This window comes from Balaenoptera acutorostrata, chromosome 1 (assembly GCF_949987535.1).
Source record: "Balaenoptera acutorostrata chromosome 1, mBalAcu1.1, whole genome shotgun sequence".
Taxonomy (NCBI): Eukaryota; Metazoa; Chordata; class Mammalia; order Artiodactyla; family Balaenopteridae; genus Balaenoptera; species Balaenoptera acutorostrata.
The window spans coordinates 77,586,946-77,659,034 of record NC_080064.1 but is presented as its reverse complement, the minus strand read 5'-3'; positions in this window follow the sequence as shown (position 1 = coordinate 77,659,034).

Sequence of the window (72,089 nt, the reverse complement as noted above, 5' to 3'; positions counted from 1 at the left end):
CTCAGTGCCTAATGCTATTACACGTCCTACAACAGCTGCACAGTTACCTCAGTGAACCATTTGAGCATTTCAGAACGGATAAAGAACTGCCATTTACTTATGCCTAACACTAATCCAAACATGGTCTTTCACAAAATGATCTAAAGAAAACGGCCAACTGGGCTGATAACAAAAAGTTTACAAATGAAGCTTTGAAGCAGAACTTCTTTCCACCCCCATGCACAGTGGATGCTACAGACCTCATGCATATAGGGGAGGAGACAGAGCAAGGTGTCATTATGGTTTCCCCCCAAGCATCATACAGAGGCTCTGCTTGCTTTCTTGTCTATACAGGCCCTTTTAGCTGACTTCTTTGCAGGGGGTGATCTGTCACTGAGTAGTCACATGCAGTCACATCGTCTCACCCACTGGCAGTCACTATGACCAGCTCGGCAAGTACCTGGTGTACAGAGATTCATGATCGTAGGCCCCCCTCTCTCCGTTAACAGTCTAGTTGGGGAGAAAGATACTTACACAAAGACACACACATTTTGCATACTCCACCTGACCTCTACCTGGGGCAACATGGGGTTTCAAAGGAGAAAGTGGCCAACTACGTTTGGGAAGAGGCAGGGAAGGGAATAGTTCATAGAGGATTCCACATTAAAGATTATCTAGTCCAGTAGTTTTCTATCTGCGCTTCTCTGAGTGCTGGGGTGCCTCAGAAAACGAGGTGCTGGGCCTTTCCTAGGCAGCTTCAAACAGAAAGCATCACTCTTCATCAGTTTTATATATTAAAGTGCCAAAAGATGCATTGTTAAAAAAAAATGATCGTCAACCCCTAGCACACAAAATCTTCAAGAGGGTTCATTTCTTTAGGGGAAGAGCAGGATTTGCTGCGTGGGAGGGAACGTGAGCCAGTGAAAGCTGGAGTCTTGAGGACCACCAAGAGAGGGCTAATCTCCACTGCATGAGAAATAGAAATCTGTGATGGTCAGAGATGGAAAGAAGGAACGAGAGGGAAGGAGTGAGGGGAGAAGGGCAACATGACCAGAGGCTGGAGCCCAGGTTTTCAAAAAGGTCCAAAAGCTTTTATTGGCATGAGTATCTAATAGGAAATTCAAGCTATTTTTTTGTAAATCCCTTCATCTTCCCAAAATAATCAGTAAATTCTTTTATACACACAAAGACTCATGACTGGTTTTGCTGGTGTTTTTAGGAGAAATTAAGGTAAAGGGCTAAATTTTATGCTTGAATCAATGAAGTGCACAACAGGCAAAACACGATCCCTCCCCAGTGGCAGTGGGGCCCACGGGATGAGGCCCTGGGAATTGTACTTTGACATAGTGTGGGCTGAGATGTGAGTCATCTTTTCTGGATCTCAGAGGCCAAGGAGACCCCGACACCTGGGCCAGGTAATTAAAATTTCATCTGAAAAAAAAAATTGGGTTGGGTCTGCAGCTAAAACTGGTTTGAAAGGCATTTATTTAATCCAGGCCCTTCATCTAACAAGGAAAAATCACAGGCTCCAGAGAGGCGAAGGGATCTGTTGAGGTCAAGCTCCACCTCTTAACTGGCAGAGACAGGACCAGAGTCCAGTTCTTCTGACCCAAGAAAAGCCAGGCTTCTGTCTGATAGGCCAAGTTCAGGTTCATCAATCTGCTATAACCATAGTATTTAGAGGGAGCAGGAAGGTGAAACACTGACAAATCCCAATCTCAATCCCATGACGCAGCAGGGCCCAGTCAAAAAAAAAAAAAAAATACAGGCTCAGGAATCAGAGAAACTCTGCGGATTTGTGGATTTTGCTGTGCAGTCTTGGCCAAGTGATTTAATCTCACTGAGCCTCAGGCTATCGTCTATAAATGGAGCAAATAATACTTATCACGCAGGCAGGATTTTTTAAAAATTTAATAAAGCAATATATGTAAAGTGTATGCTACATAGTAAGCAATGGATAAATGGAAGCAATTATTATTGCTATCAAATGGGGACCTTTACAAATGTACCGTAAGATTGATTTTTAAATGCTTTTTGCTTAATTATAAGACTAATACATTTTCATTATCAGTAATTGAGAAAATGTAAAGGAATTTTTTTAAAAAAGATTTCCCACATTCCTACTACCCTGAAACAACCACTATTAGTATGTTGATGTATTTCAACAGGAATGATTTAGAATGTGCCGTTTCTTGTGCCTTGTAACCTTCCAAGAGCACTCAATTTAGAAGAAAAAGTTGGCAGGAATGCAGCCTGTTCTAAAACCAATTTCTTGTTTGTTTTTTATTTTAGGGGGTAGTGGGAGGAGAAAAATTATACGCAGATATAAACCATGTCAATACAAACATTATCACATTTTAAAATCATATTTTCATCCTTTTTTACAACTAGATTTGCAGAGTGCTTTATGGTCCATTAAACAAGTTCCCATGTAGTATCTTTTTTGATGCTCTTAACAGCCCAGGGCACTAGGTACTATTGTTATACACATTTTGCAGATGTGGAAAGTGAGGATCAGGAAAGTTAAATGATTTACTCTAGGTCTTTCAGGTAGTGAGAATTTGGATAGAAGCCTAGGATTTCTGACTCAAAGCCAGTACCTCTCTGCTAATTATCCATACCAACGAGAACTCTCTCTAATAAGCCTTAATCATCTGACTGGCCTCAAAGATAAATTAGGAGAGAGCACAGCGAGCTACAGAATGCACAGGAGTGCAAGTCAGGAGAGCTCAGTGACATGCCTGTTCTTAGCATTGGCAAATACACGCCCTCCCTGGGTTTAAGAGTTCCTCATTTGTTGAATGAGAGGGGATGGCCTCTTGGGGGAAGGGTCACACCTTCTAATACTAAATTCTATCATTTTAAGGCACATAAACAAATTACATCTTTCTGACCTGTGAAAACATTTTTGATCTGATGCTGTTAAGAAAAAAAAGAAAAAAAAAAGATCCCCTCTAAAAATCTAAACGACCACAGTGAGAGACACCGCCCATCAAAAATGTCAAGAATCTCCAATCTGGCCCAAGTAATGGGATGGCGCAGGCCCAGTTCAAGTTCTAGACCTGGATGACTTGTAGCCCCTGGGAGAAGAGCTCCTTTTGCGAATCTACAGTGCTGTGGGCCCCAACAGGGCAGAGAGAACTCAGCCAAATATGAGTATCTCAAGTGGAATTCCAAATGTGGATCTCTTTTTCCAAAGTGTGGTGCTACACCAGTTGAATCCTGATGACTGTTTTATGGTGTGCTAGCTTGTTATTAGCTGGATATCAATTTGAGATTTTCAGAACACATTTATTTTTGGACCAGATTTTATGAGAGATGCTGAGACTGGCCAAATATCTGTTGTGGAGAAATGGGGAAAGAATCACTGAACTTAGCTGGATTCTCTGGATCCTAACATCGGAGGCTCAATCATTAATCTAAGCAATGCCTGCGCTGATGCAATCGCCTGTATCCAGGACTGCCAGCCAGGTAAACGCAGGCACCAGCTTCTTTCAAATACAGATGAACTGCCACGTATTCCTCCTGACCCTTAGACTTTGCTGACCTCAGACTGCAGCAGCATCTCCACTCCAGGAAGCCCCAGGAAGGACACGGGGCCACATGTTGCATTGCCAAAGTGGTGGGCGATAGGGGGGATGTTGTAACTCTCTCCCGTGCTGAAACAGCAAGGCTCTTCTTCCGCACATTCCATTCCCTAGATGGGTGAACACACTCGGAGAAGCTGATTTTCTGAGCCATACAATTAACTGAATAATCATGTTCTGTCTTTGACTTGTGTTTATATTTCCTTCTTTACCCAGGTGTGTCATGTGTGTACCCATGAGCTCAACCAGATTATCCTTCCTTAAGAACAAGACTCTAGTAGAAGGCAGAAGAGTATGGAGAGGGCAGGCTTTGTTGACAGATGTCTCAGTGTGAATCCCAGCCACGTCCTTTACTACTACGTGACCTTGGTCAGGGGCCTCTGTGTACCTCTGTTTTCTCATCTGCCACATGGAGAATATGGCAGTACCCACCTTGCAAATTTGTTGAGAAGGTTTTAGGAGTGGTTTCAGGTAACACAGTTAGTGTAGGACCTGGCATGTCTTAAAGCACTGAATCAGTGTTAACTACTGCACGTAGGAAGACCTCCACCTCCTGCCTGCTCTATGCTGTGGGCCGTGGGATACACGTACACAAAAATTCCACGAAGGAATAGGGGTGGGGGTGAAGGGCAGACCTGGACTCAAATAATTAAACTACAACGTGATTAGCATGATCACAGAAGAAAGTACCAGAAATTGCACATCCCCCCCAGTGCCTGACACAGGGCATACTAGGTACACAACCCATGAGGAATGATGATTTGATTTGAGTGGTGCTGGTTGAAATCTATTAAATTAGTAATCACACACACACAGTACCTCAGAAGAGTCCTTTAGTGGCTTTATAATGCAGAAACCACAGACGGGTTCAATTTGGCAGTGTTATTAAGCAAATAAATGGATTTTTAGATATTTAACTTCTAATCATATGTGAACTTCAGGAAGTTCAATGCTCCAATGACACTGCTAAATACCTTTTTGTTATAAAGCCATGGTTTGACTTTTGAGGCAAAGTTGAGGGCCTAAATTCAACCCCATTAGTTCATATTTTGTCCAAAATGCAGTTTATAATGAAGCCGGCAAATTAGGTCCCTTGACCATAAACCTCACAGAGGAAAGCAAACGGAGCATGAATCAAAAAGTCTTTAGACAGCAGTTGGCTATTAGTAACATATAAATTAAGTGTAAAATCAAGGGGTGAGGGGGCAGGGGAGTAAGTTCCGCGGTTACGGTCTCCACGTAACTTAACACAAGCAACCTGAATACAAATAATAATGATGATCATGGTGATAACAATGACGATGTAAACTCTATTATGTTTCGGACCAACGACAAGCTCAGAAAGTTGGAGTGAGACTCATTTTCAATTCACTGACACTGTCCTTAACTTGTCAGCTGCTTGTACCAAGTTGTTAGAGCCCATATGGTGCTGAAACATCACAAGCCGCTCCTAGACCTCATCTGTATTTCTGAACAATGGGGTGAGTCACGGTTAGCCACAAGTACAAGTCTATTACCACTGGCGGTTTGTATCACCAAACTTGTACAACTCTTCCTGAATCATGTTAAGTTTTGAGAGCTGCTATCGAAAGGTGTTTAATTCTCCCCTAGAGTTACACGGAGTGGGAACTTGGCCCGTTGCTTTCAAAGGAGTTTGAAAACTCACATGTCGGCCCAATTGTTTTCCTACATATTTAGAGAATGTTAGAACACACTGCAATCGCTCCACAAACTGTGGAAGCTTCTTCCCAGTCTCTTCAGTCTATTGGCTAAATTTATAGTGACGGATATTTCAGAGCATGGATTATTGAGCTAATAGACCACAACGACTCACTATTGTGTACATCAGAACTGTCACGTCCATTTATAAGGCAGATCTGTTCCATGTGACTGAAAAGAAAAGAGATATAGCAGAGAATACTTTTGAAAAGTCACCTCATAAGCACTGGTGATGTTAGCCTTATAAAATCATCTGTCGAGAAAACCTGAAGGACTCCAAGAACACTCATGCCTCGTAATGGCCTATAAATGTTTTTGTAAGAGTTCCAAAAATGTGCGCAACCAGTACATTTCTGTTTTCTATTTTTGTGCCTTTAAAAAAAAAGTAAAAATAGCCAAAGGGCTGGGTTTTTTTTTTCCCCCTTTGACAATTTGTGAAAAAAATAAAAAGTTCACTCTGAGGCTGAAACGTTGCATGCCAAGTTTTTGCTTGGAACTAATTTTTACGGTTGAGTTATAAAGCCCCTGAAGATGGGGGGTTTCAAATGGAAATGCTGACACAGCTTTACCCACAGTGGCAAAAAGGGAGGGGCTGTAATGCCTATTTGTACCTTGTTTGCTTTATTGTCACTTTAGTAGGAGTCTCAGTGGCCTAGCCCCGGGCCTTATACACTGCCTAAAAGCATATGTCTATGCATATGTCCTGATCGTCTGGGGTTTGCAAAGAAGCTAGCACGGAACCCTTCTTTGAAATGAATCTGACACTCATTGTGAGAGAGGATAGACTTTTTCCTGACTTTTAATAGCTTTCATTATCCCAGAGACACACCTTCCCCTGGATTTAACAGCAGTGACTACCAACAGAAAGCAGGGAGCAGTCCAATCTTCCTCTTTAATAGTTCTTTAAATCTTAATTTTTGACAGTTGTCTGCTGGTAAAACTAGAAAAGCTAATGACGAGATGTTCGTGCAGATTCAACGATAATGGGAATTACTCAGACACAGGGATGCATGAGGAGCCGAATCACTTTTAGTCTACATCACTACCGGCGTTTTAAGGTGGATAGCTAATTAACTTATTTGAAGTAGAAAGCCGATAGTTGGAAGCTTTTGAGAGAAGCAAGAGTCTTTTTATTTCTAGCACCTGATGGATGCTGTTCATAAAACACTCTGTGACTGCTATAAAAAGACTGAACTTCAGAACCCTACAACCTGCTCTCGTATTCTAAAAGAGCAACAACAGCAAATAACTATTCATTGATGTCAAGAAAACCCATGAAATCTGCGGAAACCGCTACCCAATGTTCCTGTGGATTCCATATCATCATTCAAAATTCCTAGGTGTGGACAGTCAGCCTTGTGTTATAACGATGGTCTCAACGAAAGGAGCCCAGTGGGGTCCTTAGACCCGAGGTACTTTATGATTTTGGTAGCTAGGTTAAAACTACTAAACCACAGCTCACAAAAAAATGGCATATTAAGGAAAAAAAGGGAAAATACTTGCCTCATTTAATTTTTCCAGTGAGTCTTCATTCCACTAAAGAAAGGAAAAGGCTTTTCTGAACTTTAGCGTTTTGTAACTCGGGCTTTATTTCCACCTTAAAATCTTTACCTGGCCGTGATCTGTTGTTCCATTACTGGAGGGCAAAAATGGGAGGAATTGTCTGGACTAAATTGCAATTAGGCAGCCCTGAGTGCGGCTGGTACCAGTTAACTTGGGATATTGGAGTGAAAAGGCCCGTAATCAGCCTTCGGTCATGTAGAACAATGCATAAAATTAAATTGACATTAATGAATAATTGTGTAATGAAAATGGAAGAGGAGAGTTAATTGCATGTTACAGTGAGTGTAATGCCTAGATAACCTTGCATTTAATGCTATTCTTAGCCCTGCTGCCAAGACTGCTACACAACCTCTCTCAGCAGGAAGTCATTAAAGCTGTGAGGAGATCATGCAGGCTCAGTGAAACCTAAGTGGCAACAATATAACAAGAGTTTCTTTCAGACCTTAGTGTTTTCTGAAAAAAAAGGGCATGTTGAGGTAATTTGTACACATCTGAATGAAAACAGGAAACTCCGAGCAATCTATTTGCAGTGTGTCCAGTCCCACAGATTTCCCAACTATTGTAGAAACCAAGGTCAGCTCCTATAATCAAAGACAAGCCTAAACCACTGGGGCTTACAAGGCAATAAGCACCCAGCTGTCTACCAGCTACAACTTAGTTTTGTTAATCACTTAGTGTGGCTGGAGTCTGTGAAATGCTTGACCTCAGACTTAAAAGACCAGAGGAATATCCTCGGGCCCAGTTCATGGACCCCACCTGCTCAAAGAGATAATCATTTCAGGAGCCCTAACTTTCTCCAATATCTACCCTGAAACTTTCATTTCAAACTGTGTGTACTTGGACGGTGGCAAACAGACCTTTCCAAACCCGCGTTTTAAGAGAAGAAAAGACTTTTTAAAATTTGCAAGAAGAAAAGCCACGATATTTTTGTCTCCACTAAAACTGCTTTTTCCTGTTTCTAACTTTTAGTCATTACCAGGTATTTGCGGGTTTGATTTGTCTTCTTTTTTGGCCTAATCTGCGGACTGTCCAGAGGGAGTTTACTGCAACAAAAGAGCGCTTTTTCAGCCTGAAGGATGTGAGTTGACCAGCATTCGGGACTGATCACTGTGGAATCGGCCCTGGCCAGTGGTCCTGGGTGGAATGCACACATGTGAGTGTTCAACTAAAAAGACCAGGTCAAAGCAGATTCCAGGGGAAGTGCTTGGAGGAGTTTAAATATCTGTCATTTTGCATTTTTATAAAATATAGTTTTAAACCTCACTAGAAAAACAAAACTCTGTGTTAGCAACAGTAGCCAAGACATTCATTGAAAGAGGACTCTAATTCTTTTTAAGCATCATTTTTCTATTTTGCAAATCCAGGTGTCGGTAAGTATTTCAGCCAAAGTGATTTTTGAGGAATTATTTCATCCTTAGGGCTTTGTTTTGTTATTTTTGACTTGCCCAGAAACCTGCTTTCACGTCATTTGGGATGGGTCTTCAGTGGTGCTTGATGAATGTCTTTTGCTCCAGTCTTCCACTCATATTGCCAAGTCCTGCTGGGCATGGCCAGCATGTAGAGCCTGTGCTCTTAGGACTCAAACAGTAAAAGATGCTTCTTCCATCAAGAAATTCTCAAATACTAAACCTCTGAGAAAAAGATAACCCGGCCAGATGGGACAGATCCAAGGCACTGGGGAATGTGTCTAGAACACCAAACATAACATCAGGTTCATTGGCCAAGTTAACACACATACACTTAACATTCTCAGATTAAAAACAATAGTAATAAAGAGGAGAAAGAGGAAGGGATGGAGTAGAAGGAAAAGAATCAGAAGAATTCTGTCTTAGAATAGACTCAAGCCGTTGGCATTTTTTTGTTCCCAGAGTTTAACCCGTCAGAGAGCCCTGTGCCTTGCTTGCTCTGTGATTTTGGCAAATTCTCCTCTCTAAGCCCTCACCTCTAAGATAATGGGGCTCACCTCCTAGGACTTGGGCAGGCTAAATGCGATAATGTTTGTAAAGTAAGTGCTGCTAAATATCGCTACTCTTTTTATCATCCTCATCTTTACCCTCATGAATTCTAAGATCCTTGCTCTGCTGGGAGGGCTTTTCTCCTTGGCCACCACACAGACCAGGCCTATTCTGTACACCTTTGATACCTGCAAACCTTAGCCTCTTAGCCAAATCATGCTGCCCATCCTGGAATCTCTCCATATAATTCTTATTTGAATCTTTCACCTTTCTAATTTCCCCTGACTTGTATACCTCATCTTGGAAACTTCATTTTATTTTCTTATATGCAGTGTTAAGTCTTGTTTATAACATTTGGCTCATGGGTCCCTACTCGATTAGAGCAAATAGCTTAATATATGTCTTGTTTTTAATGTGCGTTAACTCTAAAATTAAAGTGCAAGGAACAGAATGTTCAAACATGACAAAAGGAACACTACAATTGAAAATATATTTAACTAGAGTTACCAGAGAATAAAGAATTTTGATGAATTGTATTTCTGATTAGGCAGGAAAGATTTGTTCCAAAGCTTTCTATAAAGACTTTAAAAATATATTAGCACAAAATTTCCCATCTCAGTTAAGAACACTGTGATAACTATAACAACACTTATGTGATAAGTGGGGACTTTAGCACGTATCTGGTCACCATGCTAAACAATTATAAATACAGAACAGATGAAGATGGAAAAGATATTAGAGACTAAGCTAAATACATTCTAACTTTTAGAGTTAATTTTTTTGGCATTTTTGGAGAGAGGGGTAGAAGTGATTTGCTGGAATAGAGAAGGGATGGTTAATTATGGTTTACTATTAGGTGGAATCAGAAAAAAAGAGGTTTTGCTACATACATACAGATCAAGAGGTTGCAAAGTTTATTTATTGTTAAAACTAACGAAAGGCATGGATTGGAGGAAAGACTTCATTTGTTTTTCTCTGAGTCCCTTTAAGCACCTGGATAGAACTTGAATTTAAAAGGTTACACCACTGAGAAAAAAGAGCTCCTAGTTGAGTTCTGGGTTCCAGCACTTCCTAGCCGCAAGACCCGGAGGAAAAATCTGACCTCACTTCCCCTCATTTTTCTCACCTATAGAGTGAGGGGCTCTAGTACTATGTGACTCCCAAGATCTTCATCAAGACAATCTTTTGAGATGGTCTTGCAAAATTAAATACACTTTTATTGAGCATTTATTATGTGGAAAGCATCATGTTATCTTACAGGGTACAGAAGCACTGAAATAGGACCTGCCCTCAAAAAATACCTACCTCAGGAGCCAGTGTATATACCTTTGGAAGGTCTTCAAGTCATAAATAGTTTCCTTTAGAAGTGGCCATCCATCTGACATAAGTGTGTTGAGGAACAGAAACAGGACTTTTCCCTGGATTAATGGGCCCTGGTGCCTGTGATGGTTTCAAACAGTGAGTATTTCCTTCCCTTCTATGAGGCAAACCACACATTTGCTGTGGACTCCGATAAGCAGTTGGAAAGCAAAGAATTAATCTATATTTGATTAAGAATAACAGAATAATTGCTGATAATGATCATGATGATGAGAACAGTAACAAAAAGGAAACCACCTGTGAGTTATTTCAATTCGCATAGAGATTTAAACTAAAAATCAACTCAGAAGCTAAACATAGAGTAATGTATTTTGGATATTCTTTAGACAGAGTGGTGAACTTTTAATCTAACCATCTAGACACAGATCTGGGAAGATACATGTGGGAAGTAAAAACTAAATATATAAAAATTGAGCCTTTTTTTCTTTTAACTGATGTTTTGCCAGTATGTTACGGCCTTCATCAGAGAATGCAAACACAAACTTTAGTTTGGACATCAAAGCATTTTTCAGTTCTAGCATAGGTAATGAAATAAATGTGTAAAGTCACAGATCCAGGGGCTGTTTTGTGTAGCTGGTTGTTTTATCACAACATTAAAAAAAAAAAAAGGTAGCTTTCCATATTAAACTTTAATACCTAGAAAAAGTTTGAAAAGTCATCAAGAGATTGACTTGCAAACAAAGACAAGATACTAGCTAGTGCTGAGCATGGCTTATTTAGAATAAGTTCCACTGGATTAATCTGATCTCTTTAGACAGAGTGACATACCTGACAAATGATGGGCTGTGGGTGTTTGAGAAGAGGGAACAAAGATAAAACATACAAGGAGATGTCAATGACTAAGGTACGTTTAAAACCAGATTCATGTTAGTTTATTCCAGACACAGGAACACATACTACTTTTCAAAATAATTCTCTCTATTCTCCTTTGAGGCTCAATTGTCTCATCTATAAAATATGAGGGATGGATTGTATGAGTACCTTTCGAACTGTATGTCATGGCCTTTTTGAGGGTCATGAGATTAACCTAGCATGTAACAACTAGCAATTTTAAAAACATGAAGTAGAATAAATCAAAACAGAAACCATCAGAGTCAGCTGCATGCAGTAATGGTAAGTACGCGTCTGTATAACTTTTGTTTCACCTGTACACTGTGTGTGTATGTGCTTTAAGTGGAATATAATATAAAATATATTTCTCATTGTGGGTTGCATGCCATATACATGGTCCTTAAGAGAAATTAGAAATAATACATCTTTGTGTATTAGATTTTAAAAACTCAGCCCTGTGTGAGCTTCAACCCCATTGGAACTTCATCATAAAATAGGAGCTTACATGGCTACCCTTCTCACCTTCCTTCTGAAGAAATGGATAATTTTTTTTCTTCTCCTCCTCCTTTTAACCTCTTCTTCCCCCTTCCACTTCCCTTTTTTCTCCACCCCTCCCCATCCTTCTTCTTTTCGACCACAATTATTTTTATGTCATTTATTAAGGGGTTATCCATAATATGTATGTAAGTCACGAAACATAGTAATAAAATAAACCCATCATCATTTAAGAATAAGAAAGAACGTTACCGACACCAAAGGTGCTGCCCCATCCAATCCTAACCACCTCTTCCCCCGCAAGTTATCCAGTAGCCTGAATTTCATATTTGTTACTTCTTTATCTCTTCTTGCCTATTTTATTATGTATATGTGTCCCTAAACAATATTTTGTGCTTTGATTTGTAATGACTTTTATGAAAGTGGTACTGGTATGATGCAGCTTTTTGAAACCTGATTTTTGTCACTCGAGTGTGTTTGACAATTCATGTGTGCAGCTAGAGTTCATCCATTTCTAATGCTGTATAACATTCCATTCTATGACCACACCACCATCCTCTTCCCAGTGAGCTGCTGTCTCCTGGTGCTCCTAGCCAGAATTTCTCAAACAGTGGTGCTTCCCGGTCATTTTCACATCACGGCACTGTCAGACCCTGCGCTGACCTGACACAGGCGGGAGGACTACCGCTGTCCCAGCCCCACTCAGCGGTCCCAACAGCACACCTGTGACTTCTCCTTGACACATCAGTCTTCGACTGCACACAGGACAAAACCTCCGCTGTTGTGTATGCCTTTTCTAGGCCAAGGATTGCCAGGTCTTCAGGTATGGAACTGTTGATTTCATAGTGCGGTTTTTCAAAGTAGTCATTTCAATTTTTGGTCTGGATAGCAAAAATATGTCTGTTGTGCCACATCCTCACTGTAGTTGATATTATTATTCTTAACTTTTGCCAGTTTAATATGGATATGAATTGTGTCTCATGGTCTTACTTTATATTACTAATGATTTTGAGCTTTTTTTCACATAATATTTGCCTTATGTATTTCTTCTTTGTGACATGCCTGTTCAAATATTTTACCCATTTTTAATTTGGATGACTTTTTCTTACTGACTTGGGAAAGTTTTTTATTTATCCGTGTTATCAGTATGTTGTTGGTTATTTGTTGTCTTAGTCAGCTTAGGTTGCCGTAACAAAATTCCATAGACTGGCTCAAATAACAGAAAATTATTTCTCACAGTTTTGGAGGCTGAAAGTCTGAGATCATTGTGCAGCATGGTCAGTTTCTGGTGAGAGGTCTCTTCCTGGCTTGCAGACAGCCACCTTCCCATTTTACCTGAGAGAGAGAGAGAGAGAGAGAGAGAGAGGGCATCACTGGTATGTCTTCTTATAAGGGCACTAATCCCATTATGAAGGCCCCACCCTCATGATCTCATCTAACCCTAATTACCTCCCAAAGGCTCCAACTCCAAATACCATCACAGGGGAAGTCAGAGCTTCAATACATGAATTTGGAGGAGAAAAAATTCAGTTCATAGCATACATATTTTAAATACTCCAAATTTGTGGTTTTTCTTTTCACTTTTGTTATGGTGCTTTTTGATGAAAAAAAAAAAAGATAGGCTCACAAATCTTGTTTTTATAGCAACAAAAGTGTTGTATTATATATTCTTCTAAGAGTTTTAAAGTTTTGCCTTTACTAATTTAGTTTTAATCCATCTGGAATATGTTTTTGTGAGCAAGCTGAGGTACAGATTCAGTTTCAATAATTAACAGTCTAAGTACCATTTACTGTATGGTCCATATTTCTCCAGTGAGCTGCTATGCCACCTGTGTCATAGTGATCATTTATGGCAAACTCTGTAAGGTTTCCATGTATGTGTGGATTTATCTCTGAGTTCCCTATTCTGTTTCATTGATCAATTTGATTATCCCTGTGCCAGTACACTGTCCAAGATACTATATATTTATAATATATCTTGATATATGGAACGGCAAGATCCTCTAGGTTGTTATTCTTCTTCAGAAGGATCTTGACAATTCTTGGACCTTTGTCTTACATGTAAATTTTAGAATCACTTTATTAAGTTCCATTTGGAATTTTTTTTGAAAATTGAATAAACTATAGTTAAAATTGGGAATAACTGAAATTCTTACAATATTGATATTTCCTATCCAAGATCATGGTTTACTTCTCCATTTATTAGATCATCTATGTATTTTATTAAAGTTTAAAATTTTTCCCAAACAGATCTTAAAATTTTCATTTGATTTATTCCTAGGTATCTTATATTTTGTTGAAATTATAGATGATATATATACATTTTTAAGTGTGTTTTCTGTTTTGTTTCCCATGTATGGATATGTGATTTATTTTTATATATTGTTGTCTATCCAGCCATTTAGTAAACTTTTATATTAATTTCGAATATCTCTATAGATTACTTTGCATTTTCTGTGTAGAAAATAATATAATTTGAGAATAATGACAGTTCTGTTTCTTCTTTTCCAATTTTAATTTAATTTTAAAAAGTTTTTAATTATTGTACTGGCTAGCTCCTTCAGAAGAATGTTGAATAGAATTAGTGACAGTGGGCACTTTTGTCTACTTATGGATTTTAAAGCATATGCTTCTAACTTTTGACAATTAAGGGTGATGTTTATTGTAGTTTTTTCTAGAAAGGAAGTTTATTTTACTCATAGTTTGCTAAAAATTTTGTTTAAATTTTAAGTCATGAATGAGTACTGAATTTTTTCAAATGCTTTTACTTCATCTATTGAAAAAATTCATAGTGAGTTTTCTCCTTTACTCTATTACTGAAGTAATTATATTGATCAGGCTTCTAAATCTTAAGCTTTCCTTGCATTCTTAGGAGAAGCTAAACTTGTGCTGACTTATTCTTTCTCATACACTACTGTATATAGTTTTCTAATAATTTGTTCAGGTTTGTCAAACTCATAATTATAGTGGAATTGGACTCTAGTTTACCTTCATTCTTCTACTCTTGTCTTTTTTTTTTAATTAAGGAATTCTAGCTTTATATGATAATAATTGGAGAGTATTCCCTTTTTTTCTCTTTTCTAGAAAAATTTAAAGTTGGAAGAATTTGTCCTTGAATATTTTACAGAACTTGTTCCTAGTTCTTGTTTTACAGAATTTGTTCCTAGAACTTGTTCACCTGTTCCTAGTATTTTCTAGGTGAGATTTTTAACCACTAATACAGTTTGTTTTTTTTTTTTTTAATTATGATAGTACTACTTGGATTCTCTATTTCTTCCTTTGTCAGCTTTTGAAATTCAAATTTTCTTGATATGTGTTCTTTCTGTTTCTAGTTTAAAATTTATTAACATAAAGTTATTCATATTTTTCTGTTATGTTTTAAATCTTTTTTCATACCTTAGCCCCATTTTATCATTATTAATATTGATTATAAGTAGCTTTACTTTTTAAAATCAGTCTTGCCAGAAGATTTTTCATTTCATTAGTCCTCAAAGAATTAGCATTTGTCTTTATTCATCCTTTATATTACATTATCATTTTATTTTTACATTAACTTCTGATCACCATTATAACTTTCAAATAGATTTGTTGGATTTATTCTATTGTTGTAGCTTAATTCAGGGGTTGGTAATTATTTTTATAAAGGACCAGATAGTAAATGTTTTAGGCTCTGTGAGCCATACAGTCTCTGTTGTAATTATTCAATCCATGTCATTGTAGCACAAAAGCAGCCATGGCAACATGTACATAAATAAGCAAGACTACTTCCAATAAAGCTTTATTTACAAAAATGGGGGCAAGATTTGGCCCTTGAGCTATAGCTTATTGACCCTTGGCCTCACTTTTTGATTCTCAGTATGTGGTCTAAGGCTTCTGGGAGGGTCCCTGATATAAAGAGGTAAGGTCAAAATTATTTTCATAATAATTCTAGGATGTTATTTGACTTTTTCACTGTGTTACCTTGGACTGACAGTGCAAAAGCAAGGGTAGATAAAATTGCTGGCACCTTAGCACGACTCAAGGCAGTGGTCATTGTATTCCTTACCAATGCAACCTCACTACAAAAGTAAATGTCAGTTTTATTTAAGAATGTCTTTAATTAAACAGCAAAACTTATTACTTTTATTGAATTTTGATCCTTGGTTATGTCTTTTTAATATTATGTTGTTGAATTGGGGTTTATACATAAAACACTTCTGCTACATTTTAAAGTATAATTCTCTCAAGGAAATGTACTTATGTATGTGACTGTTGGAGTTGCAAGCTCAACTAGCCATTTTCGTCATGGAACACCATTTTAACTTTACAGAAGAACTAGACAAACCGTGGGTACTCAGCTTTGACTATTTGGCAAACATTTTCACAAAATTGAATGAAATGAGCTTCAAAAAAACTAAAAATATTTACCAATGTTAAAATAAATTAGAGCTTTCAAGTAAAATTAGAGTTTAGTATTTTATCTGTCAGTGAGTTTGATAGCTTCCAGATACTTAAAAGCTGTTCCAATGAAATTGGTGGTGATATTAACAAGTGATTTTTTATTCATACAATATAATAAAATACATCAACACTCAGATCTTTGTAACTCAGTGTACCAATATTTTCCAGATTATCAATACATGATATTACAAAATCATGCATGGGTAAAAGATCCATTCAAAGTGCAAGACATACCAATGGATCTTAGGGTAATAAACCATGAAAGATTCATTGATGTGGTTTCAGACTCCATGTTGCAACTACCCTTTAAAAGATTACCACTAACGGAGATTTGGCATAGTATCAAAGAAAACTTTTCACAATTATTTAAAAGGGCTATTAAAAATACTCTCCTTTTCCCAATACTTGTCTGTTTGAAGCCAAATATTCTTTATATACTTCAACCAAACTAATGTACCATAGCAGATTGAATTCAGAAGCACATATAAGGATCTAGCTCTCTTCTCCTAAGTCAGACGTTAAAGAGATTTGCAATAATGTAAAATAATTCCTTGCTTCTCACTAAATTAGTTTGGAAAAATATTTTTATTAAAATATAAGGTTAATATATGATGGGTTTATTATTTTTAATGAACTAATAAGTGTGGAAAAATTTAATTTCTAATTCTGTAAATATTGATGGCTATAACTCACACAAATAAAAGCTCTTTGGAGTACCTTAATTAATCAAGATTACCATAAAAATATTAGATATGCATGTGTCACTGAAGTGGCTTAATAAATATTATTTAATTATTGAGAAAATAAGATAAAATAAAAGCTCTTCAGGGCCCATGATAATTTTTGAGAGTATTACATGGTCCTGAGACTTAAATATTTGAGAATAATGAAACTAGCTTATTAAATTGGATACTTAGCTCATTAATTTTAGCCTTTATTCTTTTTTAATATAAACATTTTAGGTTGTAAATGGCCTTCAAAGTCTGCTTTCAACTGCATCCCATAAGTTTTGATATGTAACGTTATCACTATCACTCATTTATAGGTAAATTTTACATTGTAATTGTGATGTTTGCTTTGACCCATGAGTAATTTAGAACAGTGGTGTGTTTTTAATTTTCAAAAATGTGCAGATTTTAATTTATCTTTGTTACTTAATTATACTCTACTAAGAGAATATGATCTGTATGATACCAATTCTTCGAAATTTGCTGTGACTCACTTTATGTCTTAATATGTGGTAAAATTTATAAAGATTCCATATGTATTTGTATATAATATGTATGTATTGTCTATTTTTAGTGTGAGTTCTATAGATGTCCATTAATCATGTTTGCTCATGAGAGAGGTCAATTCTTCTCTATCTTTACCAATGTATTGTCTACTTGACTTAATAATTGAGGGTGGTATATTAAAATCTTCCACAGTAGTGAGGATTTTGTCCAGTTATCCTTGTAACTCTATAAATTATTCTTTTTCATATTTTGAGTTCACTTTATTGTGTCAACACAGGCATGGAATAGTTATACACTCCTTGTAAATTGAAATTATTATAATTGTGTAGTTAATCCTTTTACTCCCCAATAATGTTTAAATTTTTCCCTTAAAGTCTATTTTGTTTGATATTAACATTTAACCTTTCTATATCTTTAAACTTGGGTTGTATCTCTTGTGAGAGTATATCAATGGATTTTATTTTTAATCAGTACAACAATCTGTCATTTAATAAGCTCATTTACTCTGTATTTATTATAAATAATGATAATTTTATTATTGTTTTTATAATCTGGCCTCTTTTTATTCTTATCTGTCATTTCTTGTAATTGATTGAGTTAATTTTGTTTGTTTTATTATCACATTTTCCCTTTTACTGGTTTAGAGGGTATGCATGCTATTTCTATAATTTAAAGGTCATTTTTGAAATTTTTATCATTCATGTTAACAAATTGTAAATTTAATAGTGTCTTACCCTGAATAATATGAAGATCTTAGAACATTTTTACTCTGACCCACCCCACTCTTGACTTACATGCTAGTAGTACTGCCCAGTATTTCAATTGTCTCTCTTTTAAACTCCATAAATTAAATTTTATTTTTAAATTAATATATACGTACAACATACTTTTAAAAATTATGTATGAGTTTAATAAGTTTTTTGTTTACCTTTTTATCTTACATTGCTGCCATTTCTCCTGGGCTCATGTTTATTTATTCTCCCTGAAGCATATTCCTTAGAAGCGCCTTTAATGAAGATTTGCTGATGATAAGTATGCTTTTTTTTTCCCCCCAAAAAAGTTCTTTCTATTCTCCTCCTTTTTGAAAGATAATTTGCTAGGTACACAATTCTAGATGTACAATATTTTATTTCAATACTTGTTTTTTTTTCTGTTTTATTGTGTCTTATTGCTGAGCAAAGTCTGCTATCAGTAAAATTGTCATTCCTTTACAAGTGATTTTTTTCTCACTGGCTGCTATTAAGATGATTTTTTTTTTTTTTTGGCTCCAATAATCTGAGGATTCGCTATGATAGGTGTAGATGTGGATGTCTTCGTATTTATACAGCTTGGTAAAATTTGCTCCCTTTGTAGATTCATTTCTTCCATCAGTTCCAGGAAATACCATGCTGTTATTGAAAATAACAGTTCCAGGGAATACCAGTTCTTTCCAGTTCCAGGAAATACCAGGCTCTTTGATTATTCCAACTTCTCTATTTTCTTAATGACTCTTATTAGATGTCTGTTAGAACTTATACTGTCTCATATGTCTCAACCTCTCTTTCATATTTTCTATCTTCTTATCTCTCTGGATGCCATTCTTGATAATTTATTCAGATCTACATTTCAGTTTACTAATTCTTTCTCCATCAGTATCTGTTTCTAACTGCAATAATATTTTTAGCCTTAAATTTGGGAATTTGTTTTATTTTCTCAAAAGCTTTCAAGGGATTTTTAAGGACTCAGAAATTTACTAATTTTTTGCCCTCTTTTATTTCTTTAAACATTATATACATATTTTGTTATACTTTCATATTTTATATTGTATACCTACCAATTTAAATAACTGACATCCTTTGGAACCTAGATCTTTGTTGTTTCAGGTGACACTCACTCATGGTGGCTTGTTTTCTTGTGTGTCTGGAGAATTTTTTTAATTGTGGGTTCATATTTAAGTGATCTTCCTCTGTGGAAATCACAAAGCTCTAAATTAGGAATGCTTTCCTATCAAAGTTTTTCATTTGCTTCTGCCAGAAAACTACCAGAGAGCATTCATTAACTTTTCCATTGTAGCTACTGGCTTTTGATAAGAAAAAATGTGGGAACACTGGAGTATTTGAGAAAGGAACTGACTTTCACTTAAGTTTTAAAAAGATCACTCACAATGAAAATAGACTGTAGGAGAGATGCTAGAGATGGGGAAAAGGTGAGAGCATGAACAAGGGAGTGACTGTAGTAACGGAACATGGCATGTAAGCTGGGCAGTGAGGGAAGTGAGGTCATCAAGGGGTAGAGGGATGCTGGAAAGCTGGTAGGATCAATGGATCAGAGACCCAAATAGGGTTAAAGAATTGTTGGAGTTGGACCAGAGGGAGTCATCTGCACAGATAAAAAGTGATATTGGATACATGGGAATGAGATTATCCAGGGGTTTTACCTATTGGTAAGGTCTACACTCCCTGTGGGAATGAGTGGCTGACGTAGGGTGGAGGTCAGGAGCCTTAAAGGAGAGGAGATCAAGTATTGGTGAGGCCAGCATTTTAAAAGGATCACCTAATGCATACTGAGAGCTCCAATAATTAAAGCAAGAAAAGGAAAACTCCTTTCTCTTGCTGACATGTACAGATAATGAATGAAAGAGGTATGCACATTTCAACCAGGAGAAGACTACTTCATTGCAATTTTCTTTCACAGAGGGTATGTAAAATAAAAGTCCCATACACCACTACCCAGATTCCCAGGCTTTCCAGTGACACATTATTCTATCATTATCACAGTACCTTGAGGAAGAAAAAACAAACCATTTGTGTTTCCAATCAAAAATCTCTCTATAAGTGACTGGCATAACTCCCAACTTCCATTTGACATTAAAATAATTTCAAAGCTTCTAAGAGATGGTGATTATTAACATCTTCATAGGTGATTTTTTTCTATTTTATATTATCTTACTATAAGTGAAGCTCCCACTGTCAGAAAGGTAATTTTTATTTTCTAAAATCAAGTCTAAGTATTACCCAGATGAAGTTTAGTTCTTTTTCCCTAGTGATGCTATTTTATACCAGGTTTATTTTATTGTGTTTCCTGTCCTTGGTTAATTTTCTTTGTCCCCATCCCAAACACTTGATGACTTTGTCATATCCCAATGTGTAGACCCTGTCATCATTCAACACAGTTACACAGGCTTCTCTTTAATCTCTTCTTGATAAATTCTTTCCAATAACCATTTGGAATTATCCTTCTCTGGATTCTATATTTTCCTTCTCCTTGTGGTGTTGAAGTTCATGCAAATATGGTAGCCCAGCCTTTTAAAAGGCAGAAGTCTGTATTTCCTGCACTGAGCCCCAAGGACTATAGGTCTGTTTCTAATTGTGTCTGAGGCATTTTCTGCCACCTCATTCAATGTACCTGTGGTAGGTCTAAGCAAATGATCACCTATCTAAAGCAATTTACGTTCTTTTAAAACTACACCTCATAATTTTCTCCTCAATTTACTCCACAATTTCAACCTCATAATTTACTGTCACCTTTATCTGGTTTGCTTCATTGTCCAAATCGCTAACAAAGGCAAAAGAATAAGCAAATAAGGACTTACTACTGACTTTGAAACCCATCTGTTAAAAAGCTTCTTCTTCCACTCCCAGTCAGATTTTAGTTTACCAACACTGACTGACATTTTGCTATAGGACAGACTGTGGTAGATGCTTTCATAGACGTGTTTTCATTGCATCCTCACATCAGTTCCTGAAGAAGTTTTTTTTTTTTCACATGTGAAAACTGAGGCTCAGAGAAATTAATAAGCTACATAAGGTCACACAGCTAATGAATGGCAGAGCCAGGGTTTGAACTCAGTTTTTCCAGCGCCAAGTCTAGTTCTTATCCCACTATACCATCTATAATATTAATTCCTGTTGCTTATTTTATTTTCACTTTAGCTTCTTTGAATAGCCATATAGAAATCCTAGTTTAATTTATTCTTTATATAAAATATGCCATCTATTATTTTAGCATATGATACATAAGAATTTTTAATCATTTATCATTTACAAATGGAAGCAAATGAATTTAGGTCCCTTGATTTTTCATTTTTAAATTTTTTATAAGTTTTTTTTAACAAAGCCTATTTATGTAACACCCTACTTACCTGGTGAGGTAGAATTTTAAAATTTAAAATTGCAGTGGCTTCTCTGCTCACAGATGAAAACATCAAATAATCTGGAGACAGATTTTCATCATTGTGAGAGGCTTCCCTTGAGTGGGCCCTTTTTGTTAAGAAAATGTGGGAAGGGAGAGTGAAGATTCATCACCATAGTGGAAGGCCCACAGTAAAACCCTATGGTGGCTTGAAAAAGAGGGCACCTTTGGGGATCCTTTAGTATAGACTGTTCTGGAAGTGGAGTTGACTCATTTTTATCAAGAGATCAAGGCTCTCTGGTTCTCTAAGATTCAAGGTATTGGGTAGCTCTCATATTGGACTGTAGTTGCCCTGTGGAAGGTACACTGACAAGAGAGGTCCCCAGAGACCCCAAAGAAAAAACCTACCAGTGGGTAGGGGGGACCTGGCTGCTGACTTGAGCTCAACACAGACACCTAAAGGTTGGGTTGGAAAACTGGTTCCAGCATAGCCTGTACCTGTGTCTGGAAGGCTCTCTGGAGCCACCGGTGGGGTTTGAAAAAATATATAACTCAGCAAATGAAACTGAACTAAAAATCCATTATTTTGATTCCACAGGAAAAGCGCGCATGTCCCACTGCATCCCAGTGAGTGCCGGGCCAGTCTTCAACAGCGACATCTTGAGGCTGAACTGTGGAATAGTTCTTCAGACAGTACAATCCCCCAGAGTTCTTGGGCAACTCAGAATTGAGTGGACCTCAAAAACAAAATACCAAACTTCCTGAATATAAATGCAAGTGGGATTTCAAGCAATTGATTAAAAAATTAAAATTGATTCATTATTGTATCCTAAGATTGGAAAACAGACTCTTGTGTACATACTGACTATACTCACAGCATCTTCATAGCAGCTTCTTAATGAGTCTTTTTGTCCCCCTTTCCCCTCTCCTTTCCAATTATTCCCCAGATTTCTAAAAATCAGCTGTGCCCCAAAAGTCTGCAATGTCTTGTTATCACCTACAAAACAGAATCCACATTCTTCACCATGTCATTCAACATACCCAACAATCTGACCCCTAAGCCCTGAAGGGATGTAGAAAAGAATAAATATTTATTATCTATCAATCATGTGAGACACTTTATATATGTTCTTGTCATTTAATTTCCTTTTCAACTTTATTTTCCACTACCTTCTTTTAATTGAGGTGTTAATTACATACAGGAAAGGACACAAATCCTAAGTGTACAACTCAATAAATGTTTACACATGTATCTGCCTGAGAAACTATTATTGAAATTGAGTTGCAGAACATTATCACTTCCCCAAAAAGCTCCCTCATTCCCCTCCCACACTATTCTCCCCAAAGTTTACCACTATTCTGACCATTATCACCATAGGTTAGTTTTGCCTATTCCAAACTTCACATAAATGCAGTTGTACCGTATGTATTCTTCTGTGTCCAGCTTCCTTCACTGAACATTATTCTTTAACTCAATATGAGATACCACTATAGAGTCGTTTGTTCTTTTTCAACACACATAGTGTTTCATCATGTAAATATAACATAATTTCCTTTTTTTTTTCCAACATCTTTATTGGAGTATAATTGCTTTACAATGGTGTGTTAGTTTCTGCTTTATAACAAAGTGAATCAGCTATACATATACATATATCCCCATATCTCTTCCCTCTTGTGTCTCCCTCCCTCCCACCCTCTAACATAATTTCCTAATTTTTCTTTTATTGATGGAAACATGTTTTCTTCTTTTTTTTTTTTTGCTATTATGAATAAAACTGTAGTGAATATTCTTGTAGATGTCTTTTTGTAAACGTGAGCACTTATTTCTGTTGGGTATACTCCTAGGAGTAGAATTTCTGGGTTATAGGGTGTATGAATATTCAGATTCATAGAAACAACCAGTTTTCCAAAGTAATTGAAACAATTTATATTCCAAACAGCAAGTAATATAAAAACTCCATTTACTCCATATCTTTGTCAGCACTTAGCATTGTAAGTCCTTTTCATTTTCGCCATTCTGGTATGTAGTAGTATCTCATTAAATTTTCATTTTGATTTTCTTGTTGAGTAATCATATTGACTACGTTTACATGTGCATATTATCCATTTGAATATCATTTTTTAATTAAGTGCCTGTTCAAGTTTTTTGCCCATTTTTTAATCAGAAAATTGCCTTTTTCTTATCATTTTGTAGAAGCCCTTGATATATTCTGGATACAAGTTCTTCGTCAGATATTTCACATATATTTAAAAATAGATGCATACATATAAATATAGATATAAAAATGTCTTCTCTCATGTGGCTTGCCTTTTTATTCTCTTAATGACATCTTTTGATTGACAGAAATAGTTCAATTTATCAATCTTCTATTTTATGATTGGCACTTTTGGCATCCTCTTTAAGAAAACTTTCCCTTCCCCAAGATTATGACAATATGAAAATATTTTCTCATATTTTCTTCTAGAAGTTTTATTGTTTTATATTTTACTTTCAAGCCTATAGTCCATTTTAAATTAATTTCTTATGTTTGGTGAGATCTCAGTACCCACTTTTGAATTCTTCTACTCCAGGCAAATTGATAAACTCATTGCTATCTCCTAATTCCTCCTTTAAAAAGTAATATTGGGGCTTCCCTGGTGGCGCAGTGGCTGGGAGTCTGCCTGCCAATGCAGGGGACACGGGTTCGAGCCCTGGTCTGGGAAGATCCCACATGCCACGGAGCAACTGGGCCCGTGAGCCACAACTACTGAGCCTGCGCGTCTGGAGCCTGTGCCCCGCAACGGGAAAGGCCCGCGCACCGCGATGAAGAGCGGCCCCCGCACCGCGATGAAGAGTGGCCCCCACTTGCCGCAACTAGAGAAAGCCCTCACACGAAAACTAAGAGACCCAACACAGTCATAAATAAATAAATAAAATAAATAAATAAAGTATTAAAAACTATAAAAAAAAAAAAAAAAAAAAAAAAAGTAATATTGGATAATTCTGTCTCTTTACTCCTGCCTAGAATTCTATTTCTGAGTCCTGGAATCTGGTCCCATCTGTGCTCTTGCCTCCTGAGTGGGAAGTGCACTTAGCACTTACTGTTTTACACTGTTAGCTATTTTCATATATGTGTTACCTTGCTTCCAACTAGACTGCACACTTCTTGAGGGTAGAAATTGCCCATAAAGGTTGCCCTGCATATCATAGCCATTCCACAAATATGAGGTGGCAGCTGATTAACATGTGTACTTTCTTCTTTGAGAACATCAGGGGATCTGCTGAGGACGATTTGCTGTGTGGCCGTCTCTGTGAGTGGTGCTGCTGTCATGCTGACAAATGTGTGGAGTTCAGTGGGACAGTTTTTAATATCATCAAGGTAGTATTGCCAGGCCTTTTAACAAATATTTTCCAGGTTTATCTCCATTGTCTTGTAGATATTCACTTCCATCTTTCCACGTTGCACATTTTTGCTTATTTGTTAACATCCCTCAGTTTTCGTTAGTGGCTTGACCAGTCTGTTTTATTTTATTCTATCATTATGGTAGAAAGTACAGGTAACTTTTTTTTGATGTAGCTTCTTTAAAAAAATAGTCAGAATTAAAAAAAAATATATGAAACAGATTCAAAATCTTCTCCACACTCCCTTTCCCACTCCTCAGGGAAAGAAAAAAATCAGTGGGTCTAAATTTGTCATCTGTCCTCTTAACAGTTATCCTGTGTCTGTCATCTAGATCTGTTGATTTCCAGATATGTCAGTGTACCTGTTCAAAATTATTTTTTTCCTGCTTTGTGACTTTAACAGAGGTGTCAGTATTTTTTAAAGTATTTTTTTCAAGCCCCTCACTTTAAAAGAGTTTAAAAACAGAGTATTACCTCATTGATTTGGAGTCATAGTTAGTGGCCTTGCTTGCTTTGCTTCCCACGTGAGGTGCCAGTGCCTCTTCTTCAACTTAGCTACTTAATTCAGCGTATTCATTCTGGTTTTTGTCATAATTATCATTTCCTCTGAAAAAAAAAAGAATAGGTATTATGAGAAATTTCTCTAGGGCTCCCTCCCTATTTCCTCACTGCCATTACAGAGCCTCTGTCCCATCAGTCTTGATCAGGCACGTTGGATATTCTTACTCTTTGCGTTCTTCTTTTCTCAGAGCAATTGTAATCTGCTTTAATTATGGTGGATACTCCAGCAGCCTGCCCTTCTCCTGGGTTTTAGTATTCCCTCCTTCAATACCATACTCACTAGATTTTTTTTTTTTTAATTCCCCCAAATTAGCTCTCTTGAATTCTAATGCCCTGATAGGACTGCTTGCATTCTGGTTATGAGTAAGATCCCACCAGGTTTCAGAAATGCCGACGAAAGCAAAGCTTCCTTGCATTTCTGCATACCTCTGAACGCTCACCTTCGTTTTTCAGACTCCTTTCCAGCCTCGGGCTTTGCCTTTTACTCTGCTTAAATTGCTATGGCAGACCTTTTTCCCTCCGAGAGGAGGGGAAATGTTGTTTTAGATGCCTGATAATATATGACTTTTGACCCTCTTGTCTTTTTAAAAAATCTCTCCAGTAAAAGACATTTTTAAAATAGCTATTTATGCTTAAATGTAATTTTTAAGTTTTATTCCATACACTCTAGTTTTTACTCAATTCTTCAATTCAACTAATTCCCCAATTAGTTGATCTTAAGCCCCTGGCCAATGCTGTCACCTTCCAAGCTTCCTCTCTGATGTCCAGGGGAATTTTCACACGGCGAAGAAAGTGCAGAGGCCAATGGCACATGCTCCAGCTCACCCTGCCATTCTCCATCAATGCTTGTGTTGTATACACACACACACGCACACACGCACGCCAGTGAATAGCTCTTCTTTCCCACAAAAATGTTGGCTTTAATCATCTCAATACAACCAAACAAGAAATATTTATACTTATTTTTATGAGGGTAGAGATTTCAGAGCGTCCAATGTTTATCTCTGAGAATAAAGGCTTAGGACATCTGCCCTTGGGGGAGGGAGTTACGCCTATTACATCATGCTTATGGTAAATTCATAGTTGACTCCCAGCCCCCAGCAGCCCCAGAACCACTCTGCCTCCAGTTCTTATTACTGTATCAGTGAGAATGCATTCACTTACAGTTAAAGAAAACACAGCTCGAGCTGATTGAAACAAAAAAGCAGATTTACAACCTTCTATAAATGAAAAATGCAGAAATATGGCAAATATCAAGTGAGACTCAATCCGGTCACTCAGCACTGTCACCAAGTACCTATTTCTTTTTCTCTGTTCTACCTTCTGTGATGTCACCTCACCATAAAGATGGTTCCTACTGTGGTGCAAAACTGATATCAATAATCTCCTTGCCTACGTTTGTTCTCTTTCAGATCTAAGAAGGAAAAGAGCATTATTTCTGCATTTCTAGTAAGCCTTGGCATTCCTCGAATTGGACCGGCTTTGGTCACATGGACCTTCCAAAATCACTGAGGCTGGCCAAGGGAATGCATTCACAGGCTTGGCCTGGGTCACATCACTAACCCTGAAGTCAGGAAAGAAATCTGTTTCCTAAGAAGTACATGTTTCGCAAAACGGAAATTATAACTACCAGGAAGGGAGAGGAGGAGGGTACTTTCTGGAAACAACACAAAAATTGAACTCCATAAAAATCCTACCCTAAAGCATGTTGAGTTTACCCAGTCTACACTGCAGCCCTGTTGTAATAATGACAACAGGAAAAACCCTTCCATTTAAAAAGAGCAAACATACACACAAACAGAGCAAAAGATATATCCTGGCTTCTAACAGGAAGTAGTTTGGTTCCTCGGGAAAGTGACTGGAAGTCTTTCCACTTTTATTTCTCCAAGATTGCAAAGAAGATTGTTCTAGAGACAAATGCAGGTGATACTAAAAGTTGTCCAGTTGTAGCCCTATTTTGTCCAATTTTTAAAAATAATTTCTACATCACCAAGAGAAAACATTTCTAAATATTTCGGTTAGGTTAAAACGGTGTCTGCGCACAGCAACGGAAGCAAATGCTTTTATGCTGCAATGAATAAACATTCTTCTTCGGGATAATAAATTTATTTAAATGCATAGCATTCAAGGGGTTAAGAAGCAGGACCCGATCTGTTTGGCTTTGCCTTGGATCGTTAGTCCTTTGAAGTCCAGTTACACCAGATGGATCCTCAGGGATCCCTGCCAAACAAGAATGAGAAAACTCAGGTGAGAACAAGGATCTGAGAGGTGAGCTGTAACACGTGTCATTCTTTCCTCCCCCGGGATGATTGCTGGGGAAATAGATACCATGTGTAGCCCTAGGGGGTCTATAAAAGAGCAATTTCTTTTCTTTCTTTCTCTCTCTCTCTCCCTCTCTCTTCCTTTCTTTCCTTCCTTCCTTCCTTATTTCCTTCCTTCCATCTTTCGCCCCTTTCTTCTTTCCTTTAACTGGAAAAGTGTTAAATTTGTTCTTTCCTTTCTACATCTTTCTATCTTACCTCATGTTTCGAATCCAGCCAGAGGGTATGACTACCTAAGGTCCATCCTAAGCTGAACTGGGCTCAGCTGGGGGTGGGAGATGGGGTGACTCAGAAACACTTTCTAGAGTCAACTGAAGTTCAGAGAAGTGAAGTGACTTACCTGGGTCTCTCAACTAGAAAGCTAGCTCTCCCAACTCTGAGCCAGTTCAAGGGGCAATACCTATGAGTTCTCACTGACAGTGCAATGCTTATTGAAACTGAAGAGACAGATGAAGTAAAAAAAAACTTTCCAGAGCTTAGCACATAGTTTCTCTAGGAATGACACTAATTTTCCCGAGTGCTTTTCAGGGTTGTTCAGAATGTCATCTGTATCTCACTTTTTTTTTCCAGTTTGGTGTCCATGATTGACTATGAAACTTACAAGAAGCTTTGCATATATACCCAGTGTTCGGGAAGGAACTGGGGAAACACTCTTTGGTTTTGTGACTTCTGCAAAATCTCTCACTGAAAAATATTAAAGCCAACTTTTTAACCTTCCCCAAAAGCTTAATATGGGAAGTTTTCCCATCCATCAGATTCTGAGCTAGGAAAAATAGAACTAATGGTTTTGAGAAGTTACCTACATTTTCCTATGTACATTATAAATCATTCAAGATCACTTATTGATGTCAACCTGAACAGACAGCTTACATTCTCCCAGTTCCTTCAAATGTGTCTTAATACAGAACAATTTCCTTTAGTAATCTCTAAGGAACATACAGATATTTAGTCAAAAGTCTGCCACTCTCCAATTCTGAATGTGCACAGAAATGTGATATTTTGTCATCTATTTACTTTTCTGTCTTGAAATTTAAAATAAAATGTAAGTCCTTCTTGGTTTTTTACCATAACTGTGTTGATTAACCAATAAATAAATATCTGTTCTGAACATACCGTAACTTATTATTCAGAATGCAGTGCTTAGAATTTTCATGAGTTACAAGACCAGTTGTGACCTACCTGCTGCTAGTAATCAGTAGCAAATCTTTTGTTAGAAAGTCTAGTTTCCAAGGAGCTAAGTGTGGCTTTGACATTTTTTGAAGAATCTTGGTCAGAGTCTTGTAACAGAGGTCTTGACAATACAAAGTTTTTAGTTTAAAAAAAAACAAAAAACTCAAATACCTCTGAAAAAGAACCTAGTAGAATTCCTAAAGCATAACTTGAAAGGAGTAGCAAGTCATGTGCTTGCTGCCAATTAACCTTGACTCTAAGGCCAGAGGTCAGGGCTATTCCTATAGCTGTGTCCTCCAGGTGTGGAGTTAGGGGGGAAAAAGGTGACAATTTGGAGGACAATTTACAAGCCAGACATAATCATCTGAAATGTTGATTCTGTGTCATCCTAAGAATTTATGGCAGCCAGAAGGAAAGCAAATACATTGTGCTAATTCAAGCAGTTACAGCTTCCTTCCCTGTTACCTTGTACAGGAAAACTCCTACAGAAGCTGTAAATCTCACCTTTCGGCAAAACTAATGAGATGGTGTCACTATGTGGGGGGAATGACCTGGGGGCCCTATGAACGGGAGGCAGTATAAAAAGGGGCTTCCGAAAGTTTCACCTGGAAACTGAAGAGGTAACCAGGAAACGAGAACCACCTCCACATCAATGAGTTCTCCTTCATCTATGGAAGTGATAACCCATAAGTATGGAAAGGAAAGCTGGTTGATTTTCACAATACTGATTTTCCTAATAATTGTGGTAATAGATTTAGTTTGAGCCAGGAACAGTTTTTTTTTTTTTTTTCTCTTCTCCTTTGTCTTTTATCGATTCATTTATTCACTGAACAATCATTGACCATCTAGACACTACACTAAGCTCTATGGAAACAAAAATGAGTGATACATAATCCCACTGAGTTCACAGGTTGGTAAAAAGGGAGTCATGAAAACAAATAAAACAAAGAAAATGAAACAAGTGCTATAAGAGAGAAATGATGGCATCAAGATTGGTGGCAGGATTTGCAAAATGGATAACTGAAGTTTAGAATTTAAACTGTGGCCATGAACCAGACTGAAGCTAAGGGCCCTGAAAGTGATTTAACTGAAGACCATGACCTCATATCTACAATATTCAACACAGAGAATGCACAGAGAATACAAGTTAGGTGGTAAAAGAAAAGACTTCAGACACCTGCCCCTCAGGCCTAGGCCTTGCTTTTCAAGGTGCTTTGACTGTAGTTGAACCACATTGTTAAAACCACTTGACTATCTATAAGCTACTTATTTTACATTAAAATTGAACCCCTGGGCTTACTTGCACATATTCTTAATTAATTAACTTCTTCTTTCATTAAGCAATAGATCATAGATGAGGACTTCAGGATAAGTATAGAATGAGGCTTCTGGATCAACTATAAAGTATCAACTTGGGATACCTGGTTATTGGGTCTGTGTCCTGCAGCTGCCTTACTCCCCCACCCCCACGAACATATGTGATCTCCAATGACAACCGTGTCCCTGCTGGACTCGGCATCATCCCCGAGGAAAATCTGACTTCTGAGGAAAAGCACTGTAATATTTTCATATGGATAAAAGCAGGTAAAAATTAACTTTGGGGGCAATGTTAAAGGGTAAAAATTGATGTGTGTGGAATTGGAGTGGGTTGTAAAAGCATGTTATCCACCATTACCTTGACAAGGATAAGAGTTCCTGGTATGTAGAAGGACCTACGCAAATATTCAAGGAATAAAGATGACAAATGATAACAGAGGCTAGATTGGGTTGAAAGAGATGTCCTTTTTGATTATTTGTGTTTCACCTGGAACTGTAAGAGGTAAACTAGAAGAGTGCTCTGTATGGATTATTTCATTTGATATTGTCTATTTTGCACCGATGAGGAAACAGGTTGCAAAGAAGAAAACTTTCCAAGGACTTTCCTCAAGGCAACATAGCTAGCAGCTGCCAGACCCAGAACTCAAATTCAGGTTTGAATTGATATTTTTTCCTGATATTATTATACCATGGTAATGCCTCACCACTTACATGGGTCCTGCAGATAAAATGTCTTTATGTTTGAGCACCATTTTCTGCCTGATATTAATGCATAAATATTGAAAGAGAATGCATGAGGGAATGGGTATTAGCACATGAGGAGGAAAGAAGGCATCATTCTAGATAAAGGTGGCAAATAACTAGTTCTCCCCTATATAGCTCACCAGAAAGGAAACACCTCCACACCCTGATACAAACCTCTTTGGGGGTAACACTGCACTTGCCAAATCTCCCAGGTCTCTACAGGAAGAACTGCAAAGAGCAGACGAGGATTGATTGCCCATTAGTGAAAGTCATGCTATTTAAATTGTTCTCAAATGTCTTTAGTTCTTAACGGAAATTTTAATAAATCCAAGGTCTTCTGGAAGCATATTGAATATAACAATACTGGGGGTTAGAGAATAGACACAGTTGTGATCTGGATTCACCTTTTGCACACCTTTTCCAGTTAGTCATGCCTTTATCCTTGCCTTTGAGTTTTCCTGAGGCATTTATGTGTCCTACAGAAGAGTCCATTGGTTCTTTCCTTTACTTCATGGGAAGCCCTAGTCAGGGGTGATCTTCAAAATATTTATCAATTCTTTATTGATATTTACCAATATCATTGGATCCAGTTGGAACAGATCACAGCTATGAACATCCAATACCACTGTACCAGCTTACCTACTACATATCGCTCTTCCTGAACTTAGATTCAGATCAATGTTTCCCTCATTTATGGAATGAAGATTAATCACAGTGTAATAAGATACACACACACACACACACACACACACACACACACACACACACACGCTCACCAGCCTGAACAAATACCTGAATTTTGTCCTTCAAATGAAGTAATCACCTACGGAGGATAATACAGTTATTTAATGTGCCGTCATTGCCCAAAACACATTTAAAACTCCTCTTGGATTTGCCTTCAGGTTCAGTTTATGAACCACAAAAGACAATTTTTCTTTCTTTTTTATAGTCACACATCATTTTTGACAAATTTATAATACCTACCTTCATTACCCTTAATCAGAAATGGCTCTAAATCACTTCCAACTATTTCCAAAATTCAACCCAAGTTTCAAAAGACAAAATTTGTTCCAGTTAAGTCCCAATATGCAAACAAATGTGACACAAGCTATGGAAGAAACTTAACAAGAGAGTAAAATAATATTTTTCATGTAAAATTTGGTTGCTTTTTAAAAAATACATGTAGTAAAAGTCCCATAAGAAAAGGTACAGTCTATTATTGTTCAACTTTGAGTTGATGTGCCTCCCCACATTCCCATCCACAGGAAACAGTCTGCCCCATAGCCCCTCTTACTCAGGCTGCCATGTTTCGGACCATGTGACTGGACTACCCAAACTCCATTTCTCATTTACAGATCATTGGACCAGTGGTGTACGCCTGATTCAAGATAACCAATCTGCAAGCTGGCCAATACCTGTGGCCTGGATCAAAAAGACGAGCTGGGGGCTTCCCTGGTGGTGCAGTGGTTGAGAATCTGCCTGCCAATGCAGGGGACACGGGTTCGAGCCCTGGTCTGGGAAGATCCCACATGCCACAGAGCAACTAAGCCCGTGAGCCACAACTACTGAGCCTGCGCGTCTGGAGCCTGTGCTCCACAACAAGAGAGGCCGCAACAGTGAGAGGCCCGTGCACCGCGATAAGAGTGGCCCCCGCTCACCGCAACTAGAGAAAGCCCTCGCACGGAAACGAAGACCCAACACAGCCAAAAATAAATAAATAATAAATAATTTTTTAAAAAAAGAAAACAAAAACTAATTTGACTTATACTTGAAAAATACTGAATTAAAAAAAAAAGTTTAAAAAAAAAAGATGAGCTGGGCTAATCAGAATTTCAATTTTGAGTTATGAATTAAGAAAGATAAAAAATAAATTTTAAGCACTGTGGGCACTGAAATTGAAAAGTCATAATATGATAGGAGGAAGTAGGGGTAAGCAGACAGAAGGCCATGATTGCCAAGTATAAATCAAAGTTATAAAGGAATGGGAATATGGTAAGCAGGAGAAACAGAACAATGGACACAAAAGACTGGAGTAGATGGCCAAAGAGAATTGGATATGTTTTGGGAGACCACAGAGAACACTTCTAGGTTGTCTTCCCAACATTGATTCTCTCCTTAGCAACCCCGATTTTCAATTTGGGCAGCTATGCGATTCTGAGCATGTGACTCTACCCATGCTACCAGAGTGAAACAGTGACCCAGGCTAAGCCAACAGGCACATATTTCAATGGTTATAGTGATTGGCTTAGGGGTAGGAATGTGGTCCAAGCAATTATGGTGCATATCAGGACTTTTGTGTTGAATGCTAGAAAAGATACCCTCTCTCTCTTTTTATCTAGAAATAAGAAAAATGTATTTCTGAGAGCTATTGGTAACCATTTTGAAATAGTTGGTCAACCTTAAAATAGAGCTGACACCATGGAAAGAACAACAGAGACACAGAACAAAAAGATATTGGGCCTTTGGTGGTATTTTGGAGCTTCTAGATTAAGCCTCATCTGAAGCTATAGATCTGCCCTCTTTTTATTTTTTTTTTAACTTAAACCACTCAATCCTTTTTATTGTTTAAGTCAGTTTAATTGGCTTTTTCTTATTTGCAAAAAAAAAAAAAAAGCATGTTGACACAGAGAAAACACAAAAACCTGTCTCCAGAAACTCTTCAATTCCTAAAATTTCAGTTTAAATTCTAGTTTATGTTTATCCTCCAGAATAAACCCTTTTCTAAAAGCTAACCTAAGTGCTTTTTTATCCCCAAGAACCAATCTAGATGAATAATGTGATTGATAAAGGATTATAAAAGATTACTTTTATGTTTCTAGATGGGTTCTATTCTGATATCAAGTACCTTACATCTCTCATTTTAATCCAGAATCCAACAATCTGACTGTCCTTTACTTTAGTAATTAGCTATGTTTTTTCACTATTTAAAATGGAATATCCTATGGATAATGATATTAGAGAATTTAAAACTACAAGTTCCCAGTGAATTTATTTATTAAATCCCCAAAATAAATTATAAATATTTTAAATAGTAAGTAGCACTCATTAAACAAAATTACTCAATACAAAAGGATATAAAGTCAAAAGTGAAATTCAACCCCCAGACCCTCCATACCTGCTTCCCAGGATTCATTGTAAAGGTTAGTTTGTATTCTTCTAGATCCTTTGTCAATATGCACGTGTAAATTTTGAAATGACAATGGAAAGAGACTGTGCATGCTGCTTTCTTCAACTTGCTTTTTTTTTTTTTTTTTTTTTTTAACTCAGCAGTATATTATGGGCATCTTGCCACATCATTCTCATTCATTTTCACGGCTGCATTCTATTCTGTGGCAGTGCCATATTTATTTAACTTTTCTCCTGTTGATGAATATTAGGGTTGTCTCCAATTTTTTTGGTGATACAAATAATACTATAATGAGCATCCTTGTACACATTTTCTTATATATTTGTACAAATATTTTTGGCAGAAAAATTTTTTGGAGGGTTCAAAACTTGTCAGTTCAAAAGCAGTGAAAGGCCAGTATAAATTACTATATAAAAAAAATTTTAGTACATATAAATGTACTAAACTTATATAATATTGTACAGCAACTATACTTTAATAAAAATCACAATTAAAATATTTTTAATTTTTAAATTTTGATATATCTATTTGCCCTCCAAAACTTTGTAGACACTCTCACCAGTAGCATGTGAGAATGTTCCCTTTGTTGCACTCTCACCAATATGAATATCATCAATGTATTCATTTATTCTTCACCATTAGATTTCAATCTTAAGCTGTAATAATAAGAGCAACATCTTGAAGTGTAGGGAGAATATCAGAACAAATATGACAGTATTAACCAAAAATTTTTTTTCATGAAGTAGGAGATATGTAATAGTTTTCTAGGGATTTTGGACAAAATGTCAGAAACATTAATAAAAAGTCAGTTCCAGATACTCAAGGATGCCATAATAAAAATTAGGTAAATAATGTTAAAATAAGGTCTAGCTTTATAACAGACACTTGTCATTCCCTCTACAGATTAGTGAGACCCTGGACCCTACTGCCAACCTAAAACCAAAAGATATTTATTTTAAATTCTACTTCCTTCTCTTGAAAAGTTTGGGGGAAGGGTTCCAGCAGAAAAATAAAATTTGCATGTAAGATAATTCTTTGAAAAGTAAGTATTCTAATTAAGGTAAAAAAATCAATAATATCAAATGAAGCAAATATTTATTGAAAGCATTTTAGAAGGACAAAGCACTATGATAGGTGTTCCAGATTGGGAGCATCTTGTAGTTCACCAGTTCTCAGGGCAACAATGAGGATCAAAAGGATACCAAAAAGATATTATTTTGCCTCTAAGCAAGGATTTATACTGATTATTTAACTCCAGTGCCTTCAATTTGCAAATTAAATGACTAATTGTGAATAGATTCACTCTTGAAATCTTTGTAGAGTTTCTTCCCCACCCCCAGCTCCCAACAACTGGGGAATCCTGGTATTTGGTGGAGGGGGCAACTGGGAGGCAGAGGCTTATCTAATGCTGTAATTTGATAAAGTAGCCAGAAGCTACAGCACTAACATACCACTTTCTCTCAGTACCTACCCAGCCTGTCTTTCTTAATCATCTCCTCCTGCTAAAAGGTTTGAAGCCAATCTTCGTGTCTTAAGAATACAATATGTCAGAACATCACCAATTTACTTGTCTTCCTTGATGCCCTGGCTTGAAAGACCTGAATCCCATCAAAATTAGCTGTTTATTGGAGACACCTGGGTGGTACTATTTCCATTAAACAAAGGAAGACATTTTCACTAGAGTTTAGAAACCAGAAGAAATGCTAAACTAGAAACTACAGGATCCAACAATGGTATAAAAATCTCAGTGGAAAAACCACCCTGGCATACCCCTGCTTGTTTTTGACTCCAAAGGCTCATTTTATCTCTTTTCTCACTTAGAGGATACAACATTTTTTGTATCTACAACACGTAGAATATAACTTGCTGAGGTTCTTAGCCTGTATGGTATGAACCTAACTTGTATACCCTGGTGGCAACTCCTTGAGATTGCTGTAGAATGTGGCTGTCTTAAACAGAAGCCAAAAATAAACCCCCAAATCCTTTCAGTGACCCTGATTATCTTATATTTCACATATAGTTCATTTTATAGAGGTGCTAACCAGAAATCTAAACTCTCCTTTTCATGTTTAAGTTGTAACTTTACATAGATAAGAGTAAATTAGTCTTAAAGCTCTAGTAATATTAGTTACATTCTTATTTCTCAAAAGTTGAGTATCAAAAAAGAGACTGTCCTATTTTTATTTGAATCTCAAGTGTGTAGCTTCATCTTTCCCTCTTTATAAAAGTACAGAAAAATATCTAATGGAGAATATGATGGAACAATTCAAATTAGAATGAGACAATCCTGGCTTGGCAATATGGAAGGAAATAAAGAAAGGATTTGCATGGTAAAGTTGGTTTTGGAGTCCCATATCCTTTCTGATGACAAAGAGTAAGAGTGTTATTGAAACAACAGCCTGAACTACCAGTGGGGAGAGTCTCTCTGGCTATTCCACTTCCCTCACCCAGCAACTCACTCACACTCCCTGCTCAAACCAACCAATCCTCTACACATAGCCAGACTTCAATGAGGAAGATGCTTCACGCTAAAATAAAACCAGAGTTCAGGGCAATATGAGGGAAGCGAGGGAGAAAAACATGGTTTAGATGAAAGCCTATTTGAACCAGTGGAACAGCTATGAAGAAAGACGAATGAAAATATGTTCCTTAATTCTATTAAATCAGTAAGTCCAGAAATGTGGAGACTATTGTTTATGTGCTAAACACTGTCATGTGCAGTGCTGAAGAATGTTTATTTCCTAGATAACCTATCATCTTGCTATGTGTTGTATATGACAATGCAGTGAAATCTTGAAATAGGTGAAATTTGAGTCCTTCAAAGAAAATAAGTAAAATCAAAGTTAACAGAATTATTGCTATTGATAAAACACAACTTTCTTTGTTCTATTAAGACACTTTAATGATATTTTCATACCAGTTTTCAAAATAGTAGACTTTCCTCACTAATCATTTAGCCATTTGAGAATTTTTTTTTTTTAAGTTCTTTCCTAAGCAATATTTTGAAGGCCCTGGAATTTGAATTTGATATGGTTTTTGGATTTTATCGGTTGTGGAAAAACAAAACAAAAAAAAAACAGTTTAGACTTTATTTGAAGCTACATCTGAATTTTGAGGATTTCCCAAATTATCTGAAATTTGAAGGCATGGAAATATAGCAGAATCCAACTTTCTTGCAAGATTTTCCATATTTTCTGTTTGGAGTGATGGTTTTGGGGGTAGGAGAGGAGAGTAGATTTATTGTATGGTGTCTGAACTCATAGAACTTTTGTGCTTTAATAGTCTTGCTTTCTGTCTTTGATGAAAACAAGGTCTCTATTGTTCCAGTTTTTAAAATATTATGTTTATGCAACTTGTTTGTTTTTCAGAAATGCTGACAGTGAGATCTGGGAGAGGCATGTGGCTCATGATCTAGTGGGTCTGATTTGTTTCTCTAGCCACTTAATCACACCTTGCCCAAAACCTCCAAAACTTGACACCCTCCTTAAGCAACTGATGTCACTGGGCTTAGAACAATCTCTTCTTTTGCTTTATTTCCTCCAACGAAGGCAGTTAGAACAAATTTTACCCTCCCAAACTTACCCTCTCCTAGAAAATAAATAATAAAATACACCCAAGGCAAGGGAGGAGGGGGGGGAGGGGAGGAGAGTAAATGAAACATTCAATGTATTAGTGAAAGATCCTTGTGGTATTTTGCTTTTGAAATGTGTTTAGCACAGACTTTAAGGATTGGCAATTTGTTTAAAGAAATGGGTAAAATATTTAAAATCACCACTTTATTTAAACTATTGTACCTCCTTCAGTAAACATTCAGTACATAATTGAACCCTGTATGAACTTGTGCTTTTGCTGGTTAAATAGAATCTAAGCTCAAAATGAAAGGGGGCTGCTATTGAAAAAGGGACAAAAAACTTACATGTGCATTTTTTTGGCCCACACACAAGCACTCACCCCCCCCAAAATATCACGTGAGTGAGATCCTTTATTAAGATGCTCCTAGTTTCCCCCCTCCACCCCCCTTGGCCTCAAAGTGTTAAACTAAAAGCAAGCCGTTAACAGAAATGAGTAATTATTGAAGCTCTAACAGGCAGCTTTCATTGAAGTTGATTACAGCAGCCATATAATCACTTTTAGGATGCTGTAATCACAGTAGCAGGGAATGCTTCACTTGGTTCTTATTGTTTTCGCTCAGGGTGGAGGTAGGGGGCCTGCAAGAAGCCCGTTTTACCACCTCGGTACAATTTCTGCTGCAAAAGAAATCTACACAGCCCTGAATGGAGTCGAGAATCATTTATTCTTTCTTTATTAGCATTTTCTCCTCCCTGACACAAGATCTGTTGGAGTCAGGAAATTGCTGTTATTCAATATGCAAGCCAGAGGTTGTAATGACCGCTTGGAAGGCTAAGACCAACAATTATAGCCCTTAATGAATAGGGGTAATCTAGTTGAGACTAAACACTAGTAGCAACTCTGGGCTGTCTCTGGTTAAATTAAAAGAACAGCAATGCAAAGGAAGTTAACAAGAATTAATTAGTTAGATCGAACTGAAAACCTACTCATTAGAGATGTTATAGGCAAAGTAAAAGCCTATCTTCAGTGCAATTAGGTAGACAAATGAATTGTACAGCTGACTGACTCACACCTGCTAACAGCTAAGGGCTATAGCGCTATGTATGGGATCCACTTTTTTCCAGTTCATGCATACTTGCATAGTTTAATGGATCTTACATTCTCGAATTAGCCTCCATTCCTTCAGATTTTTACTTGGATGTTTGATCTAAATATGGGCAGTTTCACTGTGGCAGGGATTTAACAAGCACTGACTGAGGAGGGCAAAGGATGTGTTTGGAACCTCCCAGAGAGGGGTTGTCTTGCCTAAAAAGCCCCACGGCAGGTTCTCCTGACCACTTATCAAAGAAAGGAAGTGCATCTTAAAGGGTGTCAGTTTCCAGATAGGCCTGTAGGCTAATTATTCGATCTTAAATCATTAAAAGAAAGTCTGTGGTACCTGCCGGTTGGAAGCAAATAAATATTAAAAATAAGAAAGTAACTCTAGAAAGATTTATAACACAGTTGTCATTTTTAATGACACAGAGGGTTAGGAGTTATGCACGCCTGGGGGGAGACACCAGGGCAAAGATGTCTGCTTTGCTTTTGGAGAGGGGGGTGTACAACAGATAAGGAAAGGAGAAACCCTAGAAATCTTAAGCTGAGCCCTTTCTGGGAGTTGTTATCATAATTATGCACTCTGGTATTTTTTCCAGATGTCTCTCTGGTCTTTTTCTACCTATTGCCTTTTGGCTTCCTTGCTTTCTTGTACAAAGTCCCTGAAAGCTTTCACTGCCTGATATATTTGTTCCTGCACTCTAGTTCGGGACGGACATTTAAAGTAGGAGAAGTAGGCAAAGGAATTCTGCAAGTGGATTCATCTGCTTATATTTATGAGTCGGGTGACAGGCGAGGGGTAACTCGGTTCATCCTGGAATGGTGTCCTAGAACAGGGATCAGGAGGCAGAAGTTTATTTTCCAGTACTGCCCCAGCGTCTCAGGATGAACTTGGAATAACCTCTTCGCGGCCCATATTTTTGCCTTTTTCATAAGGGTGATCACCAAGGTTTCCAAAATTTATGGATCAGTCACAGGGGGAAAATTTCTACTAGTCCCCCTCTCACCGCCTCTGAATCACCTCTGCATCACCAGCCACACTGCTGTCTGCCGTGGCACCATGGCATTGGTCTGGTACCAGTCTCCCTTTCAATGTTTTCTTGTCAGTAGGGCCAGAGGACAGACCAGGCAGGTGGGAATCCAGACTACTTCTCAACCCCACTTTTCCCTCTACTTTAGTCCCCGCTAGGATGCCCCCTACTGGTGTGATGGAGGAAGGAGCGTCTAGACAGGCTCTTAGGAGGCAAGTGTTTAGCAATAGTTGGAAGTCCTGGTGGTGGCTTTTAATCACCTTCTGATAAGGGTGGGTCCAGTTAGACTCACTTCTTTGAGTCTCTAGAATGGGAGGGTCGTGAGTGCATGAGTTGCAGCCTTCCCTTGGCATTATTTTGTGTTAATAGCAGTCACAAAGCCCAGTGTAACTCAAGTGCCCTCCCGGGCCGCCATAACCTCTAAAGCTCCCAAGTGAAAGCCATTGAGCAAAAGCTTCTTTGACATTTTAGCCCCTTCTGCTAATACACAATAAGCACGCAAGTAATTAGAGACTAGTTTAGTTTATTTAACACAGCTCCTCCTTGCTCTGAGCCAAAGAAAGCCCTTATGATGCTGCCCAATTATGGGTCAGAAATAAATGACTGAGGCAACAATGTGGGGGAAAGGCTGCAGAGAGACAAAGAAAAGAAATGTCCTCTTCAACTACGAGCCAAGAGAACAAACCATGAACATGCTTAGAGTGTCAGAATACAAAGCCAGCTTGGACATTTTCCCAGTCTTGTGTGAGAGCTGGGCGGCCAGGGCGAGACAGTTGAGAGCTTTTGGGGGTGTCACCCGACAGGGGACTTGGAGACTCACGGGAGAATCCCCTGAGGACAGGAGTGACATTGTTAGGAGCCGCACCAATGACTCTTTGTCCTGTCATGTCATTCCCCTTTCTTCCAGCTGTTGGACTTCTGACAGCTTTGGCCTTTTCTATAGGGTTCGTTCACTTCAACTTTTTTAGATCTTAAGTTAACCCGCTCATGAGCAATTCCCATCCCCCAAAGCAGTCCCAATGAGAACTCTGATTCAGCTGTTGGCCTGACAACAAGCTTCCATTTCCAAGCCTGTCAGGCCACTCACATTTCTATCTACCTAGATGGAGGGACTCTTACTTCTGTTTTACTGATGGAACTAGTATTAGTTTCCTAGGGCTGCAGTAAGAACCAGTTCTGGAGGTTACAATGTCCAGAGGCTCTAGACTGAAGGCTGAAGACTCTTCCCTTGCCTCTTCCAGTTTCCATTGGCTCCTGGCATTCCTTGGCTTGTGGCCACATGGCTCTAATCTCTACTTCCACTTTCACATGACCTTCTTCTATGTTTCTCCATGTCTCAAATCTCCCTCTCCCTTCTCTTAGAAAGACACTGGTCATTGGATTGAGGGCCCACATTAAGTCCAGGATGATCTCATTTTGAGATCCTTACCTTAATTATATCTACAGTTGGATCCTTGTTCCAAATAAACTCACATTCTGAGGTTCCAGGGAGACATATTCTTTGAGAGCCCCAATTCAACCCGCTACAGGACTATCATCGATGATGTTGGTTCTTTAAAACCTCACTTCATAAAGTGTATTCTGTGGAGCACTAGTCCCTTGAGATTCTTTGAACAACCCCTCACCTCGCCCCCGCCAAAAAAAAAACAACAAAAAAAGGAGGTAAGATGTTCTGTTGTCAAGTAAGTTTGGAAAAGCTGCATTCCCTCTTGAAGAGTCACAAATCACAGAAGCTCATTAAAGGTTTGCCATGTCCTGCAATTAGGAAGCTGTTTAACTTTGTCAAAGTCATTGTTTCCCCAAACTTAACTGACCAAAAAGAGCTTCTTCTTTTTTTTCTTTTAAATAACACGTTATTAACGTTCCATGGAATGCACTGAGAAGTATCGGACCCACAATATTTCAGTAAACAAATATGAGCCTCCAACCTCACATCTCTATTATCTAGTCTTTCCTGAAGTTTTTCTTAGGATTCAACAGTAGCCCACGGATAGTCCCTTCTATTTCTTTTGTTTACCGAGTTGTAAGCAAGCCTATTTACAGCACGACCTCATATCACACGGATTTAGCCAGCCTGTAGGACAGGTCTCTCGAAACAAAAAAATACTGCATCAAAACATGATCTTTTAAAGCCTTTACAAGGAGTTAGTATGGTCCAAACCCAGCATTATGAAAAAAACTCATTTCATAATTTTTCCATTTTTGTTGGTCCAAGGTTTCCTCCCCTTTGGTGTCTAAGCTTTGCTATATCTGACACCCTTTTACTCAAAATAGCATTACATGTCAAGGGAGTAGAATTCTGATCCTGATTGTACCAATAAAGACCTGAAAAGCTTTATGCAAATCACTTAATTTTACAGTGAAGCCTCAATTCCTCAGTCTGAAAAATGGGTTTATTTTAGTCTAATAACCTCATGGAATTATTTTAAAGATCACATTTGAAAATAGATATGTAAACATTTTACCAGCTTTAAAAAAAACACCTTAAGTTTTTTACTTGTTGTTATTAAATAGCTTTTGGAAAGGAAATTGGGAATGACTGTTCTTTGTGAACGAATTAAGACAGAACCTATTAAAATAACTGCTCAGTTGTAAATTATACTTGAACCAGTGAGGCCCGTGTATCCTGAAAAGAAGGAAAGAGGGAAGGAAGGAAGGATGGAAGGAAAGAAGGAAGGAAGGAAGAGAGGGAGGGAGGGAGGGAAGGAGTCCCGCTAGGGCCGGCTTCTGGACAGACAATCTGTGCAGTCACACAGGTCCCATACCTAGAAGGACCCCACATTGGTTTAATACTCTGCTCTCACCATCTTGAAATTCTTAATAATTTTTGAGCAAAGGGCCCTGCGTTTTCACTTTGCACTAGGCCCTCCAAATTATGTAGCCTGTCCTAGGCCCACCCTTCCTTTCCTCATAACCCGGTAAGAAAGTTTTTGAGAGACCCCTCTCCAGCTGAAGTTAGACAACATTCCAACTAAATCGATCCTACAATTTCATTTCTGCAAGTAAAGGTTACCATTAAGGAACCTCATTCCAGTTCACCAAACACTAAAAACCAATCTTTGGGCCTACTCCAAGTCCTGAGTCCCTTCGTATTTTAAGTTTACGCAGTTTGAAAAAACCCAGGCCACAAAGCCAGCTAGAACATTTTAAATTCTGGGTGTGGCCCAAGTGTTATTTTTAAGCCATTAAATGAGTCCTTTCAAAATTTGAACTCTCACCAAGTTACTCCTGTGCCGAAAGCTTTTTAATGATCAGAAAATGGCAATTTGCAATAAAAATGTTGACACAGGCACACTCCGGGGGCAGGGTTTCTCTGCTCCGAGCATAGCACGTGGGCAATATGGTACTGCGGGCAGCAACACATAACTGACAAGAAGCAGAGTCTGAGCAGGCATGGAGGTCAGAGTTTGTGAGTTTGCGAAGCTGGGATGGATTATGTCACTGGACTTTGGTAAACACTCTTGCCAGCTGTGTTGGCCAGTACCGCTGCATATTTATAATAACCGGGTATATTCAGATTTTACTTGTTTTATTGTATTTACTTCAAGGTGTTAAAGAGAATGGCATTGTCTCTGTAACTTCTGCTGCTCAGAGAAAGATAAAGTTTAAGAAAGGACACTGAGTGAATAGGCGTTGAGGTCCAGAAATGGTCATTTATTTGGATAGTAGAGTTTATTGAGTTGTTTTTAGGGACCACTGAGTTCTCTCTCTTTCATTCTCCCCCTCTCAGTCTTGCTCCTTTCAATTGTTTTAATATCTTGGAAATTTGGACATCATTTTAATATTTCTTTATGATTTTCCTCTCTCAGATTCAGAAAGCAAGTGCTGTGTGCTTTCCCCCCATCTTCAACTTTGCACGGAATTGAAATGGCATTGGCGCACTCCTTTACCGGCAACAAAAATGGCTTAATTTACGTGGCCCTGTGTGTTGCCAAGCCAGCTCAGTTTGCACCCCATCCACATCACCGATGATGACACATCTCACAACAAGACTTGTTAGTAGCGGAGACTGATTCAACAGATGGAGTCCAAAACAGTGTTTACCCAAGTTCTGTAAAAATAGTGGTTTTTACAACACATTGGCAATTTTATGGTAGATTGAAGAAGAAAAAAGAACCTACTTATCATTTAGATTAGCTTTTCCCATAAGATTGTGAAAATGTTAAGAGAGATTAATCTCAGACCAAAAAAAGAAAAAAAGGAAAGAAAGAAATATCTGGTGTGGTAAGAAGAAGTGAATATTAAAAGAGAAGAGAATCTCTCAGATAGATACAGAAGACTGAATGTGAAATGCTGGTTTAACCAAACTATGTACCATTGACAGTAAAATCATAATACTTCTTAGGTATCATGATACCCTTCCATCCATCAGAATTAAATAAGAATTATCATCACCATCAGACTTCGGAGGCACATGAAAAGCTTCACTGTGGGTCAGACCACACCGTGGCTCAGAAGCTCAGTGGGGTCTACACATAACCACAAAAATCCTGGAATTTTAACATTAAGAAACCTTTAGCGGTCATCTAGTCCAGCACTACCCAATAGAACTTTCTACAATGCTGGATATGGTCCAAATCTATGCTGTCCATGATGATTGCCATTAGCCACCTGTGGTTAGTAGGCATGAGAAATGGGACTAGCAACCAAGGAATTATATTTTTAATTTAATTTAATTTCAATTAATTTAAATTTAAATGGTCACACCACACATGGCTAGCAGCTACCACAGTCACTAACCCAGCATGGTTCAGCCCCTCTGGTTTACAGAGAGGAATGGAATCTAGAGAGGTTCAGGGCCTCATGCAAAGTCCCACATCAACTTAGTGAGGAGCCATCACTATCAGAGCAAGGGGGCTGCCTCCCAGGCAGCGGCTCCAACTGCTCAGTGCTGGTGCCCAGTTCCTGGTCCCCAACAAAGCACAGAGTTGCTCAAAGTGAAGTGAAAAAGATTGGGGCAACATCTTATGTTTTTCATACAGCTCAACTGACTCAAGTTTTAACTTTTTATAGATTTTCACTGATGTTATAGTTTTTCATACTATTATAGACAAATTCCATATTTAATTTTAAAACTATTGAAGAGATAAGTTAAAAATTGACAAACCGGGCTTCTCTGGTGGCGCAGTGGTTGAGAATCTGCCTGCCAATGCAGGGGACACGGGTTCGAGCCCTGGTCTGGGAAGATCCCACATGCTGCGGAGCAACTAGGCCCGTGAGCCACAACTACTGAGCCTGCGTGTCTGGAGCCTGTGCTCCGCAACAAGAGAGGCCGCGATAGTGAGAGGCCCGCGCACCGCGATGAAGAGTGGCCCCCGCTCGCCGCAACTAGAGAAAGCCCTCGCACAGAAACGAAGACCCAACAGAGCCAAAAGTAAAAAAATAATTAATTAATTAATTAATTTTAAAAAAAATTGACAAACCTATGTTGTCTTCCAATTTATTTTTTAAGTTTTACTGGTCTCTGAAGTCTAGTTCCAGAGTCTTAGAACCAGGTATTAAACCCCAGGTAGGCAGTGCACCAGAGTCAGGTGTACCCTCTAATTATGTCATAATTTCTCAGAAAGCAATAATTTCTTATACCTCTTTTGAAACCTCCACAATGTATAGAAACTTGCTAGACACATAATAGACATTGAGTAATTCCTCACTGGACAGAATTAGATTTTAAAAATGATGCCCTCTCTCATAAGGCAAGCATGCAAGTTATCTGAGCAGAGTATTATTTTAAGTGATTGTCAGTCATTTACGCCAACTGATTTTACCATAAGTAGTACTTTAAATAGATGGCATTTTCTAATTCATAAAACCCTTTCACCCACGTTCTCTCCTTCAATCCTAACAATATTATGAGACATAAGATAGAAGACCACTACAATTCTCATGTTGCAGTCAGAAACCAGATGCAGAAAGGTGAAGTGCTTGTTCAAGGGTCCACAGGTAGTAGGTGTGGAACCAAGACTGCGGTAATGCCCTGAACTCTGTGGCCAGTTATCTTTCTAGCACATCTCAGAAAGAGAGTGAGGAGATGAAAGCTGGGGATAGGGCAGCAACGCAATCTCAGTATACTCAAATTTAACAACCACATTTATTGAGCACCTTCTGTGTCCAGGTTCCAGATAGTGTAGGGAACACAAAGATAAATGATTCGGAGCCCCAGCTCTCAAAGAAGTTTACCTGAGAAGCAGGCACTGCAGAGAGAAGACAGACCGGTGAGTTCAGACGGCGGGGGCGGGAGGAATGGGTTACAGGCGTTCAGGGCCGCAAGTGCCATCCCAAGAGGAAAAGCCAAAGTGATGGGGAGGGAAGTGGGCCCGATGTGCCCAAGGAAGCAGGAAGCCATTGAAGTCTTTTTTTTCCCCAGCTTTTTGGAAATATAATTGACATACAACACTGTACGTTTAAGGTGTACAACGTGATGATTTGATGCACGTATATATTGCAAAATGATTACCACAAAAAGATTAGTTAGCACATCCATTACCTCACACAGCTGCCATTGTGTGTGATGAGAACTTTTAAGATTTAACCCCTTTTCAACTCTCAAGTACACAATACAGTATTGTTAACTCTAATTACCATGCTGTGCATCAGATCCCCAGAACTTATTTATCCTATAACTGCTAGTTTCTACCCTTTGACAAAAATCTCCGCATTTCCCCCAGGCCTCACCTCTACCACCAACCTACTCTGTTTCTATGAGTTTGACCTTTCTAGACTCTACATGTACGTGAGCTCATACAGTATTTGTCCTTCTCTGACTGACTTATTTCACTTAGCATAACGCACTGAAAGTTCATCCATCTTGTTGCACATGGCAGATTTCCTTCTTTCTTGCGGCCGAATAATATTCCATTGTGTGTGTGTGTGTGTGTGTGTGTGTGTGTGTGTGTGTGTGTGTATAGATATAGATATAGATGATCTAGATATAGATATAGATATGCCACATCTTCTTTATCCATTCATCCATCAATGGACTCAGGTTGTTTCCATGTCTTGGTGATTGTAAATAATACTGCAGTGAACATGGGGTTGCAGATATCTCTTCAAATAGTGGTTTCACTTCTTTCACAGATATACCCAGAAGTGAGATTGCTGAATTATATAGTAGTTCTATTTTTAATTTTTTGAGGAACTTCCATAGGTTCCCCCACTATCTTCCACAGTGGCTGTACCAATTTACATTCCTGGCATTGAATTCTTAAGCGTAGGGGGTAACAGAAGAGACCTAGAGGCACCAATGGAGAGTGAAGAAACAGTAAAATCAATATCTCCTCTTGCCCAGGCACTCTCTTGGTTCCCCTCGCTCAACTGTGGGGCTTACACTTATGCACGCAAACAATGGAAGCAGCCCATTTTGCCTCCAGTCATTGTCTGAGTTGGAAAGTGTCCCCTTCTAGGGAGGCTGCCTTGTTGGATGTGGCCTTCCCTAGCTGGTAGCTCTCTCCGGGCCACACCTGCCAAGGCCAAACCCAAGATCTTCCTCCAGGCCCGGGCTGAGCAGGCTGTTTGAAATGCGTTTCACGAGCTCCACCCGTGAGCTGAGGCTGGGACTAGTGTCAGGCCACAAGGAGCCCAGTTGCCACTTTCCCCAAAACAGCTGCCAATGCAGAAAGGTCTGGGAACACATGCTAAGAGAGGGTCTTGATGTGAAAGAAACAGGAATGTCAGAGACATGGCCAGTATTGAGAAGGAAGGGAGAGAAAGAGCAAGAAATAAAGGTGAGGTTGCAGAGGAGGAGGTGAGGGGCAGGAAGCTGTAGAGCGCATCACAGCACGCTTAAGAGGGCTTGAGAAACTGTCCAGTGATAGACGGAGTGCACCCGGGTGCTGCCTCCAGGCCAGGAAGATAAAAAACTCTCCAGAATCGCTGAGGTCTTTTGTCTTCTTCGAAATATTTTGTAAGCGATGAGCATCATCTCTCTTAATAACCAGTTTCTATGTCTTATCAAACTAATGATTGAAGAAGTGCTTCCTGGTACTAATCAAAAGCCTCCTTCCTGCTTCAGTGTTTTGTTTTCTCTGACTTAGTCACCTGGGGCATTTAGGGCCACTGATGCGTGATAAAACAAGCCCCTGCCCTAAGATTATTGGGCTCTTCCCAGCAACTTGTGACACATAGTCTTTGCCATGATCCATTTATTCTTTCAACAAGCACTCAGTAATTGCCTGTGATAGTCAAGGCACTCCTACTCAAAGTCAAGGTTAATACTTCTCTTAGGCCAGCTGTTTGGAATGTTACGAAACATGGTACAAACAGGATTATTTCTTAGACAACCAGTGTTATACAGGCGAATGACTAGCAGGTCAACAGCACACACATAGACGCTGTCCAACTTCAGAGGAAGAGTCCTTTTTAGAGAGTCTGTTCTAGATTCCTTGTGACCATCTCTCTGGGTCTAGCCTGTCCCTGGACTGAGGACATCTTTCCCCAAGTTCCTTTGTGACTCCACTAGACCGTTCCTTACTCCAACCTAGCTTCCTACAAACTATACCAGGCACCTAAGGAAAAGAGAGGTGTATTTGTTTGTTTGGTTTTTCCTGCCCACCAGCTCTCATGTTCTGTCTGAGCTGAGCCCCACTCTTTTCTGAAATATCCTGACTCCCCAAAGAAAATGCCATTTCTGATACCCAACTCCTACAAGAACTAATTCTAGGTTTCTATGTCTGGCCTCTATCTCCCACAGAGACACCAAAGTGTGTTTCCTTTTCTTCATGGTTTCATCTAGAACCCAGAGCCAGTGTGTCCCATGATGGGACCAGAGGCATCTCTCCTCTGTCCATTGCTGATCAGCTCTTAGCAGCCAGATCCGGTCAGTTTATAATGGTTCATTCATTCATTCAAAAACACTTATTGATTACCTACTCTGTATCAGACACTATAGATACTAGGGCCATAAAAGAAGGAAGGTGGTGGCGGAGGGGGAGGGAAATAGTGAGCCCTTGTGCTCTAGGAATTTACAGTCCAGTGAAAGACAAAGGCAAATACATAGATATTTATAAAACAATGTAATTAGTACATGATAAGAGAAAACACAGTTTGCCAAACAAGCATGAAGAGCATCCAACCCACACTCAGACCCCACACGAGAGATACAAATGAGAGGCCTATGGGGTTAAAATGTCAATATTAATAGAGCCTTTTCACCCTACAGTATTTTTTTTTTAACATAGCTATTTTCTTCCTCTTGAGTTAGGGCCGTAGCGCAGCATGTATGCACCAAAATGGTCATACTTATTGGTAAATCACCGCTCCCCTGAATCCGCAGTGCCTCTCCTGCCCTGACTCACTGTCCTCTTCCCAAGGCACCATTGCTCCTTCACTCCATAAGCTGGTGCCTGGCAAGGTGGGGACCGCAGATCCTGCTCCATACTGGGTGTTCAACATGCTCAGTGTCACGCTTGCGCTGACATATTTATCTCTCTCCTCTGCATCTTTCTGCACAAGTGACAAAGATAACACTGAGAATATAGACTGACGGAGAGATAGAAGCAATATTTGCTTATGAATTTTGGGGTAAATTTAAATTTGTATTACAAATTCTCTATTTTTACAACATACAGATTTCACGTTGGGTTCGATGTTCTAATATTTGAAGGGTTGGTGATCTCCAAATAGTGTATATTATCTGATTTGCTAAACCTTTCTCTGCCTAACCCAAACACATCCAGTGAGCCTACTATGGTACAAAAGGAATCCAATCCATGTTTGTAATTCTAGTTTCAGCAACAGCTAGAAAAGGAAATGAGAGGAATTTGGTTGAGGGATTTGTATTGTTGCCTTAACAAGGAACAAGTTGCAAGTTGACCCTGTTTGCCGTTTTTCTACAGGATCCTCTGAGAAGTTGGCTAGGGCTGCTTCAGGCCTGCTACCACTTAAACCCAGAATGTACATGGAGGAAAATTTCAAGGTGGGAAAATTAAGCCCTCAAAATACAAATTTATATCTGATTTTAAAACCTTTTAGAATGAGTGTACCTGGTCCTAAGACCCTGCCTGAGTCCACAGGTATAGAACCTCCTGAAGAAGATCCCATTTTGTCTGGCCCTCCCATAAGGTCAGGTTGCCCCGGGAGTCCTGCTTGGTTCTCCTAACAGTGGTTCTCAAACTTCAGTGTGGATCAGAATCACCTGGAAGGCTTGTTAAAATACAGATTGCTGGGCCCTATACCCAGAGTTTCTGATTCAATAGGTCTGAGATGAAGCCCAAGGAATTTCATCTCCGATATGTTCCCAGGTACAGATCCTGTTGGTCCGGGGACCACACTTTGAGAACCACTGCTTTACAAAAACCACAATACCACTCATGGCCAATTTTCAATCCCCATCCTTTTTTTCATTGTTACACACGGAGATCCTCCGGGCTGCATAGAACTTAACTGAGTAAATCAAAGAGAAAATATAATTTGGCCGTGACACAATTACTAAAAGGTTTACAACACTATACATCTTTCCAACAGCTGTGTTCTGTAACCCCTTCCTGATGGATGGATTTGAAAAATTCCATAAACATTCTTAAAGTCTTACTGGTCTCCAGCGTTTGCATGGGGCTTCCCACCCCATGCTTCATCATGGTCACTCAGGCCTAAACCATCACTTCCCCAACTGCTCTCACAAAAGGAGCATAAATATCAGCCTTGCAGGAGACTAACTCAGAACTTCTCTGTCAACAACAGACTTCTGAATGAGAAGAAAACTAAGAGAAGCAAAGTAACACATCTCTTTGGGGTAGATGTCCTCATTCCCTTTAAGCCCAGAATAATTTTTTTTCAGCCTGGGGCTTATGAAAATCTGCTTATTTGCATGATTTTATTGGGCAAGTTTCTAAAACACATCCTTTCCTGACAAAGCCACCCTTTTGTCCTCCTTCTTTCATCTTTTAAGTGCTTGCTCTGTCAGTAAAATTAAAAATACTTGACAAGCTTTATATGTTCACTGGCTTAAAGGGCTGGAGGCACAAATATTTGACTTCAGCATGTGCTTGTGTATTAATTATAGGTTAATTTTTATTTGAATCACGATCTCTCTATCTGCCTACACAACCACAAACATGTACATCCATTGTTATCACTGTTTGCATCAGAGAGCTCTTAATCAATCATTAAAAGTTGCCTCATATCATGGACAGAAGATTATTCATGTCTTATTGTTGAAAAGCTTACCTAAGCTGATGTTTTCAAAACTGAAACAGTTCATCACATTTGGCATATTTGGGGTTTTGCTTAATACACAAGCCTACCTTGTCCAAGTGAAAGTAGCAAATGACAAAGATCACACTGGGAATATACTGATGGAGAGATAGACTGCCCAGAGAACGTATCTAGTTGAAAGCATCCGAATATGTTTTCAATGGTGAGAATCAGTAATGAAGACATGTATTTAAAAGAAGCTGGGACAGTTTCATTTTCAAATTTAGTGTTTAGACCAAGATATTTCTATTTTTAAAAATCCCCATGAATATTTTTCATTTCCTATTGTGCTGTTTGTTAATAGTTTCACAGCTTTTCAGCATCTTGGATTGTTCCAGGTGGGAGATATTTGCCAAGTTCTAACAATATGTATCATTCAACCTTCTAAGTGAGACTTATTAAATTTTCTTTTCATCCCTCTGTCTCTTCAGTAGTCTCTCTGTGCCTTAAAAATAAAATAAAGCATCTTTTTTAAAAACGTGAGCCACATGCACAGCCTCAGAGGAAGTCTTATCTAGTTGTTAGAGCATGAACCTGGCTCTCCAGAGCCCTGGGTACAATTCTCTGCTCCACCACACGCCCTGAATTTGTCACTTATACTCTCAGTGTTCCATTTTTCCCATCAGCAAAATGAGGACAGCATTACCTCTTATAAGTGTGAATGAATCTGTGTTGGTAAAATGTTCTGAAGTTCTCCGATGAAAGCAGATAATGTGGAACCCAGTATTTGACCAGATCCATATTCCCTTGAGCCTAGCGGGAATTAAAGAAATATCTACTCTCAGAGCATTGTGAAGGAGAGGCCCTGGCCTCTTATTTTGATACTTATCCTGCAAAAGGAAACAGGTCCTTAAGTGTTTGTGTTGTTTTGTTTTATTTTTGTTTTTTTCCCACTAGCAAGAAAGAAAAAGCGGTAAGAGCCTAGGGCCATGATTATATACTCTCTGATCAAGATAATGAAGCACACTGGCATATCATCTCCTGCCACTCAGTGGGAGAATTTTCAGACCTTGTCCTATGTACATTTATTAACATGGGAACATAGGTTTTTTGTAAAGAATTGGGCAGGATAAGGAAGGTCTGGAAGTGGAAAAAAATCTTATTCATTTCTCTATTGAGAATATTGGAGCTGCAAAAATAAGCTCACGAGTGAAGGAAACTGGAGAGCAAATAGTTTATTTTAAATGCATGCACACATACACACATGCACACACCCACATCTATACCCATGGAAATAAGGAAAATAAGAAATTAGAAAAAAAGAGAAGAAATCTTACTGTGAAAATCTGTTTTCTACGCCATCTTTGGATACAGAGAAGGCGAAGACCTTCAGGAAACATTTTAATGTTAAACAACATGCCATCTATTGTCTAGAGCTGGGAATTGAAAAGACCCAACGTCGATTTCTCATTCTGTCCTCACGCATGACAGCCAGTAAGCTTCATGACCCAGTTTATCCTGCAAACCCAAGACTGTAATGATTTAATGAGCAGATATCAGTAAAAGGGGTATCTTTGTTAACCTTTGTTCCTCAAAAAATAGGCAGTGAGAAAGCAGGAAAGAGGGTAAATTTTTAAAAGCCTTGGTGTACAGAAGGAAAAAAAGGCAAGACTTTTATCACTCATAAAAGCCCTATAAGTTGAAGGAAAAAAATAATAGTTTTATAGAGCATATGTAACATACTAAATATTCATTTACATTCTCCTAATTATAGATATATCATAATATAGGAAAACAAAACAAAGTCAGAGAATCACAGTTAGCATTTGGATAAAACCGTAGCAATCACCTAATTTAATGTTTTAATTTTACCAATGAGAAAAAATGAAGCCTAGAAAGTGACTTACCTAAGGTCACTCAAGTAACTAGTAGCAGATGGGAAAAAACAATTCAGATTTTATGAATCTGGGTCTACTGCTTTTTCTACTATACCACACCACCTCTTTAAAGAGCATTCCTTGTAAGAGAGGCAGAAAACATAACTACATAGTCACAGCTCTGAAATCCTGGTGTGCCCACCAGAGAAATGTTCACCCTCATGTTTTCTATGAAAGCCTTTTCATTGAAGAGTTTCAGTTATTTAATTTGATTTAACAAAAACTAAGCACAGCTATCTTGAATGATAAGAATGTCCCTATCCTCCAGGGCCCAGAACTAGATGACACTTCCCATTCCTCTTTGCAGTTATATATGCCCGTGTGATTGACTTCTAGCCAATGAAATGTGAGAAGTGACACATGCCAGCTCCTTGCCTGGCCAGTAAAAACCTCCCATTTGCTCCCTATCCATCATATTCTTGCAGCACTCACTAGCTTGATGCAAGTGGGGGTGGTGAACTTAACAATCATATGTTGAGGCTGGTGGAGCCACAAGATGGAAGGAGTCTGGGTCCCTGAACCCCCACATGGAGGAGAGTCACTCACTCATCACGACAGTCATTTTAGAATTCAACTTAGGAGAAAATTAACTCATTTAAGATTAACCACTTAGATACAGGAATGTATGTGCTATATCGGCTAATGGTACCTTAACTAATATACAAACTCAAGCACCATATATTTACCCAGTTTGCAAATGCTTGTGTGGCTTTCTTCCTTCTGCAGTGGTCACGTGCCCTTCTTCATAAAGCCTTGATAAAAGCCATATAGATTTGACATTATCTTTTAAGAGAGCTCAGTACAACGTGAAAATAATTCTATTGTTGATGGCAATGAAATACAAATCTAAATATAAGACATGGATGATTCAAATGAAAAGGAGTAAAAGTTTTAGGTTGTGGAGATAGTTTTAACTCAGCTAGAGCTGCCGTATGCTTGCCTCATGCCTTGTATTTCTAATTACATTTACAAGGAAACTTGGTTGTCGAATTAGGCCTTAATCTGACAATTCCAAAGTCACACAAATTAGTGGACTAAGCAAGAGCTCCTGGCATCCGGATGATTTGAAATGATGTGTGTTGCAAACAGAAACATATTGTTTGCAAATGCCCATTTGAATAAAAAGCTCTATAGCTTCTACAATCAAAGATATTGCAAAGATGAGCCTAAATATAGAAATATAGAGACATATGTGTGACTTCAGACACAGGAGGGTGGATTTTTGTGACATGTGTGAATTGTCTGTTGGAAGCCTTTTTGTTTTCTTTTTCTTACTTTTATCTTCTGCCTTCCCTGTGGCAGCTCTGCTGTTGGGATATGAACAGTAGCCACATTTTTCACTCTTTAGGCATGTTTTCTTTGGGTCCAGGGTTCATTCTTCAGTCTTAATAACTGGGAGAAGAATTCTTAACCTAGACCATAAAATTATATTATTATCCTACGAGGTTAAAGGCCCTTTGTAACTATGAACACTTAACTTCTGACCTTAAAGAGATTTTAAATATGTAAAACTCTCGACAGGGGAGTCTGAAATCATCCTCAAATTAATCTATGCTGTATTAACAAATTGGAGTGGATATTTAGAAAGTACAGTGGCAAAATTTCAACTCTGTGGTTATTAAACCTAATTTGCCCTAAATCCCCGCTGATGGATTTATGTCCCCTGTCTGTTCGGAATCAAAAGCTTCTCCAGAGGATAAACTAAAAGAAGCTAAATAAACATCACCAGGCTGAATGGACGGCCTATTACAATTCTGTCTTTACTGAGGTATCTAGCAACAATACAAACCCTAAGAATGAAAAGTGAGTCACAGAGTATTACTTCACAGAAGATTGCAGTTGAGTTTGCTGTGGCGTGTCCTTGTAGTTATTTTATGACAATAAGAATCACATCATACAAATATACTGTGGAGAATTAGCTTTGCCTTTAGTATTTAGTGGGATACTCTATTTGAAGACATGAGGTGAGTTCACCTAAATAGAAAAGTTGGCCCTAGGTCCAATGGATGAGAAGCTCAAGGGCTGAATTTTCAGTGCTTCTGTTCAATATGTCCTAGGAAGGTGTTGAACTTCATTTAGAAAAGCCCTGACTGCTCCTAACTTTGGTCTTCTTTTGCAATGTAAGTACCTGATTACATTTTAGAGAAGAATGTGGCACAAAATTCAAGCTTGTTGGGAATAGACAATTTTACTTTCTCACCTAAAGGTTTATATCCCCACCTGCCTCCCCCCGCAGAAAGGTGTTTTGGAGGTCCCACTGTCTTTGAGACATACACAACCTATAAACAATTCGTTTTCTTCTACAAGGGAGTCCCAAAATTGCCCAAGGTGAGAATAGCAGAAATCCCATGACCACAGAGTTAAATTTTCCATAGAGAGTTGTTAGGTTTTTTTTAGAATTTCTCCTCTTTGTGGTTCATTGTTTATCGAATCTGCATTTAATCCATTTAAAAAATAAAAAAGCGTAGCTGCATACCCTGGCTAACCAGAAAATTTATATCTGTAGATACATACTATGGAAGTTTTAAATGATTATATTTTATATTCAGTATCCTTTCTGCTTCTTAAAAACTGAATGTGTCACAAAAATACATGGCATCACGATGGTATCTTTGGTTACGGAGCTAGACCACTGAACTGGATGGCTGCCCACGTGGACAGTTACGTGTGACTGATGAAAACACAGCCTCTTGCTGTCCTAGGTATCAGAAACAAGATTGTGGACAGAAGCCATCCTGAAGGGACCCTGAAAGGATGTGTCAGAGGTGACGCTGGCTGCTCTGAGGAGAATGAAGAATGCCTACTTCACTAAAATAAAACCATGTTCATTCCTTGTGTCTGGAATTTATAAGTAAAGAATTGTGTGGCAACTTCAACCTAGTTCTAAAGATATGGCTGTAGCATCACGTGCTTTTTTCTCATTTGCTAGACATTATCAAGTTCTTCTAAATCAGATTTTCACAGCCAAGTATACCTTCAAAAACGCCCCTTAAGGAAGGAATGTATGAAAATCAACGATATTTATATATATATCCTAGAAGTAAAAAACTAGAAAATCAAACTTAAAATTACATTTAAAATAGCATTAAAACCTAAAATACTTAGGAATAAATTTAACAAAAATGTGCAAGACCATTATATTGAAAATCATAAAGCATTGCTGAGTGAAACTAAAGAAGACAAATAAATAAAGAGATAGAGCATAGTTTCTGTAGACTGAATTGCATCCTCCCAAAAGTCATATGTTGAAGTCCTAACAGCCAATGTGACTGTGTTTGGAAATAAGGCCTTTAGGTCATTAAGGTTAAATGATGTCATAAGGCTGGGGCTCTAATCTACTAGTGTTGATGCCTCATAAGAAGAGATAGAGACACCAGAGTTCTCTCTCTCTGCCATATGAGGACATAGCCATGGTAGCCGTCACCAAACCAGAAAGAGAGACTTCAGCCAACGCTTTACTCTTGGACTTCCCAGACTTCAGAACTGTGAGAAGGTACATTTCTGTTGTTGAATTGTTGAAGCCACCCAGTCTGTGGTATTTTGTATGGCAGCTCAAGCTGACTAAGACAATAGTCCTGGATTTTAAAATATTATTATCAATACTATAAATATTACTATATTGAATATTAATATTGTTAAGAAGTCAATTCTCCCCAGACTCATCTAGAGATTCAATTAAATCACAGTCAAATAGATATCTTTTCATTGGTAAGAAAAAGGTTTTTTCCAGAAATTGACAAGTTGATTCTAAAATTTACCTGATGGTAAAACTGGAAGAGACAAAGCGATCCTGAAAAAGAAGAGCAAAGTTGAAGGACTCCACTTATCTACTGATTTAAAGATTTTCTTTAAAGCTACAGCAATCAAGACAGTGTGGTATTAACGAAAGGATAGACAAAGAGGTCAATGCAACAGAACAGAGAGTCCAGAAATAGACCCACACATACTGATCAATTGAGTTTTGACAAAGGTGCTAAGGAAATTCAGTGGGAAAAGAAAAGCTTTTTCAAAAGCTAGGACAAGATTTATTCATATCCATAGGAATAAATGAAATGGACGCTGACAACCACCTCACACCACACACAAAGAGTAATTTGAGATGGATCATAGGCCTAACCACGAAAGCTATTTAAATCTGTAAATTTTCTAAAAGAAAATGTAGGAGAATATCTTCATGACCTTAATATCCAGAAAATACTTTTTTAGAGAGGACACAAAAAGCACTAATTATAAAAGAAAAAAATGATAAATTGGACTTCATCAAAATTAAAACATCTGCTCATTAAAAGGCACTGTTAAAAACGTTATTCTCTCAATACTCTCTTCTTCCCTATTCCGTGTGTGTGGGCATGTGTGTGTCTGGCAAAAGATACATCCAGCATATATAAAGAACTCTTATAACTCAATAACAAGACAGACTATTCAATTTTTTAAAAAGAGAGAAAAGGACTTAGAAAATAATCAGTAAGCACATGAAAAGGTGTTCAATATCATCAAAGAAGTGCAAATTAAATCTCAATGAGATTTAATTCTTCACATCTACTACAAAGGCTAAAATTAAAAAGACATATAACACTAAATGTAGGCAAGAATGTGGTATAGCCAGAACTCTCATATATGCTGATGAGAGTATAAAATGATACAATCATTTTGGGAAAATGTTTGAGAGTTCTTATAGAGTTAAACATACACCTACCCACCAATCCCATTCCAAACAGAAATAAAGGCATATGTTTGCAAAGAGACTTGTACATAAATGTTTATAGCTGCTTTACTCATAATAACTGAAAACTGTAAACAACCTAAATGTCATCATATAGGAGAAGAGATAAACAATTTGTGGTATATTCATACAATATAACAGTGCATAGCAATTAAAAGGAACAAACTACTGATACATACAATAATATGGTTGAATCACATAACCATTATGTTGACTCACAAGTGAGACACAAATAAATACATACTGTATAGTTCCATTTATATAAAGTTTAAGAACAGACAAAACTAATCTATGGTATTAGAAATCAGAACAGTGGTAGCCTATGGGAATAAAGATTGATTGGAAGAGAACACAAGGGAAATTTCTTGAGTGTTGGAAATGTTCTGTTTCTTTTTTTTTTTTTTAACATCTTTATTGGAGTATAATTGCTTTACAATGGTGTGTTAGTTTCTGCTTTATAACAAAGTGAATCAGTTATACATATACATATGTTCCCATATCTCTTCCCTCTTGCATCTCCCTCCCTCCCACCCTCCCTATCCCACCTCTGTTTCTTGATACGGATGTTTGCTGTATATGTGTATATATTTGTCAAAATTCATAGAATTGTACACTTAAGATCTGCGAATTCCAATGCATATATATTTTATCTCAAAAGAAATATAAAAAAGAAAAAATAGTGAAGGAAAAGTACAGTAGAAAAGACCTGAGCTGCTCCAAACTTTATAAAATACCTCAGTTCCGCCCTCCAAATGTTCTCTAAGCTCACTAAATATTTCTTCTCCCCACTCCGCATCTCAGGGGTCTACTTAGTCTCCAAAAGGTGAACCAGTCTATGAAACATGAAGGTTACACTGGAAAAAACAAAAGACCAGGAAGAGTGGAAATATTTTATTCTAACAATGATCCACCCTCATTGCAAATATTTAACACTTTTCAGAATTAGGTGCATCTCTTTCCAGGTGATGATGACTAATTATGATTAGTCATTAATATTTGTATAGTGAATTATAATTGACAGGTTGTTTCTAATATGTGAGAGTATGTATGCCTTGGTGCTATATTAAAATCTATACCCTTCATTTGTTCATTTTCTATTCTAGCCAGTGAATGAACATTAAAAGTGATTTGCTTACCCATATACTTGTACTTAAGAATCAAAAGAATGATTTCCACTTCCACTTTTACAATCACAAAAACCCATTCTGCTTCATTCCTTGGATGCTAAAACTTTAGAATCCAGTGAGTTGGAATCACACTGAATGGTTCTGTACTTTAGGCTCCTTTTTGTTACTCATTTATTCATTAAACAACTGTTGCATCCATCAGGTGCTATGTGCTGCGCGTTTTCTTGATGTTGGGGTTTCACAGTAAATAAACCCATTCCTCACTTTCAAGGATAATCCTGTAACAGAAATTTAAATAATACAATACAAGGATGAAAGTATAAATAAAGGCTTTTCAAAATATTACGAGAGTCCAAATGAAGGAGGTGTTAACTGTGTAAGGTCTCTACTTTGAATCTCTTTGGAATAAAGTGAGGCTTAAATAAACAAACAAAATTATCCAGACTGGGATAGGGTGCCACATAAAGCATCAGAGACCTTATATTCAAGTCACTCTTGAAGACAAGCATGGTTTAGCCAGGAGAAGAGGTATGTAAGATGGAAAGGAGATTAGGGGAAAAAAATCTAGGCAGAAGAAAGAACATGAGCAAAGGCATGGTATCACAAAGGACCAGGGGAGGTCCTTTCTCCAAAGGACCTACTCAGCACTGGGTGAGTAGTGACCACATGCTTCAGGGCAAGAGGAGACACTTCCAGAAAGGGAAAGGAGTCAAATCACAATGATCTTGATATGCCAGGCAAAAAAAGCCTAGAAGTTATTCTGCAGACTAAGAGGAGCTGCAGCCAGTTTAAGCAGGACACTGATGTGATCAGATGAGCACTTTAAAAAGATGCCACTGGGGAGCTTCCCTGGTGGTGCAGTGATTGAGAATCTGCCTGCCAATGCAGGGGACACGGGTTCGAGCCCTGGTCTGGGAGGATCCCACATGCCGCGGAGCAACTAGGCCTGTGAGCCACAACTACTGAGCCTGCGCGTCTGGAGCCTGTGCTCCACAAGAGAGACCGTGATAGTGAGAGGCCCGCGCACCATGATGAAGAGTGGCCCCCACTTGCCGCAACTAGAGAAAGCCCTCGCACAGAAACGAAGACCCAACACAGCCATAAATAAATAAATAAACAGAACAAAGAAAGATGCCACTGGCTTCAGCATGTAGCAGTGGCTCTCAGCCAAGGTGTATCTACACAGGATGTGAGTTGCATCAAAGGCAATTTTTTGTTAGTTGCAGTTAAACTGATGCAATTTTGAGTGACACGCTATTTTTATATGTGTTAGAATAAAATTAAGACTATCATTCATTCACTTGTTTCTCCTTCATTCACTTTGATAACACAGGCTCAGATCTTCCACGTGCCTCTCCGCAGCTGCTCTCCACCATACTCTGTGCCCTGTGAGGCTGATTTTTGTGGACTATAGACCACGTTCATGTGGCCCCCTTCTGTCTTTCAGTTGGGTTAGGACTACAGGGGCACGAGCAGGATATTGGAAGGCAAGAAGAGAGTGAGGTCAGGATATTTTTTTCCCTCCCATCCTTCCCTACTAGGTTTGTTCCCAATGCAGGTTGGTTGCATCCCTCTACTGAAGGCCGCAGCTCCTGTCAGGTGGTGCCCTCACACGGCCTTCTTTCCAAGTCCCAGCCATTGTTCTGATAATTGTCCCCTCCTTTACCCACTCAGCCAGTGGGTGGTTAATATTCCCAGCTCTTACCAACCTGAGATCCCCCGTGACCTTTTGCTCCTTTTCTTAAATTTTATTCACACCTTAGTAAATAGTCCCTTTAGTTAAACCTTCTTAACTTACCCAGTTTAAGTGTGCCTTCTGTTTCTCCAAGGACGCTGACTGATCCACATACATTTCTCTCATACTCACAATGAGCCAGGAACTCTTCTCAGCCCTGAGGAACAGCAATGAAGATGACAAAGTCCCTCGTGTCTTGAAGTATAAAGTGGACGAAACATTCAATGACAAATAAACACATAAATATACTATAATGCTTAGAGGTTTGTGTGCTGAAAAGAAAGGTAAAAAGAATAAGCAGTTATCAACTACTGGGGCTGGCTTTGGGGGCTGGCTTGGGATCCTGCTTTGGATAGAGACCTAAGTCAAGTTGATGCTATTTTTTGCACTGAGCTGAAGCTCCTCCACATTCCTAATATGCTTTCTTGATTGGGGGTGGAAAATAGAGAGAAAGGAACAGACACAAGATGTATTTAGAATGCAGTTCCAACAGAACTGGGTGATCCATGTTCATTGAAGGTTGGTTTCTAGATGGACTGTTTAATGGTGGCACTGGTAACTCATGTGGGAAGCAAATGGAAAAGCTGATTTGGTGGAGAAGATGCTAAGTTTAGTTTGGGATATAAGTGCTTCTTTGATATTCCGATGAAGATATCCATTTATCAGTTGAAATTATAGACATGGAGCTCAGGGGAGAAATCTGGACCAAAGGTACGAATACACATGCATCTTCAGCTATGAACAGTACTTGACTACTCGGTAGAAAAGAAGATGGTACAGAAAAAGTGTTCAAATGAGAAATGGGCCCAAACCAAATTAACATTAAATGTGTGAAGAATGAACCAGTAGAAAAGAGTGAGAAAGAATGATTTAAAATGTAAGAGGAGAAAGAGGATCGAAAAGAGTCTCTGGAAACACAGAAGAAATTTCAAGGATGTCCAAGCTGTCTGGAAATCAGGTAAGGTAAGCACTGAACAGTTAAATTAAATCACTGGGAAAATTCTGGTTGCACTAACCAGAGCAATTTCAACAGAAAGATGGGAAGAGAAGCTGGGTCAACTTTTACCCTAAGTGAGTAACAATCTGAAAGAAAAATTAATGGAAAGAGGTGTGCCTTTGGAGTCAGAGACCTGGGTTTGAGTTCCTCTCCTATCTCTCCTCTCAATATGAGGTTTACACAAATTACTTAATCCCTGAGGGTCTACATTCCTTCCTCAGGTGAAAAACAGAAACAAGACCATTTCCCCACCCACCCAATGTATTTTTCTGAGAGTCAGATGAGTTAGGTCGGTAAAAATACACTGTTAACTATAATTTCGTGTTCCACAAGGTGAGGTATTGCTGAACTAGTAATAGAGATGGCTCTATTGCATCTATGCAATGAGTGATTTCCAGAAAAGTTACACAAATCAAATAGTAGTCAATGTTTGAAATTAGTTTGCTATTCAAAGAAACCTATGGTGAATCTTTGGGAAAGTGACAAAACTTTTTTAATGTGAACAGTCATGCTGCAATATTTTCTTTCTTTCTCTCTTTCACCCTCCTTCCAGTTCTTTTCATTCCTCCTTCCTTCCTTTCTCTCTTTCTTTCTTTTTTTCTTCATTTTACCTGTATAGTTTTCTTTAGGAAATGCAGGACACAAATAAAACAAAGACTTGTTGCCTCTTAGGAAAGAAATTGTAGTAAATTGTGAAGGGATGAGACAAAGACCATACTGAAACAGTCTTGGTAAAAGAGAGAATACCTAGAATTATAAAGAGAAATAAACTGTTCTTCAAATTGTCACACCTGCCAATACCACAATTGCACAAAGGGACAGCAGCCTTTTGAGCTGAGGGACCATTAATTTGCTAAGAAATACTCATCAGTAAGAAACAGGCATCAGTAGGGGACCTCAAATATCAACAAGGGAAAAGCATAAAGCTAGAGGAAAAAATCTGAGAAAGAAAATCAGATAATAGAAACACAAAAGGGAAAGAAAAAGAGAGAGGAAGAGTAAAGAAAAAAAATAGAATGAAACTGGAGGAGGCCTTTAACTTCAGAGGTCAACTTGGATGGGAACCATGACCCTACCATCTCCCAGCTTTTTGTCCTTGAACAAATTATGTAACCATTCTGAGCTTCTTTCCCCATCTATTAATGTAGACAATTACACACACTTTATAATGTGGTTGTGAACATTAAATGAGAAAATAAGTGCCAAGGAGATGTCTGGTACACCAGAAGTATTCGCAGACAAGTAGCTGTTACCTTGTTTTTTAAATTAGGTCTGTGTTGCCCCAGTCCGACTCTGCACACCAAACAGACCAGAATAAAAGAAGTCTTGTGAAAGCAGTTCTGCAAGCAGTGTGCCTTATACTATGGCTCTCAGGGTATTTGCCCAGCCATGAGGGTGCACTTATTCAAATATGCCTGTGTCCCTTTTCTTCTAGTCTCTTTCTCTACCTTTACTAGAAATTAGCAACCCTTTCCACTGCATCTGGTTTAGAGATTCTGAATACTGTATGCGCTAAAAGCTACAGTCATAAACCGCTAAAAATTACTACATTATTTATTCAGAATCGTCAGCTTCCCTGCTTCTGATGACCCCATATTATCACACTCTGAAATTAGAAACACTGCATTTGCAATTTGACTGTGTTGGATCTGGGTTTTCACAACATGCAGTTTGCACAGTAATAATACTGATAGATCTTTCATTTTTCTACAGAAATTAATTGCCTAAACCATGATGATTTATAGTCACACTGAACATGATTATTAATTTTCCTGATGATTATACCTGTGGGCGGCAACAAATCCACTTGTGATAGACTTGGCTTTGAATTGCTGCTAAAACTAAAATGTCCATAAGGTAATAACAACTAATTTTTACCTTAATCAACTTACACTTAAAAGAATTTAATATAGGGCACTAGTGCCTTGTGGGGAAACTTGTTTGAAATATAAGGTGCTGAGTTATTTATGAGAATAATTATATATTTGTTACTCTAGTTTATACTGGGAAATCAGAATCTGAAATTAGTCTGAGATACGTTAAAAAATATAATGAACTCAGTGGAGTTGTACACACTAAAGAACTTTTGCACTAAGGTAAATATATAACCTGGCATAGCTACTCTGGTTATGAAAAAATAAAAAGATTATTAAAACTCACTAAATCATGCTGCCTTTTTTTTCTTCCCTTGTCCTTGTAGTTCCTTAAAGTGCTGTCTCTGTTGACAAGAAAGGTAAGGCATTTGATACCTAACAGTCTTGTCCTTGCTTCCTCATTACTCACCCTAAAATTATTTTCAAAAGGCCTTCTCTTGTATTCCAATGAGTACAGGTCCCTATCAATGGCTCGTGATGAAGGGAAAAACGTTGGATTGGGGAAGTCGAACCCAGATCATGTAGTCTTGTGTCTTACAAGCACTCCTTGTTCATTTCATGGTGCTGGGGAAGTTCATTCATTTCTGTAGATTAGTTTCTCTCTACTGGAATACAAGTTACAAGAAAGAGAAGGCTCTGATTATTGGTTGATATGCGTACCTTATATAATTCTGTATGTTCATATCTGGAAATATTTAAGACTTCTTCCCTGATTGGTGGCATTATGCAGTTATGCAAATAATCTGTTATATCTAGGCACATTATGCCGTTATGTAGATTATCTATTTCATTTGTATTTCCCACAGAGTAATGGGGTAGGGAAGAAATGCTCTCCTGCATTTCCCCTGGTTTTTAATGAGTTGTTCAGACATATTCAGCTGGTGATCAGTCTTGGGATCTCTGGGGCCGGGTGTGAGTTAGCCTTTCTGTCCCATCACCACGACCTGTCTCTAACTTTCCTATTCAATTCAGCAAATATTTATTGAGTGTTTATTGTATACCAGGTGTTTGTGCAGGTGGGGATGATCCAAAGGGGCTCAGGTCTTGCTCAGATAGACTCTGGGAGGGGTGTTATTTGCCTTGTGATCTTCCCTCTCTGACCACCTGGACACATGATGAAGGTCAGTTTAACTCTATCCATTTTTAGAACTTCTTAGCCATACTAGAAAAGATTTTTAAAATTCAGGAAAAAACATTTAAATATAAAAAGGGAATAATTTAGAAGGGCTAATTGCATCTTATGCAATGAAATATACCGAGTAAGCTAAATAATTTAAATATAGATATGGCCATAGACAACAGGCTACAATTAAGATACAACTCTAACTACAAGGCAGACCTGGGATGAGCTAAAGTTCCTTTGCATTTGGAAGCTGAGTTATCTACTGTCATTTACTTCCGGTCTCTTGCAATATCACACGTGCTAGTCTACAATCCACAGGAATTTAGATCAGATCGATCATTTCCTTTTATCAAGACTGATATGCTAATTGTAGAGAATTCTCAGCCTCTCTATCAGCATCTGTTCAACATGTTTTGATTTATTTAACAAATACTTAAGCACCTCTGGCCTCAGGGTGCCCGCCCTCATGGAGTCTGGTGGAGGAGAAATGAAGCCAAGAACAGAGGTGCTAACTCTGCTAGGAGCTAGGAAAGAGAGGCACTTGGGCTAGAAAATGCCCTGTCAGGGAAGTCAGGAAAAGTTCAGACTTTCAGGTCCTGAGTCTTTTTCAACCATGTTTACCTGAAATCATATGTTTTGATTAGCTACCGCACCTATCTTTGCAAAAACTAGCATATTTCTCAGGACAGACAGTCTATAAAATCAACTGATTTCTTCCCTCTGTGATAAGTTGTCGAGAATGGGATTTTTTGTTTAATTCCTCTGGATTTGGGTGAGAGTAGAGCAATTTCTGGTCCGAGTACTCCACCAAAAGTCTTTCCCCAGTTCTTAAAAAAACAAACAACCAAACAAACAAAAACTCTGCAGTTTCTTTCTGTTCATATTATTGTTGTCTAACCATTTCATAATCACTTATACATCTGTTGAATCAGCAGTAAGTACCTGAGCTGAGCTGATGATACTATTTAACTCCTAAGTGGAGAATCTTGCTGAGGAAGATGAAAAGAAAGAAAAAATAATTCTTAAAACTCTTGAGTGTACACATTCTCAGTAGAATATGTGGTTATTAACCGCTTCTGATTATAATTCAATTCAATAACATTTATGATGTATGGAAATTGTATTACTGTTCCCAGTTATTCACCCCTCTTTCCCTGTAAAAATATTCTAGGTCCCATCTATTACTATGTGACCTACCTTCCTTGCAAGAGTAATCTCTGCCCACCTAGTATCAGCTTGGTCATGTGACTGGCTTTGGCCAATGAGATAAGAGCAAATTTCAGGTATACCTGTTCTGAGTAAAAGCTTTAAGGATCTTTACATGTGTTTTCTTCATCTATCTCTTATTCTTTTCCCTCTGATGGAAGGATGACATATCCCAGAGGAGGCCTGCTACATCTGGTTCAGGATTCTGAAATGAAAAAGTCATATGGAACACAACCAAGTGAGAATCAAGCCTGTGTGGTGATAGCCTTCCATAGTGAAAGCTGACTCATATATTAAATACCACATGTGTGAACCAAAAAGACTATGGTTCCAGCCCTGGAGGCACTAGTTCTTATGTAGTGGTTTAAATATTTCTGGATATGAACCCTGAGAGGTGTTGGAGGCCACAGTGAGTTTGAGTCATTAAAGTAAACTTCATTCATACACACACACACACACACAAACATACCTTCTAGGTTCTCTGTAGGGTATGAAGATACAACTCCTTTCTCCCTAATGCAAAATGCAAATTTTAAAAAGAGTCAGTATGATAGACCTAAATTTGGAAAAATAAGACAAAAGAGTATCTCATAATTCCTTTTTGATTTATCAATCTCTGTACCCCTGCTACTTCTTTATTTTAATTCTAAAACTTAGCAATTAGGATGAGTAGCTTCTTGATTGTCCTCATTCTCATACCCAAATAAAAAGAGCAATTTGCTCAATTCCTCTGCAAATGCTTTGAGTGGGGCCTGATTTCAACCTCCATGGCTGATATTGAGTATTCCCAATGTCCATTCTTTGGATCTGAGCTAACTTCACAACTCTAACAAATAGTTGCCTTTGATACGTGCCTACGATGTCTTAAAGCTAGAAGGCCATCAGCAGCCCAAACAGAGAACCTGCAAATTCCCAGAGCACAACATTCTGTGAGTATAAGTACATTTGGTGAATTTACAATAGTTGGTAGATTCTAATAGCACTCTTCAATATTTATCATTTGGGATAAATGACATATTTACAAACAAAGTGCTCCTGGAAGAAATGCAGTGTCATGATCCAGTATCCAGGCACTTACAGAAATGTCTGATCAATCCAATTCTAAGTGTGTTCTAATATTGCAGGATATACTTGTGTCTGAGAGATTATTTTCATGAATTGTCTCCTTATACTTTTCTTGTGTTCTTACTATTTCAGAGAAAAAACACAAGTTGTAGTATTTCCATGTTAATCTCTACAATAGAGAACATTTTAAGGGAAAGAAACAGAGAAAGAGGAAGTAGAGATAAACTGATAGAAAGGAGGCCAAAATAAAAGGAGAAAGAGTCAGGGAGGGAAGGAAGGAAGGGGCAGCTGATGAAAGAGGTAGAAAGGAAGTGGCATAACTGAAGAACAAAGGAAGTGAAAAGCAGAGATGTGACTTGAGGTAGTAGAAGCTGGGAGAAAGGGAAGAATGTGAGAAGTGAGGAGAAAGGGTAGAGACAAAAAGTGGTGCTTTGAAGACTGTAAATACAGAGAAAAAACTAAAGGTAATAGCTAAGAAAAGATTAAAACTGAGCATTTTATTTATTTATTTTTTAAAACATCTTTATTGGAGTATAATTGCTTTACAATGGTGTGTTAGTTTCTGCTTTATAACAAAGTGAATCAGTTATACATATACATATGTCCCCATATCTCTTCCCTCTTGCATCTCCCTCCCTCCCACCCTCCCTATCCCACCCCTCTATGTGGTCACAAAGCACTGAGCTGATCTCCCTGTGCTATGCGGCTGCTTCCCACTAGCTATCTATTTTACATTTGGTAGTGTATATATGTCCATGCCAGTCTCTCACTTTGTCCCAGCTTACCCTTCTCCCTCCCCATATCCTCAAGTCCATTCTCTAGTAGGTCTGTGTCTTTATTCCCATCTTGCCCCTAGGTTCTTCATGACCTTTTTATTTTTTAGATTCCATATATATGTGTTAGCATATGGTATTTGAAAACTGAGCATTTTAAAATGAGAAAATAATCATTTTAAAGCTTATTATAAATATGAGAACAAGGGGAAATGTTTAAGGATTTAGGGATCTAGAGGAATATGGTGACACAGGGCAGAAAATGGAAGTAAGGGTAAGAAGTGACAGTGTTTAAAATAGTCAACTGTTACCCACTAGAGGAAATGGTACAGAAAGAAAAGTTAGAAATGAGAAACTAGAAAAGCATTGATTATTTTTGTTTACTATTATAATTACATTTTGTCTTTTTAACTTTTTATTATTGTAAATGGATAGTGTCAACAATACCAGTATTGCACACTGTGCATCATTCTCTAGGTTATATTACATATATAAATCTGGAACAGTATTGGATGAAAATGCAACCAAAAGGGAAAGCACACATAAAAGTCAAAGATAAACTATAACTTGACAATATGCACAAATAATTCATCTGTTCCAAATTATATACCCTTACCTTCCTAATGCCAACTTTAAAGTATGTTTGCCTTTCTCGTGCACTTTCAGACTTGTTAGGCAGAATCACAAACTAATATTCGTTTTGGTATTTATTTGGAGGAGAATCATCTCTCATTGCAGTTAAGTCAGTGAAGGTGGTGGAATCATACACCTACTCACTTTGACAGATGGCAATGACCCATCCCACATACAGACTAGTTCCTTCTGACATCTCCATGTGGACTTTCCCCTACATCATCTGAAGAGGGGTTCTTCTTCTCCGCACATATTTCCTTTTGTAGGTTTTTCACACTCTCGTCTCACGGAATTAAGTTCTTTCCTTTGGGAATAAATCTTATTTTAGCTGAGAAAAGGATTGAGGCATCAGTACCCTTCATGCAAGAAAGAAAAATAAAAGATTCTCTTGCAGTATTTATGCTTGGTCTTTGCCTGGCCAGGCTGAAGGTTGCTGTCTTCGAAAGTAGGAAGTCTTTTGCGGAATAAGCTGCTTGCCAGATTTAGCCTGGGCCTCATGGGCCTGAGATTTACTGTTTTTAATCTTTTTTTCTGATGGGCATTCTAAATACCTGTTTCATGCAATGTTTAATTTCAGCACAGCAGGTATTAGTGTATCCAAAAATGGGAATAAGCCACCTGTTTCCTTGTATGACGAAATGCCTAAAATACAGCTAGGTTTTTACAGCATCTAGTCTTTTATCCCCTTAACAGCCAGTGCTTATTCCTTTAAAAATGATACTTTCAATGGATTCCTCTGACCTTTTCTAAGATAATCATCCATAGCCCATCTTCCCCACTAAGAATGTGAAACTCCACATCTGTATTCATCTGGACAGGTTTTGAACTGAGACTCACACACAGGAGAAAGGTTTAGGGTTGCTTCCCTTTAACAAGATGGCAGCCCTAGGACATCAAAGAAAAGAAATCTCTCTAAATTTTTCTGGGCAGATGTTTAGAAATTATCTTCAAGAGAAATTATCTTCAAAATTGTCAGTAACTCCATTAACAATACCTTTGTTAAAACTTACATAATCTAGGGGGCTTCCCTGGTGGCGCAGTGGTTGGGAGTCTGCCTGCCAATGCAGGGGACACAGGTTCGAGCCCTGGTCTGGGAAGATCCCACATGCCGCGGAGCAACTGGGCCCGTGAGCCACAACTACTGAGCCTGCGCGTCTGGAGCCTGTGCTCCACAACAAGAGAGGCCGCGATAGTGAGAGGCCCGCGCACCGCGATGAAGAGTGGCCCCCGCTCGCTGCAACTAGAGAAAGCCCTTGCACGGAAACGAAGACCCAACACAGCTAAAAATAAATAAATTAATTTTTAAAAAAAACTTACATAATCTAAAGAAATGTTCAATCCTTAGTGCTCAATGAAGAATTCACCTCGATGGGATATGACTTGTGAAGCTAATACAACAATGGTAGACTAATAGGCTCAGTACAATATTTAAAAGAGAAGGCAATTGCCTCTTTTTTTTCTTTTTTTTGTTTACTTTTATTTATTGCCTCTTTAATTGCTCCAGGAAGGCAGGCCAAAAGAATTGACCATGCAATTATATAAACTTACCAAACATGCACACACACACACACACACACACACACACACACACACACTCTGCAAAGGAGAGGGAAAAAAACAGCCATTTTCATATAGGAAAAGAGTAAGTCATCCATGCATTCAAGAGTGAGGGGGTTCCTTACGTTAACAGAAAAACTATATCAGTCAACAAGTATTTATTAGGTGTGTGTACCTAACTGGCCCAGTGTGAAACACTTTCCACATGAGATATGTAATTCTCTATGATGAAAGCTCTTCAGTGTCCCTTCTCCAAGACTTACCCATTTCTTTTTCCACCAGGGCCCCCTCCTACCACTTCCCCTTAGTCCCTTTCAGAAATAAATACACAGATAAAATTAAAATTTTATAAAAGATTCTTTAAAGGGGAAAGCATAGAATTAAGTGGGCTCAGCAAATCTCAGGAAGTAAAGAGAAGAAATTATTAAGAATAAAGAGCTCAGATAAAATGTCTTGTCCCCTTCAATCTGTTCTCCAAATTGCAAATAGGAGGATGACTCCACAGATCAAAGCTGATAATAATACTGATAAATCAAATTTGATAATGATATTGATAATGTTCATCAGAGCTGCCACTCATTGAGTACTTTACACATGCCAGGCATCATAGTATATACTTTCTGTACTTGACTTTCTCTCATCATATCAGTCCCCTGTTAAAATGGCTTTCCTTTGCCCTCAGGATAAAGTTCAAACTTTAATGGCAGAAGAGAGAAGACCTTGTTAAATCTCACCTCTCTTTTTAACCTTTTCAGTCTCATTTCCTACTACTTATGTTCCATACACCACTCTTCAAGGAATTCTTTCAGTTCTTCTAACTACCTTGATCTCTCTCACTTTAGGACCAGCCTTACAGTTTGAAGGCCTCAACTCCCATATCACTTCCTCCAGGGAGCTTTTTCTGACCTTATGCATTCTGGAGAGCTGTCTCTTCCCGTGCACAGAGCACCTGTGTTCACTGTCATTAATGCCCTTATTTGGATGTATTATCATTTCCTGCATCCATATTCTCCATTAGACCATAAATTCCATATGGACAGAGAGACAGAATGCCAGACTTACAGATTGTTTCCATTAAATATTTATAGAATTAATGAATGAATAAGTAAATTCCCATCCTGTGTGTCGCTTAAAGGGAGAGGAAGCAGAAGTGACTCTCCCTGTCTAAAATGTAAGCCTACCTTCCCCCAGATGGGAGTATAGAATTCAATGTCTCTTGTATTCGTGTCATATGAAGTCTGTTCATACCCAAAGAACCGTGGGGTATTTTCCCTGTAGTCTAGCACAGTGTTCTGTGAAATAGGTTATGTACGATGATAATTTGTTATGCAGGAAAAGAATATCGTGATGTTCATTTATATATATATATAAATAAGTTTTATAAGTATTTGCTCTTTTAATCAACTTTCATGCCCATCCCAGTGTGTATGTACATTGGGCAGTCTTGACTGGAGTGCCAACCGCTAGATTTTGAGGAGAAGGAATGAGAGCACACACAACATGCCATTACTGGGGGTTACACCATGTACTGATAAAATGGATTTATGTAGTCTGTCATCCAACTTTAGTTACACTAACCTCACAAAGTGGACACCTTACGTCTTTAAATTGCTGCAAAACTACAGCTAGAAATGAATGAACATTAAAAAACTACAGATCAAAGATGAAAACAATAATGTAAGCACAAGCTGACGTCTACTCTTCCTAGCTTGAGCTCTTCAACAGCCACGTTACTAACTAAAAGAAGGGCAATATAATTTTATATGGTAACAAGTCAACCACATATAATCAAAATATGTTTTAAAGCAGCTACACTCATTGTCATAAATGATAAATTTTGCCCTGGGCATTATGTTTTAGATGTTAACTGATGATAGTGGCACATGTATATAATTTATAAACAAACATGTATAGATGTGTGCTCAAGGGATTTTTTTATTGAGGAGTGTTCAATCGAAAGAACTTGTAGAACATTGGTCCAGGAAGGAGCAAGTCCCTTCCTTCTTGCCCATTCCACTTTCCACCCTGTCTCTCTTTGTCCTCTCAAAACCTGAAGCCTGGTACTTCTTTAAAGGCCACTTTATTGTCCATCCAATCCTGTGATGCCTGCCCACTTCTCATCCAGGCCAACCCTCTGCTGTTGTAGAAGTAAAGCCACTGAATCAATGGTAAGCTGTGGCTTTTAAGTCAAAACTATAAGGCACTGGAGAAATATCTCCATTGAGTATTCCCTTAGTATCTTTGACAGTGAAAAGGAGACACTAGCAACTCCAGAAGACAATGAAATATAAGACATAGTCCCTGCCTCAAGGAACTGGTTAAAAGAGTACAAATTAGCGAATAGTTAGAAAAGATGGACCTGTGTCACTAGTGTCCAATTCTTCCTTCTTTCTCCTGATCTCAAGACCAGTAAGCAGGCTTCCTTCCATGATCCCACGTCTGGAAGTAAGTGTGGGCCCACGAACAGAGCCTCCTTATTTTCCACTCTGATATTCACTAGTGTCATTGCAAAGGCTTTCACCTCATCACACAAAATGTGTTATAAAATTTCACGAAGGCCAAAACTATCAATAAATAGTGATTTATTGGATCTGGATTGA